The sequence below is a fragment of the Lethenteron reissneri genome, chromosome 65 (genome assembly GCF_015708825.2).
Source record: "Lethenteron reissneri isolate LAM-NWPU_2019-01 chromosome 65, ASM1570882v1, whole genome shotgun sequence".
NCBI lineage: Eukaryota > Metazoa > Chordata > Hyperoartia > Petromyzontiformes > Petromyzontidae > Lethenteron > Lethenteron reissneri.
The window spans coordinates 11,930,016-11,986,377 of NC_083843.1; the positions used below are offsets into that span (position 1 = coordinate 11,930,016).

At 47.1% G+C, this 56,362-nt stretch overlaps 4 protein-coding genes across 4 annotated transcripts; 3 read left to right on the forward strand and 1 right to left on the reverse strand.

Moving 5' to 3' along the window:
• The first annotated feature begins 2,790 nt into the window (after positions 1-2,790).
• On the forward strand, positions 2,791-12,513 carry LOC133359528 (tripartite motif-containing protein 14-like). Its single transcript, XM_061577953.1, has 6 exons — positions 2,791-4,086; positions 7,082-7,177; positions 8,509-8,742; positions 9,227-9,249; positions 10,852-10,955; positions 11,593-12,513. The coding sequence occupies exons 1-6, from the start codon at positions 3,499-3,501 to the stop codon at positions 12,138-12,140; spliced, it is 1,593 nt and encodes a 530-aa protein (XP_061433937.1). The 5' UTR covers positions 2,791-3,498; the 3' UTR covers positions 12,141-12,513.
• A 4,287-nt stretch (positions 12,514-16,800) lies between these two features.
• LOC133359529 (aerolysin-like protein) lies at positions 16,801-19,460 on the reverse strand. The gene is made up of 3 exons (XM_061577954.1): positions 19,353-19,460; positions 18,313-18,380; positions 16,801-17,743 (listed from the first exon to the last, which is right to left on the reverse strand). The coding sequence occupies exons 1-3, from the start codon at positions 19,458-19,460 to the stop codon at positions 16,801-16,803; spliced, it is 1,119 nt and encodes a 372-aa protein (XP_061433938.1).
• Positions 19,461-25,297: 5,837 nt separating this feature from the next.
• On the forward strand, positions 25,298-41,093 carry LOC133359470 (tumor necrosis factor receptor superfamily member 6-like). Its single transcript, XM_061577888.1, has 7 exons — positions 25,298-25,312; positions 25,441-25,663; positions 32,863-32,907; positions 33,974-34,049; positions 38,052-38,186; positions 38,411-38,524; positions 40,951-41,093. Exons 2-7 carry the CDS (start codon positions 25,616-25,618, stop codon positions 41,091-41,093), a joined length of 561 nt encoding a protein of 186 aa, XP_061433872.1. The 5' UTR covers positions 25,298-25,312; positions 25,441-25,615.
• A 523-nt stretch (positions 41,094-41,616) lies between these two features.
• On the forward strand, positions 41,617-49,613 carry LOC133359527 (uncharacterized). The gene is made up of 6 exons (XM_061577952.1): positions 41,617-41,670; positions 43,660-43,713; positions 44,237-44,555; positions 45,900-46,421; positions 47,241-47,636; positions 48,469-49,613. Exons 2-6 carry the CDS (start codon positions 43,708-43,710, stop codon positions 49,035-49,037), a joined length of 1,812 nt encoding a protein of 603 aa, XP_061433936.1. The 5' UTR covers positions 41,617-41,670; positions 43,660-43,707; the 3' UTR covers positions 49,038-49,613.
• Positions 49,614-56,362: the final 6,749 nt, after the last annotated feature.

Below are 56,362 nucleotides of genomic sequence, written 5' to 3' on the forward strand. Positions count from 1 at the left end.
TTCGCTTGCTTGCTTGCTTAGGACCGTGCAAATATTTCGGTCGTTTTTTAACCCACTTCCCGTGATCCAATCGAGCTGACATTTTGCACACAGACTCGTTGTGCCAAACAATTAATGTTCGTGAAATTTTTGTTCCAAAATTTTACACTTTTTAGGGAAAACAAATTAAATATTTAATTACCAATTGCTTAATACTGCAGACAATCATCTGACCCATAGGTGGCAGCCATCTCAAGCCAGAGGACGAGAGGACTCTAGCCGCCACGCATATAAAGGATTTATAGTGAAAAACTTTGTTTTTACGGGTTATACTTGTTCTGGGTTGGGACCCCCAGACACACTGGAAGATTTTGTCCCCCCCCCCCCCCCAATGTTGACTGCATGGCTACGGCCTTGAACGACATCACAAATCGACTGCAACTTAAACAGAAACAACTCACGCGAACCGGAGCTGGGGGTGAATTCAAATTGGTGACGAGGCCCTTCCTGGAAGGGGGGTGGCGTCAACGTCTAATCCAGGTCGCGTCGGGGGCTGTGCGAGTTTCACTTTCGTCGTGAGTGCGGATCGTGAGGCACTCTGTGCTCCGCCACACACTCACCGAGACACTCACTGACTCGTTAAAACACTCACTGACTCACTGAGACACTCACCGAGACACTCACTGACTCGCTCAGACACTCACTGAGACACTCACTGAGACACTCACTGACTCGCTGACTCGCTCACTGAGACACTCACTGACTCACTGAGACACTCACTGACTCGCTCAGACACTCACTGAGACACTGAGACACTCACTGACTCGCTCAGACACTCACTGAGACACTCACTGACTCGCTCACTGAGACACTCACTGAGACACTGAGACACTCACTGACTCGCTCACTGAGACACTCATTGAGACACTGAGACACTCACTGACTCGCTCACTGAGACACTCATTGAGACACTCACCGAGACACTCGCTGAAATACTGAGCCACTCACTGGGACACTGAAACACTCACTGAGACACTCACTGAGACACTCACTGAGACCACTCACTGACTCACTGAGACACTGAGACACTCAGAGACACTCACTGACTCACTGAGACACTCACTGCGACACTCACTGATACATTCAATGACTCGCTGAGACACTCACTGAGACACTCACTGAAACACTCACTGACTCGTTCACTTAGACACTCACTGACTCACTGAGACACTCACTGAAACACTCACTGAGACACTCACTGAGTCACTGAGACACTCACTGACTCACTGAGACACTCACTGACTCACTGATACACTCACTGAAACACTCACTGAAACACTCACTAAGACACTCACTTAGACACTGAAACACTCACTTACTCACTGAGACACTCACTGACTCACTGAGACACTCACTGAGACACTGAAACACTCACTGAAACACTCACTGAGACACTCACTAAGACACTCACTGAAACACTCACTGAGACACTCACCGAGACACTCACTGACTCACTCACTGCGACACTCACTGAAACACTCACTGACTCACTGAGACAATCACTGAGACACTGAGACACTCACTGAGACACTCACTGACTCACTGAGACACTCACTGAAACACTCACTGAAACACTCACTAAGACACTCACTTAGACACTGAAACACTCACTTACTCACTGAGACACTCACTGACTCACTGAGACACTCACTGAGACACTGAAACACTCACTGAAACACTCACTGAGACACTCACTAAGACACTCACTGAAACACTCACTGAGACACTCACCGAGACACTCACTGACTCACTCACTGCGGCACTCACTGAAACACTCACTGACTCACTGAGACAGTCACTGAGACACTGAGACACTCACTGAGACACTCACTGACTCACTGAGACACTCACTGAGACATTCACTGAGTCACTGAGACACTGAGACACTCAGAGACACTCACTGACTCACTGAGACACTCACTGCGACACTCACTGATACATTCACTGACTCGCTGAGACACTCACTGAGACACTCACTGAAACACTCACTGACTCGTTCACTTAGACACTCACTGACTCACTGACTCACTGAAACACTCATTGAGACACTCACTGAGTCACTGAGACACTCACTGACTCACTGAGACACTCACTGACTCACTGAGACACTCACTGAAACACTCACTGAAACACTCACTAAGACACTCACTTAGACACTGAGACACTCACTTACTCACTGAGACACTCACTGACTCACTGAGACACTCACTGAGACACTGAAACACTCACTGAAACACTCACTGAGACACTCACTAAGACACTCACTGAAACACTCACTGAGACACTCACCGAGACACTCACTGACTCACTCACTGCGGCACTCACTGAAACACTCACTGACTCACTGAGACAGTCACTGAGACACTGAGACACTCACTGAGACACTCACTGACTCACTGAGACACTCACTGAAACACTCACTGAAACACTCACTAAGACACTCACTTAGACACTGAAACACTCACTTACTCACTGAGACACTCACTGACTCACTGAGACACTCACTGAGACACTGAAACACTCACTGAAACACTCACTGAGACACTCACTAAGACACTCACTGAAACACTCACTGAGACACTCACCGAGACACTCACTGACTCACTCACTGCGGCACTCACTGAAACACTCACTGACTCACTGAGACACTCACTGAAACACTCACTGAAACACTCACTAAGACACTCACTTAGACACTGAAACACTCACTTACTCACTGAGACACTCACTGACTCACTGAGACACTCACTGAAACACTCACTGAAACACTCACTAAGACACTCACTTAGACACTGAAACACTCACTTACTCACTGAGACACTCACTGACTCACTGAGACACTCACTGAGACACTGAAACACTCACTGAAACACTCACTGAGACACTCACTAAGACACTCACTGAAACACTCACTGAGACACTCACCGAGACACTCACTGACTCACTCACTGCGGCACTCACTGAAACACTCACTGACTCACTGAGACAGTCACTGAGACACTGAGACACTCACTGAGACACTCACTGACTCACTGAGACACTCACTGAGACACTCACTGAGTCACTGAGACACTGAGACACTCAGAGACACTCACTGACTCACTGAGACACTCACTGCGACACTCACTGATACATTCACTGACTCGCTGAGACACTCACTGAGACACTCACTGAAACACTCACTGACTCGTTCACTTAGACACTCACTGACTCACTGACTCACTGAAACACTCACTGAGACACTCACTGAGACACTCACTGACTCACTGTGACGCTCACTGACTCACTAAGACACTCACTGACTCACTAAGACACTCACTGAAACACTCACTGAAACACTCACTGACTCACTGAGACAGTCACTGAGACACTGAGACACTCACTGAGACACTCACTGACTCACTGAAACACTCACTGAAACACTCACTGACTCACTCACTGAAACACTCATTCACAGCCATGGCCACCGCAGCCGCTCCTGCTGCTGTGTCCGAGGAGCTCAGCTGCTCCATCTGCCTGGAGGCGTTCGACTGCCCCTCCACGCTGAGCTGCGGCCACTCGTTCTGCCTGCGCTGCCTGGAGGCCGCGTGGCAGGCGGCCGGGTGCTACTTCTGCCCCCAGTGCCGAGACGAGTTCCAGCAGAAGCCGCGGCTGAGGAAGAACGTGACGCTCGCCAATCTCGTGGAGGAGCTCAGCATTGGGGGCGGTGGCGGGGGTGAAGCCGGGGACGAGAAAACGACGTCTCCGCGGTTGTCCTGCGACAGCTGCCTGGACGGCGACGTCCCTGCCGTGAGGATCTGCGTGACGTGCGAGACGTCCCTCTGTGAGTCCCATTGCAGGCGTCACCTGCAGAACGCGAAGTTCAAGGGCCACTCGCTGGTCGAGCCGGGAGTCGGCGCGCAGGTGCGCAAGTGCCCGAGGCACGGGAAGCTGCTCGAGTTCTACTGCGCGCGGGACAAGAGGCTGGTCTGCACCAGCTGCGCCATCGTCGGGGAGCACGTGGGTCACGAGTTGAGCAGCGTGGAGGACGCGCACGAGGAGCGGAAGGTGAGCGTGTAGTGTATAGTGTAGTGTATAGTGTAGTGTAGTGGTGTATAGTGTAGTGTATAAGTGTAGTGTATAGTGTAGTGTATAGTGTAGTGTATAATGTAGTAGTGTAGTGGTGTAGTGTATAATGTAGTGTATAATGTAGTGGTGTATAATGTAGTGTATAATGTAGTGTATAATGTAGTGGTGTATAGTGTAGTGTATAGTGTAGTGTATAAGTGTAGTGTATAGTGTAGTGTATAGTGTAGTGTATAGTAGTGGAGTGTATAGTGTAGTGTATAATGTAGTGTATAATGTAGTGTATAGTGTAGTGTATAGTGTAGTGTATAAGTGTAGTGTATAGTGTAGTGTATAGTGTAGTGTATAGTGTAGTGTATAGTAGTGGAGTGTATAGTGTAGTGTATAAATGTAGTGTATAATGTAGTGTATAGTGTAGTAGTGATATAGTGTATAGTAGTGTAGTGCAGGGGCGGTTTCTTCATTAGGGCGATTGGGCGACGCACCACCAATGTCATTCAACCACAGAGTGACGCGAGCCGTCACTGTGCCTCTGGATATAGTCCAATCAGCGTCATGTCACGTTCTGTGGAGTACCGCCTCTTTTTGGGCGATTTCCCTCCAGCTGAGAATCGCCCCGAGTTTTCCCATAGACTTACATTCAAAGATGTTTTTTTTCGAACGGGGGGCGCTGCAATGCATTATCTACGGCTTCCGGGAGGGCTCGCCTTAACGTGCTTACGTCATCATACGTGCTTACATCATCATACGTAAGCACGTTTCAGTCAACAATATTATTTGTCGCCACCTAGTGGAATCTTTAATAAAAGAAATTGAGTGGATTGTAATAATAGTGAGTATAGAAACAAACAAGGAGATGTATTGTGAGAGTCACTTTATTTTTCATTAATATTAAAGAAGTGAAGTTGCCTTTACATGCTTAAGCTGTTAATTTATCTATTGCATGGGTGGACCTTATCCTTATCAATCATCCAGACATTTGCCCCCCCTGAGAGATTTTGCAGGAGCCGCCACTGCAAAGGAACCTTACGGGATTGGACCCCCACCCCCTGCCCGGGGTATCGAATAATACAAAATGGCCGAGGCAATTGAATATTTTATTTCTGGGGTCACTGGTTTTTTTTCCGGGGGGTGTATCGATCAATCCGAAATCGGTGGCACTCTGTGATGTCGAAACGCCAAACGTCGGCATGAAAAGAAATCCGTTATCGAAAAATGCAACTTCGAATGGTTGTATTTTTGGTTCTTTCGGTAAAGTCACGTAGAAGGGAAATAATAAAATAATAATATTTCGCTTCTACGTGACTTTACCGAAAGAACCAAGAAGATAAAGGGGGGGGGGGGGCCTTGAGGGATATATGAGATGGGGGGGGGGGGTATGCGAGAGAGGGTTCGGCACGCTTGGAGTGAAGGGAATCCTTGAAGACCCCGCGTGTCTCTCGCGCTTGCCAGAAATCAAGACTCCTCTCGTTGAGGACCTCTGTGCCCGCTCGTCACTCCGGTAGTAAGGCTCCCGCCACCGATGCTACCCATAGGTTTCATATTCTTGGGTTTTTTCGGTAAAGTCACGTAGGTAAAAAATAAAAATAGAATAAAAATCACGACGTTTTGGAGGCAACACAAGCCTCCGTCTTCAGGTGGAACCGTCACAGCACGATCGCTGTATCAAGTAAATGAGAAATTCCAAGAAAACAGTCCTTGTAGATGTGAGTGTGAAAGCGATGGGTATGACCTTGTTATCTCGGCATCTCTTGAGGAAGGCCAGCGTCTCGAGAAGCTGTGTGACTTCTTGTCTCGTTGTCTGTTAAAAACTCTAACAGATAGGTGGAATTCCTCCCCGTAGAGGGTATTGATTCTAGATTTGAAGTTTTCGTGACTGCAACGATTCATATTCTTGGGTTTTTTCGTTAAAGTCACGTCGTGATTTTTATTTTATTTCAATTTTAATTTTTTACCTACACGGTGACTTTACCGAAAAAACCCAAGAATATGAATCCTTGCAGTCACGAAAGCTTCAAATCTAGAACCCGTAGGTTTGTTTCATTCTGGTTAGATCGCGCAAATATGAAGGTGCGTCGTTGAACACCGCCACCACCGTACACGGCCAATCTGTAAGGGGTTTGTAACGTCGACGAAAAGGTGGTGCCGGCCTTGGCTTGTCGCCTGATGATGTTGGTTGCTGCTGCTGTTGTTGTAATTACCGACGCGACGAAACGGTACTCGAATTGTTCATAATCAACGTTTTTGGGTTTAGATCGCGTTATTTATAAATTTGTCGTAACCCTCCACCACACGACACGGCCAATCAGTAAAAAAGTTTCACGTTGACAAAAGACAAATAGTTCACTGCTTTAGCCCACCGGTGTGTTGAAGCGTGAAACCACAACATTAACAATTTGAGTAGTACGACGTTTCGCTGGTTATTGCATCCAGCATCATCGGGCAATTCGCCAGAATTGTGACTGTGTCAGTGGGGTTTACTCTCCAACACAGACGGATTTATTTTGCTGCTGTGAATTTTCAATTGATAAGCTATACACTACACTACTACACTGTACTAGTCATGAATTGGCATGTTCTGTTCACGTGACAACCCTTACTAGTTGGCTGTGCCAGGTGGTGGCGGCTCTAATGACACACACACACAGGTTAAGAACCATCTTCTTGGTTCTTTCGGTAAAGTCACGTAGAAGGGAAGTAATAAAATAATAAAAATAAAACATAATAAAATAATATAATAATATATTTTATTTTATTATGTTTTATTTTTATTATTTTATTACTTCCCTTCTACGTGACTTTACCGAAAGAACCAAGAAGATGAATCCCTGCAGTCACGAAAGCTTTAAATCGAAGGTTAAGAACCACTCGTGTGGAGGTGACGGACCGGGCGTGAGGGGTGGCACCACCCATGAAGGACCGGAGTCTCACCCCCCCCCCCCCCCCCGCTGGCAATGTCTCGTTTCTAAATCTATAGACGCGCGTAGCACGGGAGACGCGAGCAGTGGACGAGAGGAGGAAGGAGGTGGAGGGGTCCGTCAAGCAGATGGAGGCCGCTCGCAGGAAGGCTCAGGTAGCGTTGTCCGTGCCCGGCTCCGTTGGTCCCCTTCCCCGTGACCTCCACCCAGCGCCGAAGTCGCGGTGGTCGAAACACATTTTCGAGAATTCTTCGTGCGGCCTCACGGCTTTGATGCCTCTTGACTACGCCATTCACCGTCTTTGGGTTGTAATGTGAGGATAAATCCGGCTCACTGACGTATCACAACACGTCACGATGATTGGCTCTGCCGGTCCTGGTTTATAGCCAATGTGGGGGAAGCCTAGGGGCGTGGCCCTGACGTAATGGAAAGGTGACAGCTGAAAGGATATGATTGGTTCTGCTGGCTTTGGCCACAGCCAATGGGGAGACGAGTCAGGGGCGTGGTCCCGGGAGCTTACGAGGGAGCCTGGAATATTCCACGGAGGCTAACCAGGATTGGTGGAAACGTACCACGTGACCCGGGTATTAAATAGGGGTGGAGACGAACGACACGTGGTCAGAACGGGAACGAACAGAGGAACGGGGCCACGCGGGAGCGGGGCTCCGGGTTGCCACGTGGCAGTGCGTCTCTCTCTCTCTCTATCCCTCTCACGCTGCCTGCCAGCAGTGTGAAGGAAACTGTAATACAAGTTCAATAAGAGACGAATTCCAGAAGTCGCCTCAACGACCTTTATTACAGGGTCTTTCGTGACTTTACCGAAAGACCCAAAGAGTATGAATTCCCGCAGCCACGAAAGCTTTAACTGAAGATTTACATCATTCACCGTCAAACTCAACATTTACCCGCGAGGAGGTTGCACGTCTACCGCATTCGATGGCCGTGGGGGGGGGGCAGGGGTCAGCTGACTCGGCATCGCGTCTGCAACCTCCTGTGGCAAAAAAAAAAAAAATGTGGAGTGCCAAGGATTGTCGAGGTGGAGCTGTGGCGTAGCTGCCTGTGGGCGCCGGTACGGACACAGAGAGAGGCACGAACCCCGCACAGATGTCATCTCGCGTCGTCCCTGATCGCGTCGCTGGAGTCGGACCCACGAGTGGCCCCGAGTTTCAACATCCGCTCGTTACGCTATCAAATGTAAACTTTACTCACGTAGCACAATGTGCGCTTAACATGCGAGACGAGTTGCCTCACGGGACAAAATATAGTCACTTTAAGATGTTTTCTTGTTCATGTTTTAGGTTTTTTTGTTTGTTGCGGTTGCAATCGATTCAAGAGCCGAATAGCTCAGAGGGCAAAACCTAATGAATGAAACTTGAAATGAAACTTGAAACGACCTGCTGTATACCAGCCGATGGAGGTAACATCTCGCCACGGACGCAGTGGCTCACGTCTCAGGGAGCCAATCGTGGTGCCCGCGTCTCCACAGGAATCGGTGGCCGGGATCAGGGGTCGCATCACGGGCAAGTTCGCCCGCTTAAGGAAGGCTCTGGACGAGGACGAGACGGAGGCACTGCGCCGCGTGGCCGTGAAGGAGCGCGAGCTGCTGTCCCGGATCGACGAGGACATCGCTCGTCACGAGCGGGAGATCGGCGAGCTCCGGGCGACGGCCGCTCGCCTGCGAAATCTGCAGAACGAGAGGGACTCGCTCACCTTCCTGCAGGTGGGGAGCGCCTCCGTGTTAGACGCCGTTTGGATGACCAGAATAACAGATCGGGCAGTGGCAGGGATTCTAGATTTGAAGTTTTCGTGACTTCAAGGATTCATATTCTTAGTTTTTTCGGTAAAGTCACGTAGGTAAAAATAAATAAATGAAAAAACAACTAAATTAAATCACGACGTTTCGGAGGCAACACAAGCTTCCGTCTTCAGTGAATTTGGCTGCAACGGTTCCACCTGAAGACGGAAGCTTGTGTTGCCTCCGAAACATCGTGATTTAATTTAGTTGTTTTTTCATTAATTTATTTTTACCTACGTGACTTTACCGAAAAAACCAAAGAGTATCAGTGGCAGAGACTCGCTCACCTTGCTGCAGGCCTCTGTGTGTCAGACGCCGCTTGGGTGTCCAGAATAACAGAGCGGGCGGTAGCAGAGGGGCTCGTGGTCCCAGGGTAGAAACATCACTCATCTCTCTCTCTCTTCCACAGGGACACCTGGAGGAGATGCGCAGGTACGGATCCTTGACGTCTAACAGTTAAACACTCAAAACACAGGATGTGTGTGTTAGACACACGGGCTGTGTGTGAGACACGGGCTGTGTGTGAGACACAGGCTGTGTGTGAGACACCGGCGGTGTGTGAGACACGGGCTGTGTGTTAGACACACGGGCTGTGTGTGAGACACGGGCTGTGTGTGAGACACTCGCTGTGTGTGAGACACTGACTGTGTGTGAGACACGGACTGTGTGTGAGACACGGGCTGTGTGTGAGACATGGGCTGTGTTAGACACACGGGCTGTGTGTGAGACACCAGCGGTGTGTGAGACACGGGCTGTGTGTGAGACACGGGCTGTGTGTGAGACATGGGCTGTGTTAGACACACGGGTTGTGTGTGAGACACCGGCGGTGTGTGAGACACGGGCTGTGTGTGAGACACGGGCTGTGTGTGAGACACTCGCTGTGTGTGAGACACTGACTGTGTGTGAGACACTCGCTGTGTGTGAGACACGGGCTGTGTGTGAGACACTGACTGTGTGTGAGACACTCGCTGTGTGTGAGACACTGACTGTGTGTGAGACACGGACTGTGTGTGAGACACGGGCTGTGTGTGAGACATGGGCTGTGTTAGACACACGGGCTGTGTGTGAGACACCGGCGGTGTGTGAGACACGGGCTGTGTGTGAGACACGGGCTGTGTGTGAGACATGGGCTGTGTTAGACACACGGGCTGTGTGTGAGACACCGGCGGTGTGTGAGACACGGGCTGTGTGTGAGACACGGGCTGTGTGTGAGACACTCGCTGTGTGTGAGACACGGGCTGTGTGTGAGACACCGGCTGTGTGTGAGACACGTGCTGTGTGTGAGACACGGGCTGTGTGTGTGACAAGGGCTGTGAGACACTGGCTGTGTGTGAGACACGGGCTGTGTGTGAGACACGGGCTATGTGTGAGACACTCGCTGTATGTGAGACACTGACTGTGTGTGAGACACTCGCTGTGTGTGAGACACGGGCTGTGTGTGAGACACTGACTGTGTGTGAGACACTCGCTGTGTGTGAGACACTGACTGTGTGTGAGACACGGACTGTGTGTGAGACACGGGCTGTGTGTGAGACATGGGCTGTGTTAGACACACGGGCTGTGTGTGAGACACCGGCGGTGTGTGAGACACGGGCTGTGTGTGAGACACGGGCTGTGTGTGAGACATGGGCTGTGTTAGACACACGGGCTGTGTGTGAGACACCGGCGGTGTGTGAGACACGGGCTGTGTGTGAGACACGGGCTGTGTGTGAGACACTCGCTGTGTGTGAGACACGGGCTGTGTGTGAGACACCGGCTGTGTGTGAGACACGTGCTGTGTGTGAGACACGGGCTGTGTGTGTGACAAGGGCTGTGAGACACTGGCTGTGTGTGAGACACGGGCTGTGTGTGAGACACGGGCTATGTGTGAGACACTCGCTGTATGTGAGACACGGGCTGTGTGTGAGACACTCGCTGTGTGTGAGACACGGGCGGTGTGTGAGACACTGACTGTGTGTGAGATGGATCCTGAGTCTTCCGATGCTGTGGTTACACGAGGCTGTGTGTGATGCTGTTTGTTGGTGGCTATCCCAGAAGGAAGATACTAAAGAAATCTGCACCTCCACCTCCCACTTCCCTGGACGCCACCACGATCAGCTCCCTGGAAAGATCCATGCGCAGACTCCTGCCTCTCGTCTGTGAGTTGCACTGCACTTCTGTGCTCCCCTCTTTGATCAACTTGCATTCTATTTCTAACGGGCAAGCCCACCGAGCTAGCTACGTAGCTCTCTGAGCTGCGTGAGATTGATCCTAGATGTGGAGGAGGGATGAGAGAGAGAGAGACAACAGCGAACCGCCCCAACTCAGTCTTCGTCAATCCTCGTGGCTAGCTCAGACGCGCTTCTTGACTTTCGCAATTCCCGTTGCCTTCGCGTTTTCAGTGGCTGACTCGGAGACGCTGAGGGTAAGGAGACACTCTGGTTTATTGACACGGGCTGACGGTTAACACTTTTATAACTCGTCTTTAAATGAACTACTGCCTCCCAGCGAGGACGGCCGGTAGACCGCCTGACTGGCGACGCCGAGCCGGTGAAGACTCCGGCAGCACGACGGGGATCCCACTCCACACGACAAACCCCGAGGTCCCCTTTCCTGGGGGCCCCTCTCTAGCACTGGGGAGACAAAGGCGACCGGGCGTGGTGCTGGTAGCCAACCCCTCGTGTGCCGTACCGGCCTTCATAGGTGCTGCTCGCGAACAACAGCGCTTGACCCAAAAGCGATTACGCATTCGCCATTGCGACTGCTATGCGAGCACTGTCTCTGTCATCGCCACAGATGGACGCTCACCGACTCTGGACCCGAGCTCGGCCCACGACAAACTCCGGATTTCCTCGGATCTCAGGACGGTGACGCTGACCGCTGCCTCCCAGGGTCGCCCAAATCACCCGCGCCGCTCCGACGTCTACCACCAAGTCCTGTGCTCGGAGAGCTTCTCGTCGGGTCAGCACTACTGGGAGGTGGACGTGGGGAGCCGCTCGGGGTCGTGCCGGATTGGAGTCGCCTACGCGGCGATCAAACAAACAAAAAATGGCGGCGGCGACTGCTTCCTGGGATGGAGCGACGGCTCCTGGTGTCTACAGAAAGTCGACGGCAGCTTCTCGGCGTGGCACGGCGGGGTAGTGACAGCACTGTCGGTGCCGGAGCCTCCGCGGAGAGTAGGGGTTCACCTGGACTGGGACGCGGGGCTGCTGTCGTTTTACAACGCCCAATCCATGGCGCCATTGCACTCGTTTCGCCAAATCTTCGTCGAGCCCGTGCATCCGTGGCTGTACTTGGGGGTTTGTACATCCGTGACGATCGTGGATCTGAGCGGCGCGTCCTGAGAGAGGCGGGCGCCGTTTGCTTGCCCGTGACGATTTTTCGGTGGTTTAGGAGTGCACGGCTCTCGGCTCAAATGCGGGGCAGGCTTCGGCGAAGCCAAGTCGAGAAGTAGCGACGCAAATGATGATTGTTATTCTTTTCCCCAAAAAAATTTGCAAACAACCAATTTTTTTATCAGGAGTCGCAGCGTTCCGCGGTGAGAATTTCGAGACGGTGGCAACCTTTTTGATAAATGACCCGTCAAGAGGCGGTCGGATCGCATTAAAAAGAGCCGGATGCAGCTCCCGGAAGCCACGGGTTTGTTATGTTTTTTGGGTCTTTCGGTAAAGTCGCGTGGAATGATGCAAAGAAAAGAACAAAAAACTATGACGTTTTGATCGCAACGCAAGCGATCGTCATCAGGAGAAATGAGATGTGTTATGTTTCTAACCACCCCCTAGATCCCTTGCTCTGGGGGGGGGGGGTGGGTTATAAATATAACCACCGGTATAATTTTTTTTTAAATACGACATTTCGATGGCAGCACATCAGGTAGATGTTGACCGATTGTGTGGCGATCGAAACGTCGTAGTTTTTGTTGCCATTTTTGTTTGAACATATCTACGTGACTCTACCGAAAGACCCAAAGAATATAACCACCGGTGTGAAAGCTAAGGATTTTTTTTTATCCTTAGCTGGCAATACAACGGGAGGTGTTAAGATGTCATAAACACAGAATCGGTGCATTTAACCACAGGCAGTACCTTGTGGAAAAACACGCACACGAAAAACGCTCTGATGACGATAATGATTATAAAAATGCATTGTCTTTGAAACTGATTGGCTTACACCAGAGACAGCCTTCTTGTATGGCTTTGTGTCTGCACCGGTGTTGGACTACTTTGTGTGTGGAGCCAACATTGACGCCCTCCCAGAGGAGTGTGATTGTAGGGGTGCAATGATTATGAATGGTGAAATGGGATGTGTTTATACACTGGTGGTGTTATTGATAGGGGTGCAGTGATTAGCAATGGTGAACTGTGATGTGTTTATACACTGGGGGTATAATTGATCGGGGTGCAGTGATTAACAATGGTGAACTGGGATGCATTTGTAGGGGTGTCAGGGGAAGGATTCCCACCAATAGAAGGGGGAGTGCGACGGTGACAGGAGAAGGGGGAAGAGCAGGTGAGGAGATATAAGGGAGAGAACGGGCGGGAAGAGGGGTGGGTTGGCGGGAAGGAGATTGGGATGGCTGGAGACAGGTGTGGATGGGAGGAAAGGAATAAAAGACGAACCCCCCTGCAACCTTGTGTCGGCTCTCCTTTACACTTGTATACACTGGTGGTGTCATGGGTTGTGGGAGATATACAACAATAATGTTAATTTTAAAAAGTCTAAATGTCCGCGTACGACAGTGGCATCGTAACGCTCAGCTTATTGGAGAGTATATTTAGTATACTGATGATACTATGTAGTTTATACTTTAGTTTTTTACGTGGTGGTTTAGTTACTGCAGCTACATACTATTAACATTCCTTCCCTTTATTAATGCTACCCCTATCCCCTCCCTTTGATGCTGCGTATACTGCATAATGCACGGGCATAATATGACTTTGAAATCCCCCGCCCACCTAAGCATTTCACAAGTAGTACTAATCCCACATCTGCATTTACCATAAATATGCTAAATTCCTCTTGATATGCAAATTAGTTTGTCAAGGCGCTCTTCCCCCTCCAACCCAGCAGCTTAAATATACGCTCCAAGCCTGGGGGTGTTTCATTCAGACGCTGTCTTCCTGACAGACCTGTTCTTCACCTGAGGACGGCTGCTTGCGTTGTGGCCGAAACGTCGTGAGAATTATTTTATTATGTTTTATTTTTATTATTTTATTATTTCCCTTCTACGTGACTTTACCGAAAGAACCAAGAAGATGAATCCCTGCAGTCACGAAAGCTTTAAATCGAAATATAAATGTGTTGTTAAACCTGCCACCACCCGACACGGCCAATCAGTAAGGTCTGTCGCGTAAACAAAACGTGCCAATTTGTTACTCGTAAAGCACTAGTGTATAGTGTAGTGTATAGTATAGTGTATAGTAGTGTGTAGTGTAGTGTATAGCAGTGTAGTAAATAGTGTAGTGTATAGCAGTGTAGGTGTTCAGTGCAGTGTATAGTGTAGTGTACTAGTACAGCACACCAGTATATTGGAGAGTAAAACAACAACATTTACAATCTGAGCACCACTTTTCGCCACTAATTGCAACCGGCGTCATCAGCTGTCAGGCGACGCGGTAAATCTGCAAGTTTCAGATTTGCCGCATCTGGCGCGTGACGCGGCAGAGCGAAGCCCCGCCCCCCACGGGTCATCACGTGGGGCGGGGTGGGGGCGGGGGCGTGGTCTGGCGCGCGACGCGTCAGAGGGACTCGGCGCCATTGGACGGCAGAGCGGCGCGTGGCAACATTAAGTGTGGCCGCCATAAGACATCCCCTGCCTGTGCGATTCATGTTCAGGGGCCAGCACTGAAGAGAGAGCCCCCCACCAGCCCCTGAACATGAATTGCACGTATTCTTAGGTTTTTTCGGTAAAGTCACGTAGGTAAAACATCAAAATTAATAAAAATAAAATAAAGATCACGACGTTTCGGAGGCAACACAAGTCTCCGTCATCAGGTGGGACCGTCACAGCCAGATTAGCTGCATCAAGTGAGGCAATGATTCATAATGTAATCCCTTAAAAGCGAGTTGGGGGGGGGAGGAGAGGGGGGGGGGGGAGTTCATCAGAATGTGGTAGCCAATGAATGGAACGTATCGGGAGGGAGGGAGGCGGGGTCAAAAGGGTGGGCGACAGCGTGGAAGCGATTGTGCGCAAGAGACAAACTGCTGCACACGCCAACGCATTGGGCAGAGAGGGGGGAGGGGGAGGCCTGAAACAATGACACAAAAGAACGGAAATGCCATTGTTTATACCAATGCTGCCTGAACAATGAAGAGATTACTGTTAAACACTCGGTAAAGTAAAGTAAGATAGTGCCTGTCAGATAAGATGGTCCAAAAAAGTGTAATTAAGTCTGTTTTGCGTGGTTAATAACATCTTTCCAATGATTACTAAGTTTGTACCCATGATCACGGTTGAAATTATGTCTGTGTTTGTATATTTGTATGGCTTCGTGTACAAACCTTTGATGTTAGCCAGGAGGTTTGCAGAGAACCTTGGTCTCGGAAAAGACAATTTCATGAGAACCCACCGAGTTGTAGCAATGATCGGCAACGGCCGAAGAATCAGTTCTGCCGTGTTTCAGATCTGACTTGTGCTCGCGGACACGATCAGCAACATGACGTTTCGTTTCTCCAATGTAGCAATCACCACAAATGCAACTCCATTTGTAGACTCCAGGATACTGTAAGTCAGGAACGACATCCTTCACAGATGGAATCAGATCACGGATTTTATGCACTGTACTGAATCGGACTTGGATCTAATGTTTGTTTAGAATTTGAGATCTTTTTGGTCACGCCTGCTATGTATGGTAACGTGATAGTTTTGGTCAGAGTTTCATTTATAAACATTTCAACGGAGCGTTCATAAATTTATGAAAATTCTGAGGTAAATGTGTGCGCATATAGCGACGGGAAGGCAGTAACGTTTTGAAAGGTAAATGACGAAATATAAAGATCGTTATTCGTGTAGCTTGTTGAATATGTTAATAATGGTTTAAGTGTTAATGGTTAAAACTTACAAAATGGCTGCCTTTGGTTTGTGCGTTTGGCGCGAGTTGGTTCCGCGATTTGGTCGAGATGACAGCAGTGGACTTAAAACTATCGTGACTGCAGGAATTTAACGTCTTAGTTTGTCATTTTCTTAGAACCAATGAATGAAAATGACAAATTATTACACCTAAATATTTTTTAATTGCCACATTATTATAGCGGTTTTGAATTGAAAACGTTGGCTAACAGGAGGTCTGTGTAAGTTTTGTATTCAGTGCTGGTTCAATAGGACATGGGGGGGGGGGATGAGCAGAGTAGTGGATTGTGGCATGCGAACTAAAAACAGAAGTATATTTTCACGAGACCTCCTTTGCCAGTGTCAACATAAGAATGTTTCCCCCTTTTGGCATCCTCTGATCTAACACTGAGACTAGGCTAAAAAAAAAGTCTCTGGTGTGGACCAATCAATTCAAAAAACACGTTTCTTCGGAGTGGGCAGGTAGGAACTTGGTTGGATAGCCCATTCGTGCACGACAGACAAATAATCCCTGGTGGGAAGTGTGGAACCTGTTGTTTCTAGTTGTAAAACATACCATGCCACTAACCCACCGTTTCAATAATGGCCATGCAAAATGGAGGATATGAAGCTCGATATTCTTTGCTTCATTCGGTAAAAATCAGTGAAAAACAAAAACCATAAAAAAAACCAAGGAGTATGGATCCTTGCAGCCACGAAACCTTCAAATCTAGAATGATATGAAGTTCAAACTACAAAAAAAAAATCCCTGCCAACAGCAAATGGTGAAATATCCATGTCCATAAACATTGGAACCTCGTAAAAAAATAGAAATTCCTTATATGCAACCAAACATGCGAAGAGAAAATTGCAGTGCAATGCAGAAGGCTTTTATTTGTAGTTAGCCACAATAATTCTTTCAGAACATTTGATCAAAAAGGGTACAACACACAGCTCTATTTCTCAGTAGCACGGGCGGTCATTTTGGTGTAGGTGAGCCCCTTGTAGACGCCACGCAGGGGAACGTCAAAGAGAGCGCCGTTCATGCAGGTGATGCGCAGCAGGGCCGTGTACGGGAGGTCGATGTTTGCACGCCCGATTTTGGCGACAACAGTGACGGTCTTGTGCGGAGGAACCGAGACAGGGAACGTGAGAGTTTCCATCCGCTCCTCAGACTCCTCCAATGCGTGCGTGGTCTCCGAGCTCAAGGTGAAGCTGAACCCGGTCTCCACCTCCACGACCTCAGGGATGCCTGCCGAGACGGTCAGGCTGAAGGTGAACTCGATCTTGTTGGTCGTAGACCACGATGACGTTTTGGTTATCTTCTTGGAACTCTCGAACGTGTAAGACTGCATGACGCTGGTGTTGTTCGTGTACTCCATTTCTTTAATCTCCTCCATCTGCACGTTAGGCAGAACCTGGTGCATTGTTGGGTACTTCATGTTCTGGATCACCGACGACTTGACAGCATTGATGAAAAGGAAGCCCATGCAGTCAATGTCGGCCCCCGCGCGGCCCTGAACACCCAAGCAGATGCCAGAGCCCACGTCGATCTTGTACTCGGTCTGGAGCTTCCAGTCCGTCATCTTGGCAAAGAACTCGCGGTTGCGGCTCGTTCTGAACTTGATGGCACCCAGACGCGTGCCGGCCCCATTGCCCCACAGGGAGAGCTGCGACATGAACTCGCCCGACTGGAATTCAAACTGCTGAGCGGAGAAGTCCACGGTGCCGAATTTCTGCCTTCGCCCGTCAGTCAGCCACACCTCCACGCCCCTCACTTGCCAGCCTCCAACGCTCACGGAGATTTTCTGCAGCGTGGCCGCATTGCTCCTCCCATCAAACGAGAATGCATTTCCACCTTGGCCTCCAATGATGTGCAGCGTAAGCGGGTACGACATTGTCAACCTGGATGGAGAGGAGGAAGGGAAAGCATGGCAAGCAAGTTTCAAGCCAAGTATTCTTGCCTCATCATTTACAAGAAACAGAATCATGATTACAGTTCACTAGCAACTGTAGTTCAGTGTACCGTTCGTGTCTTAAAATATTTCGGAAGGGCTGAAAAATAGTGGGCACCAAATAGTGCGCAATAGCCATTTTACATGTTGTTAAATCATGGTTTAAATCTTTAGCACGTATGCAACATAAGCAAACCTAATCCTTGTCAAAATTATTACCGTTTTAAGATTTAAATTTGTGGAATCAATAGGAAAGGAAAAAGTGCACAACACAATGAACTCTCCGCTGATCTATTAACAATTAGTCCTTCAAGCACAAGCGTGCGTGCTCATGGAACTGCGGGCATTGTTGGTGGCAGAGTATCAAAACTAAATTCCCATACATTTTTCTCCCATCAAACAGCAGGATAGAGTATGGTCCATTCCACAACCCTCGATCCACTCAGCCACAGTAGACCATCATGCAGTGGGGCAATGCAAGTGTGATGCACATGTCAGGTTGCAGTAGCACAAATACCTTTTTCTTTCCACGAACAATGAAAAGCTCGGATAGACGATCCAGGGACTTGGCTGAAGGCGACCTAGACGGGTCATATGAACAGAAGTAGTTGGGTTAAGGTAATGTCGGGAAACCAGATTAACCCTATAATCCAAGGCAACCATGTTTGCATATCGCCCAGGCAAGATCCATCCTGGCCAACAAATAAACAGCGGAGGTTTTTTAGAGCGCAGGCATAATGCAGTGGTCATTAGGTGTTGCATCACATCAGGGTGGAGAAATTTATGACAAGACTGTTTGAAAATGGGTTAAATTAGACCCTTTAGATTACAGAAAAATTAGGTTGCAGGACCAATAAACTTAATTGAGAATTCCTATTAACAGTTTCAAACTTAAGGGTATTCAGCTTCTGCCATACAACCCTCAGAATTCAGATCAATAAGACAGAAGTAGCGCAGCCTTAGGCTACGAATCTATTTTAAAAACATTAGAGATTCGGCAAGAATTTTGGCAGGTTAGACTTTGAAAAAGGTACAGAACAGACATGGTTTAAGAAAATTACGGGTAAATCAACCCAGCTAATACTGGAAAAAAGATTGTTCAAAACAAGCCCATTGTTGATGCTGGGAAGGGAATATTTAGGTAAACAAGCTAATGCACTCTTTTATTTTGCCGTATAAAACTTCGTGACCTCAATTATTCAAATTTGGGGTCTTTAGCGAGTGGTTGGCTTGCATAAAATGGCGAAATGGAAGGTTACATCGATTATGTTAAAACGCAATAAGGAGCACAATGTACAGGACCTGGACAACTTTCCTTTGGAAAATATTGAATTGTCATGCACGGCGAGTGCGTGTAGAAATTGTCAGCTCGTTCGGCTTAGTACCTCCGAAGACATTAATCCTCAAAGCTATAAAAAGAAAACTGACACTGCATGAAGTTAAATAAAAGTATGGAAAAAAAAGACATCCAACATGCACCTAACATGGTCTAGAAAGGGGGTACAACCGCAAATCCTACAGCAAGCCAAGCAAGGTCGCCACTCACCACTTACAAAAGCAGTCCCCTCCGTGAAGAGCAGATGCGGTGTGCCGTCTGTTCCCTCCTTTATATAGAGGGAGCGCACGTCACGTGGTACAATCACGCGTGTTTGCCTTCCCATCCCTGGCCAATCATCGCGAGACAATCAGCATGATGATTCACTAATTGGATGGGTGGCGCTTCCTGCACGCGTTCCGATTCTGCGTGAGACTCCGTTAACGAGCCCAGCCACGCGCGCTATGGCCTCGTAGACGCAATCACGGCCCCCAAGTGAGTATATGTTGAGAGTCCATTGAGGGAGCTCACATCACGTGACGTAATTACGCGCACGTGCCTCCGCCCATCTTCCCCTCTAGGCCAATCATCGGGAGCCAATCACCGCGAGGATTCGCTCATTGCACGCGCGCCCATTGTGTGAGGCGTCGTTCATGAGCCGAGCTATTGGCACGCGCCTCGTTAATGCAATCACGGTCCCGATACCAGGCCGTGAGAGTCAATTGAGTTGTGTATTCAAGTGATTTAAACGTTTATTTTCTCTTTAACATGGTCCACACGAAATTGTTCAAATTATATTCTTAGGTTTTTTCGGTAAAGTCACGTAGGTGAAACATCAAAATTAATAAAAATAAATAAAATAAAACAAAAATCACGACGTTTCGGAGGCAACACAAGTCTCCGTCATCAGGTGGGACCGTCACAGATGACGGAGACTTGTGTTGCCTCCGAAACGTCGTGATTTTTGTTTTATTTTATTTTTATTAATTTTAATGTTTTACCTACGTGACTTTACCGAAAAAAACCTAAGAATATGAATCCTTGCAGTCACGAAAGCTTCAAATCTAGAATTGTTCAAATTACCCTTGCTACCATCACCATCTGTAATTCAGGTTGGTAATAAGTGCCTTATCGACTGAACTGAACGTGCCTCTGGAATTTTTAATTTTACTCATTTGTTTAATTGTGGAATGCTTTGATTTGTTTGCTGGCCTGGTCTCCCTTGAACACGTTTCTTCAGAGTGGGCAAGTAGGAACTTGGTGAGACAGCGCATTCGTGCGATCCGTGAGCTGCGTGACACATATTCAGGGCGTGGCTATGCACGACAGACAGACAGACAAATAATCCCTGGTGGGCAGTGTGGAACTGTTGTTCCTTCCTGTATAAACGCGTTGTCAAACCCGCCACTACCCGACACAGCGAATCAGTAAGATCTGTCACGTAAACAGAACGTGCCAATGTGTTACTCGTAAAGCATTAGTGTATGGTTTAGTGTATAGTTTAGTGTATAGTGAACTGTATAGTGTCGTGTATAGTAGTGTAGTGTATAGTGTAGTGTATAGTGAAGTATAGTGTCGTGTATAGTGTAGTGTATAGTGTAGTGTATAGTGAAGTATATAGTGTGTTGTATAGTGTAGTGTATAGTAGTGTATAGTGTAGTTTTTTGTGTAGTGTATAGTAATGTAGTGTTTAGTTCAGTGTATAGTGGAGTGTACAGTGTAGTATACTCGTACACCACACCAGCAAAGTTTGTGTTTAATAATATCAATTTTCTATCCTTTTGAGGCATAAGCAATTACAAAATAACACTTACTACCCAGGAACAAAAGTCGTGTTACAGAGTGAGTAGTCGTCACTTGGAGGGGAGATGAAGGTTGAGGAGAGGCTTGCGGAGCCCCAATTCGGTTTCAGGAAAGGGCGGTCCTGCACAGATGCCATATTTTCTGTCCGTCTGCTACAGCAGAGGTGTAGGGAATTCCAACAAGACCTACATCTCTGCTTTATTGACCTGGTCAAGGCCTATTACACCATCAGTAGGCATGGGCTCTGGGGTGTTCTTCGTGCTTTCGGAGTCCCTGACCCTCTGCTTACAATCATTAAGGACCTTCGTGATGGTGAGCTACGTAGCCGGGAGTCACAGCCATTTCCTGTACACCTTGGGGTGCAACAGGGATGTCATCTTGTTCCCACATTATTTAATATCTATTTCGACCACGTAATTTGTGAAGCCTTTGATGGCTGTATCGGAGGAATTTCCATCTGGTGCAGATACAATGGGAGGCTGATCGATGCCCGGGTGCAGTCAAGGGATGGCTCCCTATTGGTCAACCACGTTATGTATGCCGATGATCTGGTAATTGCCGCTCACTCAGAGGAGGAGTTGGAGGCGCTTCTGCTGAACCGTGCCATTAAGAGGTGGGGCCTTACCATCAGCCCCACCAAAACTAAGCACTTGCCTGAGCATTTTGTACCATCGGACACTCCACCCCCACAACTCCCAATTGGTGATGGGGCAGTTGTGGAGAGAGTGTGGAGTTTCCCATACCTGAGCAGTGCGCTCGTGACTGGCTCCGGTTTGACAGCAGAGGTCTCACTCCGAATCAGTCGAGCGGCATTATCTTTTCATCGGTTGCGTAATGCTCTGTGGAAGCTACCTGGTCTGTCGCTCCGCACGAAGCTTCGGGTCTTCTCGGCCAAAGTCATTCCCTCCCTTCTCTACGCTTGCGAAACGTGGACCCCCCTAATGTAACATCTTCGCCAGTTAGAAACATTTAGGCTGGCTTGCCTACGATCTATCCTGGGTTTAACCAGGCTGGATTGTGTGAGGAGCTCACAAATCCTTGAAAGATCTGGAAAAAGTCCCATTGGTGAGCTCCTATGGCAGGCAAGGCTGCGTTGGCTGGGTCATGTAGCCCGAATGCCCAGCCACCGCATGCCTAAACAGCTTTTGTTCGGCCGGATAGTGGGGGCTAAATTGGCGTGGTACGGACTAGAGAAGAGATGGAGTGATAGGGTACAGGAGGACGTGGAGCTGAGTGGACTTGCCGATGACTGGTACAAGTGGTGTCAAGATCGGCCTCTGTGGAGGAGGCTCGTGAAGGACGCTACTGGGCAGTTGGAGGCAGTCGCCCTCTAACAACAACAGAGGGCGGAGGAGCGACGCTCACAACAACGAGTGGTACGCCGTGAGTCTAAAGGACAGCAAGTTAGCACAGTAGGGGGCACAGGTGGTGCAACAGCCAGTCTGCCCCGTGACCTCCTGCCAGCGGGCGTTCGACACTTCATGTGGCCTCAAGATGAACATAGCCTGGCCCAAGCGTCGTGGTGACGTCACCGACAACTTAGTGGAAAATGGCGGTTATAGTTGTTGTTGTGTATGAGACACGGGCTCTGTGTGAGACACGGGGAGAGACATAGGGAGATACATAGGGATACGGCTGACTCCACATCGACAACGGGCTTTGTCAGGGTCGGGGATCGAACCAACGACCTTCTGTAGACCAGGCGAGGTAGTTAACATCTCACCAGGGACGTGTGGACAGGGGAGGCAGGGGAGTCAGAGCCTCACCTGTCATACTTTAATGGAAATAGTTGTTACGAAAAGTAAAAAAAAAAGAATAATCAAATAACATAAATATTAAGATGTTTCGACTGATCTGTGTTATAAATGTAATTTCTGTACGATTCCAATCATCTTCTTCTACGTGACTTTACCGAAAGAACCAAGAAGATGAATCCCTGCAGTCACGAAAGCTTTACATCGAGATTCCAATCATTTTAATTGTAAAAATCGGCAAATTTGCGGAGCTCCGCTGCAAATACAGGAAGAGACGAGAGCTGAGGCAGCGACGAGCTCAGCCTCCCCTCTGATTGCGCAACCCCTCAGCAACTGGATGTAGCTCGGGCAATAAGCGCGTGCCTGTTACTATCTCAGTATGTCACCAATGTAATGTTTGTAGACCCCTTCGTTTCATGTCCTCGCCTTCCATACTCCAGGTAACTTATTTCACGTATATGTATAAAGACATTTAGGCTGGCTGGTCTCGTCATGAAACTGCAATGAAAAAGCACCAGGGGAGGCAGCTATCACATCTGCCTCACTGAGGGGGGCGTGTCTAACACGCGCCCAAAGTGTGTGAATCTGGCTCTGACACGAGCCAGTGACTCCCCAGCCATTGACCTCACCGCACGTCACTGCATCTCACCACATTGATGATGATGAGAGAGAGAGAGAGAGATGCTGACATCGTCAGGGTAGAGATGGAACCCACGCCCTCCTGCGTACCAGGCGAGATAATCAACATCTCGTCACTACAGCCCTCGAGAGATGGAAGCACCGAGAGAGGCCCTTCCGTGGGTATTTTTGGGGCTCCTATTCCACGCTTCGCCAACGAGGTTGTAAGAGGTGGGGGTAGTCACACCTCACACAACACCTTAATCTCATCACATCGTGCTGGTATGCAGCCGTGAAACGCAAATAGAATGATGTGGCAACACACTGCGGTACCTAATAAACACCACGAGCTCGGTCTTTAAATCCTGTGTGTGTGTTGTGTGACCACGCATCACATCAATCACTCCCTTTCATTGTAAAGGTCACCGATGACGCCGATCACTTAGCCACTTCCGACGTTCTTTCAGCTCTCTCTCTTCAGTCGCCGCCGCTGAAGCGAGCGCACGGGGAGATGTTCCTGAGCGGTTTGGTGAAAACCGACATCGAATAAACCGCAGCGCAGAGGAAGGAAAAATCACCGACGTGGGGCGAGCGAACAAAATGTGTGTGAGACACGGGCTGTGTGTGAGACACTGACTGTGTGTGAGACACTGACTGTGTGTGAGACACTGACTGTGTGTGAGGCACTGACTGTGTGAGAGACACTGACTGTGTGAGAGACACTGACTGTGTGTGAGACACTGACTGTGTGTGAGACACTGACTGTGTGAGAGACACTGACTGTGTGTGAGACACTGACTGTGTGTGAGACACGGGCTGTGTGTGAGACACTGACTGTGTGTGAGACACTGACTGTGTGTGAGACACGGGCTGTGTGTGAGACACGGGCTGTGTGTGAGACACTGACTGTGTGTGAGACACTGACTGTGTGTGAGACACGGGCTGTGTGTGAGACACTGACTGTGTGAGACACTGACTGTGTGTGAGACACTGACTGTGTGTGAGACACGGGCTGTGTGTGAGACACGGGCTGTGTGTGAGACACGGGCTGTGTGTGAGGCACTGACTGTGTGAGACACGGGCTGTGTGTGAGACACGGGCTGTGTGAGAGACACGGGCTGTGTGTGAGACACGGGCTGTGTGTGAGACAGGGGCTGTGTGTGAGACACTGTGTGTGAGACACGGGCTGTGTGAGAGACACTGACTGTGTGTGAGACACGGGCTGTGTGTGAGACACGGGCTGTGTGTGAGACAGGGGCTGTGTGTGAGACACGGGCTGTGTGTGAGACACGTGTTGTGTGTGAGACACGGGCTGTGTGAGAGACACGGGCTGTGTGTGAGACACTGGCTGTGTGTGAGACACGGGCTGTGTGTGAGACACTGTGTGTGAGACACGGGCTGTGTGTGAGACACTGACTGTGTGTGAGACACTGACTGTGTGTGAGACACGGGCTGTGTGTGAGGCACTGACTGTGTGAGACACGGGCTGTGTGTGAGACACGGGCTGTGTGAGAGACACGGGCTGTGTGAGAGACACTGACTGTGTGTGAGACACGGGCTGTGTGTGAGACACGGGCTGTGAGTGAGACACGGGCTGTGTGTGAGACACGGGCTGTGTGTGAGACACGGGCTGTGTGTGAGACACGGGCTGTGAGTGAGACACTGACTGTGTGTGAGACACTGACTGTGTGTGAGACACTGGCTGTGTGTGAGACACTGACTGTGTGTGAGACACGGGCTGTGTGTGAGACACGGGCTGTGTGTGAGACACGGGCTGTGTGTGAGACACTGACTGTGTGTGAGACACGGGCTGTGTGTGAGACACGGGCTGTGTGTGAGACACGGGGAGAGATATATGATGATGTGAAACAGGGAGACACGGCAGACCTCACATCGACAACGGGTTTCGTCAGCTTCCGGGATCGAACCCACGACTTCCTGCGTGCCAGGCGAGGTAGTCAACATCTCGCCATCGACGTTGTAAGAGGAAGTGGGTGGCCGCACCTCACACCAAACCGTTCAGGTATGTAGACCTGGAATGCCTATTGAATGGTTTGTCAACAAACTGCGGTGCCTAGCAAATTCAGTGGGGTAAGTCTCTCTCTCGTGTCTTTGTGTGACCACGCATCGCCTCGACACACTCCCTTCCAGTATAAAGGTCTCCGACGACGCCGATGACTTGGCCACATCCGTCGTTCATTCAGCTCTCTATCTCTCTTCGGTCGGCGACGCTTAAGCGAGCGCACGGGGAGATGTTCCAGAGCGGTTTGGAGCGACCGACAGCGAAGAAGGAAAATCACCGACGTGGGGCTGGCGGGCGTCAAAAATGAATCTTCCGTCGTGTTTCATCTCCCTGCAATTGTTCGCGACGCTGGTGAGTGAACTTACGCACGGCGCCTTCGCAAAGCGGAGGACGCTTGGTGTGGTCTGGGACTGTTGTTGTTGTTGTGTTGGTGTGGTCTGGGACTGTTGTTGTTGTTGTTGTTGTGTTGGTGTGGTCTGGGACTGTTGTTGTTGTTGTGTTGGTGTGGTCTGGGACTGTTGTTGTTGTTGTTGTCTTGGTGTGGTCTGGGACTGTTGTTGTTGTTGTCTGGGACTGTTGTTGTTGTTGTCTGGGACTGTTGTTGTTGTTGTCTTGTTGTGGTGTGGGACTGTTGTTGTTGTCATCATCAGGTGTGAAAACCACAGCAAGAACACTTTCTTGCTGTGTGATGATGATTGCTTGTGTTGCAATCGAAACGTGGTGAGAATTTTATTGTGTTATCTTTATCATTTTATTATTTCCCTTCTACGCGACTTTACCGAAAGCTTTAAAAAGAAATATCATTTCGGGTGATACATTGTTCTTAAGTTTCTCTGCCACGGCAGAGTGTTCAAAAATGAAAACTCACCAATTGAATTATCGGATAAGTCACTCACAATGATGCACAACTGCTGACGATTTCAATTGTTATTCTTTCAATTGAGAATGTTCGACCGACGGATGATGCACATGCTCAGTGATAAGATCACATTCCTGGCACCCACCCAGCAGAAGAATCAATCAACCAATCAACATCAATCAAACTCAGCCCCACTAAGTGGATGATTGCAGGCCACGGCCAATCAACATCACTCAAAGTCAGCCCCACTAAGTGGATGATAGAGCCACAGCCAATCAGCATCAATCAAACTCAGGCCCACTAAGTGGATGATAGCAGAGCCACAGCCAATCAGCATCAATCAAACTCAGGCCCACTAAGTGGATGATAGCAGAGCCACAGCCAATCAACATCAACCAAACGCAGCCCCACTAAGTGGATGATAGCAGAGCCATAGCCAATCAACATCAACCAAACGCAGCCCCACTAAGTGGATGATAGCAGAGCCACAGCCAATCAAGATCAATCAAAGGCAGCCCCACTAAGTGGATGATATCAGAGCCACAGCCAATCAACATCAACCAAACGCAGCCCCACTAAGTGGATGATAGCAGAGCCACAACCAATCAACATCAACCAAAGTCAGCCCCACTAAGTGGATGATAGCAGAGCCATAGCCAATCAACATCACTCAAACTCAGGCCCACTAAGTGGATGATAGAGCCATAGCTAATCGACATAAATCAAACTCAGACCCACTAAGTGGATGATAGAGCCACAGCCAATCAACATCAATCAAAGTCAGCCTACTAAGTGGATGATATCAGAGGCATAGCCAATCAGCATCAATCAAACTCAGCCCCACTAAGTGGATGATAACAGAGCCACAGCCAATCAACATCAATCAAACTCAGCCCCTCTGTGTGTAAAGATATTGCAACTTCTGTACTGCAGATGCGAGCACGCGGATTTCACATTAACCGGAGCAACACATTTGTTCGGGATGAAGCAGCGTGTGACCTGTCAATAAACATTTCCAACCTCAAAATAAAGCTTTCTCTGGTGTGGACCAATCAGTTTCAAAGACAATGCATCATATTATCAGAGCGTGGTTTTTGTTTGCATTTTGACCACAAGTATTGTGGTTAATGCGGACATTATTCCTTGTAAAAGGTTTCAGTTTGGTGTTTTAACATATTAACACCTGTTTTGTTGCCAGATAAAAGGGGAAAAACCTATTCTCATTTCCAAGATATAAGTGCATAACTGTTTTTAGATAATATATTTTGGCTGAAGGGAAAAATCCACGAGTTATTAATTTGTTAAACACGTAGGCTTTCGCGACCAGTATTATCTATATATATAAAATCGCAAATCTGTCTGTCTGTCTGTGTGTCGCCGGACCATACGCAGTTTCATTGGACGGCGGTTGCCCCTGGCAACGGGTAGCGACGCATTCGCTGCGGGGTGGACGCCATTTTTAATTCCTGTTAAAAATATGCGCACGCATTAACACGCGACTCTGAGGTAAATTCATCAAAGTTTCACGTCCTCTTCACTCCCCCCCCACCACAATGTGTGCAATTACTATTATAGGGTCGGTAGATAATAAAATTATAGCGATTAGACAGTATTATTGTAGCGCGGGGGGGGGGGGGACGGCACCCGTACCCAGCCTCAGCCGGGTGGGCAATTTAGGCGAGGCCGGAGGCTCTGCACGGTACTAGGCCTCGACACCCCACCACACTATAGGCTGTACATATTACTGCACAGCGGCCGAGGAGATCGTGGCTGGGGGGGGGGGGGGGGGCAGGGGTAGCAGCCCATCTGTGTATATATGTAAGGTTATTAAGAAATATATTTTTCACCCGGGCAACGCCGGGTACTTATGCTAGTTCATAATAAAGGTGTTTGGGTTAGATCGCGTTATTAAAAAATGTGTCGCAACCCTCCACCACCCGACAAAATAGTTCACTACTTTAGTTAAGTGGCTGATTACTGACCTATTACATAATTGCATTCACCCCCGCCTCTGATCTCGAATCCTGATGGGGTTCTACAATGATGACGTCATCCTGCACTATTTAAGACCGGAAGCAAATGGATGACTTCACTATTCCGGCAAATCGCCCGAAGATGCTGGATGTGATTACCAGCGAAACGTCGTACCGCTCAAATTGTAAACGTTGTCGATTCACTCCTCAAACACACCGGCGGGATGAAGAAGTAACTAATTGGCGTTTTGTCAACGTGACACATTTCTTACCGATTGGCCGTGTCGGGTGGTGGAGGGTTGCGACACATTTATAAATAACGCGATCTAACCCAAAAACCTTTATTATGAGTTATTAATTTACGTCGAAATCTCGCGTAAACCTGCACGCGAATAGCCGAGTCTAATTCACTCATGCAATTTGTGCTTAAATACTTTACTTGTATTTATTCATTAATGTCTAGTGGCATGCTTACGTTTTCAATATTTTGCACTCCCATCGGTGTGTGTATTGTGTGTGTGTGTGTATTGTGTGTGTGTATTGTGAGTATATTGTGTGTGTGTGTATTCATCTTCTTGGTTCTTTCGGTAAAGTCACGTAGAAGGGAAGTAATAAAATAATAAAAATAAAACATAATAAAACAATTCTCACGACGTTTCGGCCACAACGCAAGCAGCCGTCCTCAGGTGAAGAATGAGACAATGCCAAGCTAGGAGCTTATATATAAGCTGCGTTGGAGGTGGAAGAAAGAGCGCCTTAACAAAAGAATGTGCATATGAAGAGGAATTTAGCATATACATGGAATATGCTAAATTCCTCTTCATATGCACATTCTTTTGTTAAGGCGCTCTTTCTTCCACCTCCAACGCAGCTTATATATAAGCTCCTAGCTTGGCATTGTCTCATTCTTCACCTGAGGACGGCTGCTTGCGTTGTGGCCGAAACGTCGTGAGAATTGTTTTATTATGTTTTATTTTTATTATTTTATTACTTCCCTTCTACGTGACTTTACCGAAAGAACCAAGAAGATGAATCCCTGCAGTCACGAAAGCTTTAAATAGAAATGTGTGTGTATTGTGAGTATATTGTGTGTGTGTGTGTATTGTGTGTGTGTGTATTGTGAGTATATTGTGTGTGTGTCTATTGTGTGTGTATGGTGTGTGTTGTTGTAACTTGTTGAGCCCCGCATTCCTCCCTCCCTCAACAGAGCAATCGCTTATCGCTGCACTTATGTATAAGCTCCCCCCCCCCCCTCGTTCACCAAACTGCACAGGAACAAAGTGATTGATGTACGTGGTTGATCAAAAGGCCACTGCCGTACCTGTGCCACTCGCTTAAGATGGGCCCTAGCTGGTAAATGGAAGCAAGTTTTAGTTTAGCCTATGGGCCTCCATGTATCTCTATGGGTCTCTATGAATCTATATGGGTCTTTATGGATCTGTGTGTGTCTCTTATGAGTCTCTAGGCGTTTCTGTGGGTCTGTATGTATGTCAATGGGCCTCCATGTATTTATATCTGTCTCTATGTATGTCTGTGGGTCTTTATGGGTCTCTGTATCTTTATGGGTCTCTATGCATCTGTGTGTCTCTTATGGATTATGTATGTGTCTCTGTCGGTTTATGTATGTCTCTGTGGGTACCTATGTATTTCTGTGGGTCTCAATGTTTCTCTATGGGTCTCTGTATCTCTGTGGGTATCTATGTACTTCTATGGGTGTCTATGTGCCTCTGTGGATCTCCATGTATCTCTGTTGGTCTCTATGTATCTCTATGGGTCTCTACATATATATATATGTGGGTCTCTATGTGCCTCTATGGGTGTTTACGTATCACGGTGGGTTTCTATGTAAATCTGTAGGTTTATCTGCATCTCTATGGGTGTTTATGTTTCTCTATGAATCTCTATGCGTCTCTATGGGGTCTCTGTGTATCTCTACCCGTCTAGATTATTTGGCTGCCGCTATAAATGTCAACGTCGTGACGATATCAGCCCAGTTGGTTGAGCTGCTATCATTACGTGTGGTGACCAGGGGTCTCTTCTGAACTAAATAGGTGCAGTTTATTGTATCTATCTATTTGGGGCTCTGTGTTTCTTTATGGTTTAGAGCAGGGGTGGGGAACGTCCGGCCCGCGGGCCGTATGAGGCACCGCGAAATCATTTGAGTCTGGCCCTGCCAAGGCAACCGCAGGCGGGACTCGAAATTCAATAAATCTATAGGAGCAAATCTGGAAAAGCAGTTGCGAGTAGCAGCAACATCATCAATAGCCAGCTAACATCACACGCCTCGCCAAAAAGAAGCAGTTCCAGCCCATCGCATTAGGGGTGAGTTCATTAAATGTTTGACCAAATATAACGGAGCCCGTTCATAAATGACGTCACGCGATTTTGGACGATTTTTGCCCCCCCCCCCCATCGTCACACGGCGTCACAAAAAGTCAGACCCCCCAACCCTGAAATATGACGTCAAAAAGCTCTGCCTCCCCCCCCCAAAAAATAAAACATGCTTCAAATCGCTTTAAACTATTGTCATTGTAGTGCGCATTTAATGCGCCGCTGCAATCTGATGTTGTAGGAGTAAATATTTATGAAAACGTCTATTTAATTAAGTAGAACGTGTTGTCTATATTTATTTAAAGTTGCGCATTTTGATGTGACGTTACATTTCTTAACAACCCCCCCCCCCTGTCACACATCGTCACAAATGTCTGACCCCCCCTAGGTGCGTGACGTCATTTATGGACGGCCCCAAAGGCAAATTTTTAAGTTGATAATTTCGTATGGCCCGCGAATAATGTTATAAATATCCAAATGGCCTTTGGCCGAAAAAAGGTTCCCCACCCCTAGTTTCGAGCTATAAGGAGGTGTTTGTGACAAACGTATTGTGAGTGAGTGCAACGGTCTGGTATGCAGGCGGTCGTGGGTTTTCCCCGACTCTGTCGCCTGCTGTTTATTTGGAGTCTGCTTCTCTCTCTCCCTGTGGTCTCGTAGATTTTATCTCCAGGTCCTCCAGTGTTTCCCTCCACATTTAGAATCAACGGCACCACGCGTTTAAATTATTTGGCTGTTGCTGTAAACGTCATCGTCGTGATGATATCAGCCACTTTGTTGAGCTTCTATCATTGCGTGTGTTGCCCAGGGGTCTCTTCTGAGCAAAATAGGTGCAGTTTATTGTATCTCCCTATATGGGGTTCTATTTTCTTTATGGTTTAGAGCTACAAGGAGGTGTTTGTGACAAACGTATTGTGAGTGTCACAGTCTGGTATGCAGGCGGTCGTGGGTTTTCCCCGACCCTGTCACCTGCTGTATATTTGGAGTCTGCGTCTCTATCCCTGTGGTCTCGTAGATTTTGTCTCCAGGTCATCCAGTGTTTCCCTCCACATTTAGAATCAACGTCACCACGCTTAGATTATTTGGCTGTTGCTGTAAATGTCCACGTAGTGCTGATGATCATGACGATATCAGCCCAGTTGGTTGAGCTGCTATCGTTACGTGTGATGGCCGGAGTCGCTTCTCAACAAAAGAGCTACCACATAGCAGCTCAGTCTTGGGGCCTTACATCTGGTGAAAATCAACGTCGTTTAGTTTTAATATTGGTCCCCATGTATCTCTGTGGATCTCTATGTATCTCTACGGTTCTCTGTGTATCTCTGTGGGTCTCTATGTATTTCTGTGGGTCTCTATGTATCTCTGTGGGTCTCTATGTATTTCTGTGGGTCTCTATGTGCCTCTGTGGGTCTCTATGTATCTCTGCGGTTCTCTGTGTATCTCTGTGGGTCTCTATCTCTGTGGGTCTCTATGTATCTCTGTGGGTCTCTATGTATCTCTGCGGGTCTCTATGTGTCTCTGTCGGTCTCTATGTATCTCTGCGGGTCTCTGTGGGTCTATGTATCTCTGTGGGTCTCTATGTATCTCTGTGGGTCTCTATGTATCTCTGTGGGTCTCTGTGGGTCTCTGTCGGTCTCTATGTATCTCTGCGGGTCTCTATGTATCTCTGTGGGTCTCTATGTATCTCTGCGGGTCTCTATGTGTCTCTGTCGGTCTCTATATATCTCTGCGGGTCTCTGTGGGTCTCTATGTATTTCTGTGGGTCTCTATGTATCTCTGTGGGTCTCTATGTATCTCTGTGGGTCTCTGTGGGTCTCTGTCGGTCTCTATGTATCTCTGCGGGTCTCTATGTGTCTCTGTCGGTCTCTATGTATCTCTGCGGGTCTCTGTGGGTCTCTATGTATTTCTGTGGGTCTCTATGTATCTCTGTGGGTCTCTATGTATCTCTGCGGGTCTCTGTGGGTCTCTGTGGGTCTCTATGCATCTCTGTGGGTCTCTATGTATCTCTGTGTGTCTCTATGTATCTCCATTAATCTCTATAGGCCTCTGCATCTACATTATTTGGCTGCCGCTGTGAATTTCCACGCGGTGATGATATCAGCCACTTGGTTGCGCCGATATCATTGGGTGCGGTGGCCAGGGGTCGCTTCTGAACAAGCATAGCAGCTCAGTGGTGGGGGCCTTACACCTTGTTAAATAAATACATATTTTGTTTAGTTTATGAGTCTCTAAGTATCTCTATGGATCTCTTTATGGATTCACCATTTTATCATTTACCATGGTAAATGTTTTTTGGTCCTCATTGCTTATCTTTGGAATTTGAACTGGACGCAGTTTTAGCTTAAATGGCATATTATGAGAACGTCTTTTTTCACGTTTCCTGTTGTCTGCAGATACTTCCCTCTAAAAGTGCGACGATCAGCAACAGGCCACAAGAGGTAAGACGCAAACAAAAATGTGTGACCAGCAAGAATATTGCCGGGCTCGTCAATTGCACAACAGCATCTCGAAGCGCCCTGGATCACTTTTCAAGCGGGACGATTCACGTGAACATTACGTCCAGCTCATCACTGACACCCATTCACATCCGCCCCACTGTGTGCGGCGACTTTTGAAGTGGGGTGGGTAGGGTTATAGCCAATACCAGTACCCGCCATTAGTGACGAAGTGACGTCACCACAGTATTAGTACTCCCCTCATTAAAATGCAAATCAATTTGTAACATTTTTGACATGCGTTTTTCTGGATTTTGTTGTTGTTATTCTGTCTCTCACTGTTCAAATAAACCTACCGTTAAAATTATAGACTGATCATTTCTTTGCCAGTGGGCAAACGTACAAAATTAGCAGGGGATCAAATACTTTTTTCCCTCACTGTATGTGCTTCTACGGGTATCTATGTGTCTCTGTGGGTCTCTATTAATGTATATGGGTCTCTGTGTATCTCTGTGGGTCTCTTTGTATCTCGGTTGGTCTCTGTGTTTCTCTATAGGTCTCTATGGATTTCTATTTGTCTCTATAAGTCTCATTGTGTCTCTGTGGGTCTTTATGTATCGTTGTGGGTCTATATGTGTCTCTGTGTGTCTCTGTCGGTCTTTATGTATAGTTGTGGGTCTATATGTGTCTCTGTGGGTCTCTTTGTATCTCTATGGGTCTCTGTTGGTCTCTGTGTATATCTATAGATCTCTATAGATTTCTATTTGTCTTGATAAATCTCTATGTGTCTCTGTGGGTCTTTATGTATCGTTGTGGGTCTATATGTGTCTCTGTGGGTCTCTATGGATCTATATGCGTTTAGAGTATTGGGCTGCTGCTCTAAATGTCAACACATTGATGATGACATCAGCCACTTGGTTGAGCTGCTATCATCATTTGTGATGGTCAGGGTCGCTTCTGAACAAAACAGCCACTTACACAGAAGCTCACTGGGGCCTCGTTACACCTGGTAACATAAATTGTTTTGGTTGTTACATTTTCCTTGTCTTGAATGTTTTTTTCCACGCAGGTTTTGAAAGGCGGATGTAACGAAACAACGCACTACTCGTCAAAACATGGCATCTGCTGCGAGCTCTGCCCAGCAGGTAACGCGCACAGACTGAAAGGCCTGAGTCAAATACCACCATAGAAAGGTTTTAATGTAGATTCATTGGACTTCTTTCGCACTGCACGTAGCCAACGGTGGCTAATCGGCAGTGCGGTGTTGAGACTGTGGACAGTGTTGAATCTATGGGTAGTTCAATCTAGATTTGAAGTTTGTTGTGACTGCAGGGATCCATACTCTTTGGTTCTTTCGGTAATGTCACGTAGGTAGAAAATATAAAATAAATTAAATCACGATGTTTCGGGCACAACGCAAGTGCCCGTCATCAGGTGGAACAACCACAGCAATAAATAATTGCTGAAGCGGGCAAGAGGAGGCTGCCTTATGGTTTATATTCACATCCGCATCTCCAGTCTTTTACTCCCAGGCAGTGGCGGCTCCTGCAAAATCTCTCAGGGGGGGCGATTGTCTGGATGATTGATAAGGATAAGGTCCACCCATGCAATAGATAAATTAACAGCTTAAGCATGTAAAGGCAACTTCACTTCTTTAATATTAATGAAAAATAAAGTGACTCTTACAATACATCTCCTTGTTTGTTTCTATACTCACTATTAATACAATCCACTCAAGTTTCTTTTATTAAAGATTCCACTAGGTGGCGACAAATTATATTGTTGGATGAAACGTTCTTAATTATGATGACGTTAGCACGTATGATGACGTAAGCACGTTAGTGCGAGCCCTCCCGGAGCCATAGAGAATGCATTGCAGCGCCCCCCGTTCGAAAAAAAACATCTTTGAATGTAAGTCTATGGGGCCACTCGGGGCGATTCTCAGCCGTAGTGAAATCGCCCAAAAAGAGGCGGTACTCCACAGAACGTGACATGACGCTGATTGGACTATATCCAGAGGCTGACAGTGACGGCTAGCGTGACTCTGTGGTTCAATGACATTGGTGGTGCGTCGCCCAATCGCCCTAATGAAGAAACCGCCCCGGCTCCCAGGCCTGCTCACTCCCATCACTTGGAAATTTGCTGCGCAGTGTTTCGAGCTTGCAGAGCTCACTCCCCCAACCCCCCCCCCAACGGTTCACAGCTTTAGTTTGAACTCTAGCATCATCCTTGCCGCTCTCCCCCAGCTCACGGCCCGCTCCCACACTCACCTTGGCCCCCCCCTCAGCTATATAATCCTTTGTCACAGCCATCTCTTAGGCATACTTCAGCGATTGTTTTTTCACTGTGGTTGTCCCCACCTGAGGACGGACGCTTGTGTTGTGCCCGAAACGTCGTGATTTCATTTAATTATTTTCAATTTTATTTTACTTTATTTTACCTACGTGACTTTACCGAAAGAACCAAAGAATATCACGAGAGCCCACAGCGTTATAGCAATGGTCGGCCACAGCGGAGGTATTAGTCCTGCCGTGTTTCAGATCTGCCTTGTGCTCGCGATCACGGTCCGACACATGCCGTTTCGTTTCCCCAATGTAATAATCGCCACAGGAGCAACTTAGTTTGTAGACTCGCGGATATTGCATGTCAGGAATGACATCCTTCACAGATGGGATTAGATCACGGATTTTGTGTACTGTACTGAATTGGATCTGGATCTTGTGTTTGTTTAAGATTTTGGCAATCTTTCTAGTAACGCCCGTTATATATGGTAACGTGATGGTTTTAATCGGCGTCTCAGGGGGTTGTTTCTCCATGGTTGGAGAAACTGATTTGCGGATAATGCGGTCTGAATATCCATTGATCTTAAGGGCCTGGTGTACCTGTTCCAGTTCACTGGCTAGGTGGTGTTGGTCAGAAATGCATTGGGCCATATGGTGTAGTGTTTTGATGAGGGAATTCTTCTGTGCCGGATGGTGGTGAGAATCAGGTTTCAGATAGGAATCTGTGTGGGTGGCTTTCCTGTAGACAGAGTGTTCCAAAGAGCCATCAGGTTTCTTCTTAAACTAAACATCCAGGAATGGTAGCTTACCATTCTTCTCTACTTCCATGGTGAATTTGATGGATGGGTATATGGAATTAATGTGGTTGAGAAATTGGTTCAGTGCTGGCAGGCCATGTAGTCAAATGATGAAAGTGTCATCCACATATCTCTTCCAAAAGGATGGATGTAGTGTGGATGTCTGGATGGCATCTGTTTCAAATTTCTCCATGAAAATATTCGCTATCACTGGTGATAAGGGGGAACCCATAGGGGTACCTTCATTTTGTTTGTAGAAAGTACCATTCTAGGTGAAGTACATGTTGGTAAGGCAGTGCCTAGCCAGAATAGGAACATCAGGGCTCAGTCCATGTTGGACTAAATCCTCAATTATTGCTAAGGTGTCAGGCACAGGAACCTTGAACAGAGAGACAACATCAAAGCTGATGAGAAGATTATCTGTGGGACAGTGAAATGCCCTTGATTAGAGAGACCAAGTGAGCTGAGTTATGTACTGCTGAGGTAGTCTTGCCTGTGAATGGAAGCAAGGTATCAGACAGAAAATGGGCCAGTTTGTAGGTAGGTGAGTTGATAGTGGAAACGATGGGCCGAAGTGGAGTGCCTTCTTTATGAATCTTAGGACGACCATAGAATCTGGGTGGTCTAGCCCCAGAAGGTTTTCAGGGAGAGCCGTTTGGCTGGTTCGATTAGAGAAGTCGTGTTTGTTGGTAGCTGCTCATGAAGGACGCTGCTGGGCAGTTGGAGGCAGTTGCCTTCTAGCAACAACTACTATACCCTACACTACTATACACTATACTACTATACACTACACTACTTTACACTACACTACTATACATACCACTAGTATACACTAATATACACTACAATACACAAATATACACTTTTTTACACTATACTACTGTACACTACAATGCACTATACTACTATACATTATGCTACGATAGACTACAATATACACTATATTCTACTATACACTACACTCTATACTACACTACTATACACTATGCTACTATATGCTACAATATACACTATGCACTACTATACACTACACTGTACACTACTATACACTACACTACTTTACACTATCATACATTCCACTACTATGCACTACACTATACACTACACTATACACTACAATACACTACACATGACACTTTTATGTCCTCCGATCCCCCTTTGTGGAAGCTTCGATCACCCCACTCCCTTCAGCCAATCCGCGTCCTCCTCCTCAAATGGCTGTCAACCCTCGCTATACACTACACTATACACTACACTATACACTACTACTATACACTACTACTATACACTACACTATACACTACTACTATACACTACTACTATACACTACACTATACACTACACGATACACTACACTATACACTACTACTATACACTACACTATACACTACACTATACTATACACTACACTATCCACTACACTATCCACTACACTATCCACTACACACAACACTAAACGCTACGCTTGTATATCCTCAGAACCCCCTTTGTGGAAGCTTCACTCATCTCACTCCCTTCAGCCAATCCGCGTCCTCCTCCTCCTCCTCCAACGGCTGTCAACCATCGCCCCCCTACAGTCGACCCTCGTTACTCCCCTTTTTTACCTTTGAGTCTCTCCTCCAATCCTCTTCGAGTCTCTCCTCCTGACCAATCGTCTTTGAGGCCTCCCTGCACCAATCAGAGGCCTTGGTGGACTTCCTGACTGTCCGTTCGCACGTGCACGTTTGTGTCAGGTAAGTGGTCTGTTGCTTCGGTCAATGCACCTAAATGTATCTATTCTTTTTGGCACAACAAATAAAAAAACCCCAAAGAATATAAACTACAAACTAATACTGCAGTGTACAGTGTAGTGTACAGGGTATAGTAGTGGATGGGCAGTCCTCGGGTTGCGAACCTAATTCGTTCCTGAGACCCGTTCCGAAGTGGAACGGTTCGCGAGTCTGGAACACAGCAAGGTGGTGAAGGGCAACAAACACCAAAACCTTTTGATTTGTATTCTCGTTCAGTCGGTGCGTCTGTTTCCCTCCTCCCACCCACCCACCCACCACCCCATGCTGCCACCGTGCAGGTAGCAAGAAGTTGATGGATTGCGATTCCAACAAGACCGGCTCGTTCTGCACGGGTTGCCGTGCAGGAGAAGGCTACACGGACGAACCGAACAGCTCCAACGAGTGCAAGAAGTGCACCGTTTGCAACGTGACTTGTAAGAGGGGAGGGTGTTTTTTGTGAATTCGGGGAATCGAGGGGTTTGCGTGATTCACGCTACCTCGCCTGGTACACGGGCAATCGTGGGTTCGATTCCAACCCTGGCACCTTCGTTCCGCATGGCCGCGTACGCGAGCGGTTGCGCTGCGTGCGATCACACTCACCAATGTACTACCCATGTATGGCGGTGGTGGTGGTGATGGGGGTGGTGTTGTTCTGCAGCCGAAGACACTGAGAGGAGATGCACCACCAAGGAGGACACTCGCTGTCGCTGTAGAGACGGCTTCCAGAGGGCTGCCCCATTGGACCCCTGCACGGAAGCGAAGGGAGATGCAGGTTCGGATGACCAGGTCACCGCACCCATGCGGCTCTAACGCGCTCACAATCGACGCTGGCGGGTCAGTGGAGTGTATAGAGGTGTAGTGTATAGTGGTGTATTGTATAGTGTAGTGTATAGTGTATAGTAGTGTAGTATATAGTGTAGTGTATAGTTGTGTAGTGTATAGTAGTGTATAGAGGCGTAGTGTATAGTAATGTAGCATATAGTGTAGTGGATAGTAGTTTAGTATATAGTGTAGTGTATAGTAGTGTAGTGTATAGTGTAGTATTGTTCGGGTCTTTTGGAAAAGTCACGTAGATAGGTTCAAAATAATAAAAAATAAACAAAAACTACGACGTTTCAATCGCAAAACAAGCGAATCGTCATCAGGTGGAAAAAGGGAGGGGAAGCCACTAAAGGGAAGCTGTTTTAAAGGTTTAAAATGGGCGTAGCCCAAGCGTCCTGGTATCAGGACGAAGCGGGCAAGGCACAAGTGCCCTGGGGCCAGCACGAGCGGAGATGGTTATGTTCATGTGAAATCAGAGAAACAAGAGAAGGGGAGACGCATGGAGAAAATAACAACTTGTGGTACGCCCAACCCAGGCGGGACACCACAGGAACTCTAATTGCTTGTCCCATCTTTAGTAAAATAAAACGAACATCGGAAGGTGACAAGATGGAAACATCACAGCCAGTTATGACTTCAACTGGTTGATGATGCCCTTCCAATGATTGCTGAGTGTGTACCCATCCTCTCGGTTGAAATTGTGTCTCTATCTGTATATATAGATGGCTTCATGAACGAATCTTTGTTGATAGCTAGTGGGCTTGCAAAGTACCTCCATCTTAGAGAAATTAATTTTGTGTTAGCCAACCGCATTAAAACAATGATCCACCACGGCTGAAGTGTAGGTCCTCACGTGTTTCAAATCTGCCTTATGCTCACGAACACGGTCCGAGACATGTCGCTTAGCTTCCCACCTTATGACGGTCGCTTGTGTTGCGATCGAGATGTCGTAGTTTTTTGTTATTTTTTGTTATTTTCTTTGAACCTATCTACGTGGGATGTTGGCTATTAACAACAAGGCAACTCCTACGACCAATTGGGAATGGGACGCAAGCGTAGGATTGATCGCCCTGTCGCTGACCGCCTCTGGGGAGGGTGTATCGTGTGAAAGGCCGAAACACCCTAGGAACTAAAGGTTCACTACTGACGATGCGCTCCATACATTTCACCAGGCTCACTGTTCATGAACTCTTGGAAGTGCTTGCACAAAGGATAGTAACATCTCATCCTGTGTTCTTGGAATTGTGACTTTACCGAAAGACCCAAAGAATAAGAATTCCTGCAGTCACGAAAGCTTCAAGTCAAGGGTCAAACCTATTCTGCAATTTGTAGCGTTAATCTTCGGTTGCGTATGTCATCTTTAGAGCAGGACACAACAAATAATCTTCGTGTTGCAAGTGCTAAGTGTGAAGGCCAACCACCCATACCCCTACCCCAAATCCATTGCTATCCCTCGCGACGTACCAACAACAACAGCAGCCGCTCACCGCTAAGTGGCGGTGACGTCCCCACGGCATCTGTGCCAGGCTAGGTGCACTCTTGGGGCCACGTGAGGTTTCAAAGGCTCCCGTGACCTCGTTGCTACGCAAGAGAGAAACTGATGGCAATCGCACCGCGACAATTCACTCCACCAGTAGTGGTTCTTAGCCTGGGCTTGGCCAGAATATTTTAGGTGAAGTTAAAACTTACTTTGTTTCGTCAAATCCTATGTATTTATTAGACTACACTTTACACTATATAACTAAACTACACTAAAACTACACTACACTACTAGACAATTCACTATGAGCCACTACACAGCACACTACTAGACACAACACATCACACTACTATAGACTACATACAGTACTACAATACACTACACTACTATACACTACACATTACTACACTACACTATACACTACAATATACACTACACTATACACTATTATACACTACTATACACTACACACACGACTATACAATATACACTACACAATACTACACTACACTGTACACTACATACGCACTACACACACACTACACAAAACACTACTATACACTACACTATACACTACACACACTACACTATACACTACTATACACTACATTATACACGACACACACTACATTATACACTACACTATACACTACACTATACATTACTCTACTACACTACACTATACACTACACTATACACTACATTATACACTACACTATACACTACACTACACACTACACTATATACTACTATACACTACACTACACACTACTATACACTACACTATACACTACTATACACTACATTACACACGACACACACTACATTATACACTACACTATACACTACTATACACTACACTATATACTACTCTACTATACGTGTACGATCCTCAGACGTTGCTGGAGCTGTCATCGGTGTTCTCATCGGTGTTGCCATCGGTGCTGTCGTGCTCCTCATTCTACTTGTGGTGACCGTGGGCCTCCTTCTCTACAGAATCTTCCGTAAACGCTTCCCTGGGGTAAGTCGCGGTGGCTAGGAGGATGTTGACTCCCTCGCCCGGTATGCAGGAGGTCGTTGGTTCGATGCTGGACCCTGACGATGCCTGCTGCTGTATATTTAGAGTTTGCTGGTCTCTCTCTCTCTCTCATCATCATCACGGTGTGGTGTAGTGTATATTAGTGTAGTGTATAGTAATGTATAGTATAGTTGTACTGTATAGTGTAGTGTATAGTGTAGTATACTACTTCAGCCCACCACTGTGTTGGAGAGTAAATCCACAACATTTACAGTTTAAGTACCGTCACGTTTTGCTGGTAATTATTTCAACCAGCATCATCGGGCGATGTTCCAGAATAGTGAACATCCTTGAGTGGGTGTGATTTTACATTTCAAATTAATATTTTAAGCCATATGAAGAAGAGAATAATATGATAATCATCGTCATCATCAACATAAGCCCATCAGGACAGGTCTATATGATGTAATGTATAATTTTCAAGAATATATTTGTATATAACAATGGTCTATAATAATGTATCTTTTTCTCTTACATAGAAAGCAGTCACTCTACAAGTGAGACCACACTTTTGAATACGGATGAAGAGGATGTGAATGTAAGTCATTCCACCTCGCTATGTTGATGTGACCTAACCGAAAAACACTCCTGTTATTGATGCCACTGCTGAATGAGAACCTCAGCAGATAGCGTAATTATAATCTGCAGCAACCGGACCGTGTTGACTCTCTAACGAGGTCCCTCAGATCTTTGGATCGCCTTCTTTCTAAGGATTCTGAGGTCAAGACCCTGACCCTGGGGTGATCGGCCTTGTGAGTGGGTGTGTGTGTGGTTGAGTGTGTTAGTGGATGGGTGGGTGAGTGAGTGGGTGGGTGAGTGGGTGAGTGAGTGGGTGAGTGGGTGGGTGAGTGGGTGGGTGGGTGAGTGGGTGGGTGAGTGGGTGAGTGAGTGGGTGGGTGAATGGGTGAGTGAGTGGGTGAGTGAGTGGCTGAATAAGTGGATGAGTGAGTGGGTGTGTGGTTGAGGTGAGTGAGTGGGTGCGTGAGTGGGTGAGTGGGAGGTTGAGTGAGTGGGTGAGAGGTTGAGTGAGTGATTGCCTAAGTGAGTGGGTGCGTAAGTGGATGACTGAGTGGCTGATTGGGTAAATCAACAATTACCCACCTAGTTCTGGCCACCTGCCCTGCACGTTCTGTATGTTTCTTGTCTTCCATACATGCCGTAGTGTTAATAGTCACGTGATCCGGGGGGTCAAAACACACACGAGATCCCAGGTTACTGTTAAAGATGACGTCACGGAGAGAGAGGGAACGCCCACGAGGGGAGCCGTGACGTCACCGGATGAGGCGGGGCGATGGGGGGGGCGGCTTCCTGGCAGGATTTGGAGTGGAGTGGGCCGCACATGGCGTGAGCTCGTGCGGAGAACAGAGGACCTGTGTCGTCTCAACCTTCGTCTGGTGGACTCGTTACACATGGAATGTATTATCATTGCCTTCTTTTAAAAGGCAATTAGCCTTCGTTGTTCCTACCGTGAATATCCTAAAAAAAAAACAAAGGTTGAGCCAAAACGCACGGTTGTATTTTCATCTATAATCAAAGCACTCGGCATATATTTACGCGCGCATCTTTCCCGTCACGGTGTGTTCAGTGATGGAGCTATACCACGATTTCTGACGCAAGATGCGCCATTGGCAGCTGATCGCTTTGTGTGTTTGACCGGTGGTTCTCAAATCTGATCATTAAAAAACAGCCTGCCGTGTGATAGCTACAACGCACAGCAGCAATCTGAGATCAACGTTTACCTAAACGTTTGGAACAAAAACCGAATCCTTCATAACAATGTGCATATCAGAGGTTGCAACCGGGTACCCGATACCCGTACTCTACCCGATACCCGGCTACCCGTACCCGGCCGGGTACGGGTACCCGTTTGCGACCCTGGTGCGGCCGGGTACAGGTACGGGTAGGCCGTGAGTAACTGGTGAGTAACCGTTTGTCACTCATTTCGGGTAGGGTACGGGTACGGGCAGGGAATGGGAACCCGTACCCGGCCGGGTACGGGTACCCATTTGCGACCCTGGTGCGGCCGGGTACGGGTAAGGAATCAAAACCCGTTTGCGACCTCTGGTGCATATGTCACGCGCAATGACAGAGAATGGTGGAGGGGCTGGGTGGGTGGGGGAAAGAGACGAGGCTGGGTAGCCATGGAGACAATTCCAGTAGAGGGGTCGGTGTGGACGAGAGAGGCGAGCGAGGAGGACAAGGAGGGCTACAAGTCTCGAGAATGGAGGAGTAGGACAGCGAGAGAGAGAGAGAGAGAGACGTGGCTGTATCTTTTGTTACGTTATTGATTAAAGTTGATGTGTTGATACGGGCGGCCGGGGCAGCAATGGAGTATTTGAATCGAGTGAAAAGTCGTGCGAACGTCTGTGATCGGAATAAATGCTCACGTGATATTGCCGACGAGCAAGACTGGGTTACTACTACATGTAGAATGCATGCCCATTATGAAGCGCCTTGATTGCAATCGAAAAGTTTATATTTTGTCTTTGTTAACTTATACTTTTTCCCCCTCTTCATTTGCTTCCAGCTGTTGGTAGATGATTCACCGCGCAGTAATGTCTCCAGTCATGATTCAATGAAGGTAAGTCATTCCACGTTTACTAAGTCTATCCTCCTCTCTTGTATTTGTCGTTGCTGTGTTTTCATTATGGTGGTAAGCGCCGACACAACGGGTCCATGGTTTTCTGGAGGAAGGTGGTGAGGGGGAGGGTTCAGAAAGACGGTGGGGGACTTTAGGTGCTTGAAGTGTTGTCTAGGTGTGGGAAAGGAATTCTCGGTGTCAACCCTTGAAGGTGTTTTCTGACGGTGGTGTAGAGTGGTAGCTTTTATATAAATATATATATGGGGGGAGGGGGGGGGGCACGGGGAGGAAGTAACCGGCATTCTACGGGGAGATCAGTTGTGGAGAGAGTGGAGAGGTTTTTTATACCTGGGCATTCCATCGCTGTACCGGAGAAATTCCCATCTGTTAAAGGTAAAATGGGAGGCTGATCGATGTTCGGGTGCGGTCAAGCGATGGCTCCCTATTGGTCAGCCGTGTTGTGCGTGATGATGATGATCTTGCGATTGCTGCTCACTCACTTTCCGTGCCTTTACTCTGACAGAGCACAGAAAATTTCATTGGTAAAATTATCACGGAAGATCAAACGGGCAACTGGAAGGACGTCGAGAGGGAGTTGCCAGAGTTGCGAGAGTGGATCGGCAAAACTCCCTCCCTTTTCCTGCATGAGCTGAAGAAGAAAAATTTGGTTACGGAAGAGGCGTACTGGAGGGCATTTACAATTCCCGACGCCGCTAAGCGCGTGGACTCAATCCTGTTGCCCATCATGAGACGAGGGGAAGGCGAATGTCAACAGCTGCTGAAGATACTCGGACAACAGCGGAGCACGGAACGGCATTTCCTGGACATGCTGAAGACGAGCCGTGCGTAGACTTTACACACTCGTCATCGTTGCAGTCCGTTAAACGTATCCTTTTTTCATTTTTTCAAGCCAGAGCACTTAATAAAATAAGAAGATTTAATATAGCGCCATTCATGCTAATTATATCCCACAGCGCTTTTCATATCCTATTATATATGTAGCAATTACCGAGCATATGAACACCCTCACAAAGTAAAACAATAATAATCAAATGCATAAATGTGACCAAAACTAAAGAGACACAAACAACAACGACATAAAAAAGTTATCTCAACAGAGAAATTAGTCCACTCAGTCTCAGCATCGCAAGCCCACAATCCCAGTGTCTCACTAAAGAGAGAAATCCTTCACAGGCCGGGCAATGGTAGAGTGGCCAATAAAAGTTGCGACTAATTTAGGCCGATCTCAGTGGACACTGGATACATATCATACTCATCCCCTTTACATCATCATCATTAGCCAAGGTTAACTAACTGTTGGATGAAGACCTCCCCAAGCCTCCCTTACCTCCCACGACCCTGCTATGCAACGATCCACTTAGCACTCGCACGCGAGCTGATTTAATCGCCGGCAGTAGTTCCATGAGTATATTAACATACGTCCGCAGTTCGATGTAGCTTCGGGCAAAGCAATAGTTTAAATGCATTTTGGAAAATGTAAGCGTATTATTCCTTACCGAAAGAACCAAAGAGTATTCCTAAGTTGTCCACTTGCATTCCATGGAGCCTCGATAATTATCAATGTTTGAGCAACACGGCACGGTACCACGTGCTCCGATGCTGCCGCGTTGTAAAGGTTTGGTACGCGAGGAGGCAATACTGCTGGCTACCGCACAATGAGTGATCACTGGTAGTTGAGTAAACCAAACTAAATATTTTTTTTTTAACGAAACTAATGAATATTACTGGGTAAGGCCCCTCTGCCCTGCTATGTAATAGCTCTTTTTCAGAAGTGACCTGGCCATTACAAGTGATAGATCAACCAAGTAGCTGATATCATCATGTGCAAATTTATAGCAGCCTAATGCTCTTAACGCGTAATATTGATTGTGGAGAAAAATCCACGGGGAGATAGAGAGACACACACACATACTACAAATATAAAAAAGGAGTCAGGGTCGGGATTGAATGCACGACCTCATGCATATCAGGCGAGTTAGTTAACATCTCCTACCCATTGTGGCACATGCTTCGAGTCGAGATCCTTCCACCAGCAGTGGCATCGGCAAGAAATTGGCAGGTGCACCTTTGCCTCTCTTGGCGATGACTAATCATGGCTGACGATAATGAGCAAAAAACCGAGTCGTGATTGTTAAGATTTACACGATGATTTTCTTATCTTGCAGATGTGTGCTCGCCCACTCTGAACCCCAACTCGGCACATCGACAGCTTAAAATGTCTGCCGATCTCAGCACAGCGACGTGGAACCAGGCGGATCAGCCTTACTCTGATCACGCAGAAAGGTTTGAGTCGTGGCCAATAGTCCTCTGCTTCGAGACCTTCTCGTCGGGTGACCACTACTGGGAAGTTGACGTGAGAGCCTCGGAAAACTGTTCTATAGGTGTCGCACGTGGGTCGATTCCTCGGAAATGTCAAGAAAAGTCTGGCAGGTTGGGCTGGAATGAGTCTTCTTGGGCGTTCATTAAATGGGATTCGAATTACTCTGCAAGACATGACGGCCGATGCATTCCTTTTCCGGAGATTCAGCATTTGCAGAGAGTCGGCGTTCGCTTGGACTTCAACGCAGGAAAGCTTTCGTTTTACAACGCCAGCACCACGGAGCTGTTGCACTCATTTGACGACATTCCGAGTGAGCCGCTCTGTCCGGCTATGCAGGTGAACTCGGGCTCAATCATGATTTATGAAGGTGAGTACAAGGGCGCGTCACGCACAGGGAATCCTTGACACTGACTTGGAGTGTATTCATACCCAGTAGGGAAAAACGATTCAGAATCGTCGCCACCGAGTGTGCATGCAGGCGATGTAGCCACAGCGGTAGAGCACGTGAACATCCGCTTGGTCAATCCACTGCTGGCTGAGTGCCCACCCACTTCCTATGGGTCGATCGTGGAGGGTGTTTGGCCCTACTTCACCCTGCTGGTCTGTGTGTGGTGGGGGTAGTGAAGGCGAGGGAGTATAGACGCGAGGTCATAGCAGAACACACCCACGGCGGGGGTTCCTGAAACACTGCGGCAGTTTTTGTTTTACCGCCCAGCAAGCGAACAAGGCAGATTGTCTCAATCTGAAACAAACACATAAACAACATCCAATTATCTTAAATTTCGTATGGAGGTTTGATTTTTTTTCAACTGAATGCTAAAATCGGGAGCACAGATGCCGAATGATGAAAACGGAAATTAAATAAAAATCTAAAACTAATGGGATAGAGGAGGTGACTGTTCTAAATTATATTGGGAGATATAAAGATAATGTATTAAGCAAAGAGTTGCTGTGGGATATTGATGGCTGTTGGTGACAGACGGAGATGGAGTGCAGAAATATATTGTGAGAGTGAAATTGATTGTAAGTACAGGACCATAATAAATGTAGTGGCATGGGGAGACCTCACAGCAATGACTTAAAATTAACGTATGATGATGATAATAATAATCGTGACGAAGGCATTAAACAATTGCAAAGTTAGAACTCAAATTTGTTTTGATAATTCTTACAAATTTTTTAACAGCTCAATCATTCAAGAACCTGGCTGTGGATGAGAGCAGAGAAGACATTCAGATTTGTGATCACTTTGTAAACAGTGGAGTTCATCGCACAAAAAACACCGCTGCAGAGAAGGGTGACAGCGAAGATACATTGCTGACAACGAGGACAGAGGAACCTTCGGTGGTACGAGATTTGATCGGTAGGATCCCTGCAATGCAACATCACGAGTTGCTCGTCCAGGGTCTCATCACGCAATCCGAGCTCTCAAAAGTCTATTCGATGCCCCGCGCGTCAGCACGAGCTGACTTCATCATAAGCCGCCTCGATCGCAAGCAGGAAGAGCGCCCGCAACTCCAAAAGATTCTGCGTGAACACCGTGAGAAGCAAGATGCATTCCTGAAAATGCGGAGAGAATCGAGTACGTGATATGCTGTACACACCACACAACGTGCACTACTGAGTGTATTAATGCATCATCTTTGTCACTCAACTCTAATGATGATGTACAATGAAGAAAGATATCCGTATGAGATTTGAACCCTTAATACGGTGCAATAAGTCATCGTTTAGCACGGTAGATGCGTTTCTCTAAAAAACGCCGCGTTAAGCGAAAATGCGTTCATGCATTGTGGCAGTAAACATGGAAAAAGTATCAGAATCCTTATCCTGAATGAGGAATCCGATGAGCTATGAAGCTCTTTTTGACAGATGTCCAGTAGTGACACGGGGTCAGCGAGTTGCATCAATACCAAATAATAAGTATGAAGCAGGTAACGTAATCCCCATATAGATGGATTCCAGATGAAGATGAATCCACTTGCTGTATTGCCATACCCTGGCATGGCAGCAGGTGGCGACTTCATCGCCCTTGCGTAGGGAGATTCACGATTCTGTGTGATCCTACAACCCTCGCCTACTAAGTGCTGGATTACAGGCGACGCGATTGGTAACGACCAGACGTGTCCTGAATCCATCAGACAGTTTTGTGGACAGTTTACTGAGAGATTGGGTCAGTCGGATGATACATTGGGCTCTATTTGATTCTTCTTTCATAGACAGGGCAGAAACTTTGGGCTGAAACGTAGGAACCCCTGATAAAGACCACAGCTGTGTGAAGTGCAGCCCTGCATGCTAACATTTTCAGCCAATTTTTATAATTCTTACTGACATATGTTGCCAATTGCAAAGTGCATTTCTCAAAAGTAATTAATGTTCACTTAACACAACATGTGTATTATTATCGTTTACAGGCACTTGCTCGCCGACTCTGAACCCAAACACGGCACATTGGAACCTCCAGATTTCTGCCGACTTTAAAACCGTCAGGACTTCCTCACGCACCCAACATTACCCGGACAATCCAGACAGGTTCGACCACTACCGAGTGGTCATTTGCTCTGAGAAATTCTCATCGGGTCGCTACTACTGGGAAGTGGACGTGAGAGGTTCTGATAAATTCATCATCGGTGTCACGTATGACGCGATACCACGGAAAGGTGATGACGAAGCCTATAAAATTGGGTGCAATGAAGTTTCGTGGAGCCTTAAGAAATGGTGCAACGACTACACAGCGCTACATAAAGAGACGGAAACAAAACTGTCGATGCGAGATGCTCCCAAAAGAGTCGGGGTTCACCTGGACTGGGAGGCGGGCGTCTTGTCATTCTACAGCGCCGACTCCATGTCGCTGCTGCATCAATTTCACCAAAAATTTGATCGAGAGCTGTACCCTGCAATGGCCGTGCTGCGTAAAAGTCTCTCAATATGCCCGTTGCCGTGGCACAGACACTCGTCGTTAGAGATGAGAGGCTCCTATTAGAGCGGTCGCTCATGCGACTCCTGTATGTATGTAGAGTAATCCCTGGCCAACCGCGAGGGTTCAGGTTCCTGAAAACCCTCGCGGTTTGGTAAAGTTACAGGAGGCCCATGGGTTGTAGGCGGGTAGGGGAACCACAGCCGAGGTCAGACTCGCCACAGCTGAACTAGGCTGCCTGTTTATTAACTAATCTATGTTCCTGTGTATGGTACATTATACAGTAACATGATACAACATAAATAAACATGACATTAACTTTACATACCTTTACTATTAACGATGATTATAATTAAAAGGAAGGCCGTAGCCATGGAGTCAACATTGGGGGGGACCAAATCCTCCAGGCTGTCTGGGGTTTTAACCCAGAAAAATATCTAAATTTGAAAACTCATTTCCTGTCTAAAATATTAAGAAATTCACTAACACATGGGATGGACTTTTTATTTTTTACAATAATGTCGAATAGTGTATTGTATTACATTGTTCTGTTTTTCTATTTTATCATTTCTTGTTTCATTGTATGTAATGGCAGAGATTAGGGATTAATAAAGTACAACCATAACCAATATCGTATAAACAGTTTAACACGTAGGCTTTCGCGACCAATGTTATTCATAATCATAAACCAAAAACGTTGATTATGAATCGTATAAACAGACATCTATGCATTGATTTATATGTAGACAAGTCCAGATATTGTGGCTAAGGTATAGCAAATTGTTTAATTTATTTCAATAGCATAGCATTTTTAAAATAGTGTTGAGGAGCTGGCGACGACTCACTCAGAGACGGAGGTGAGGTTAAGGGCTTCCGCCGTTTATTAAAGGGCTACACAAGACACACGGGGGGGGGGGGGGTGTGAACCACTTCCCAGGGGTTCGGGGTCCCGGGCTCGTTCCCACTGGGTCCCATCACAGCCGGCTGCCCCGTGCCGTCTCCTCTGCGCCGGCCATGGGATCATCCAACATGGCCGACCGAGGAGCACAGCTACGTCCAGCCCTGGCGCTGTGCTATATCCACTATCCCTACCCTCTTGACCCTGGCTCCCCGTTTCACCCTCTCTCGACCCTTGACTCAAGCTACGACCCCGCTTACATCACGGGGTACCCCTTGTAACCTTCAGGAGCTGTGACGTCACGTGCACTGTCCAGGACACGTGACCCCACGTCCCGTGACGTCATCGCACTGGACAGCACACACGACGCCATTACTCTCCTCTACTCCTCTACAATAGTAATATATTGGGGTGGGGGGGCATTTTGAGCATATTTGAATATTGGGGGGGGGGGGGGTACCCCCCAATATATATATATAATTACGGCCTTGATTAAAAGGATTAACGACGATGATGATGACGATGAGATGATGGGGGAAGAGGAGGGGCTCAGGCCAGCCACGTCCTCTTCCTCCAGACCACAGACGCAACACTCTCTCAACACTCGCTGCACGCTTGGGTCCATGACTAACGGCAAAAGTAATGTGCACCATGAAGTACTGTACAACAATACAGAGCTGAGCAGCGCAACGGCCCCGCGGAATTTGTATTAAATTTCGCGGTTCGCAGAGCATACAAAACACCGCTATTGATGTTAAGATTTTTACGTATTTTGTTATATTAATCTGTTCAAGTAGCCGATCATACTGCGATGTTAAGTCGCCGTGTAAATTGTAGTTTTTATGGCCACTGTGCCTCGGTTCTTCCTGGCCGTGATCGTCCTCTTGGGCACAGTGGGGGTGGTCAACAACAATTAACAAAGTAACAACCGATAATTCTAGATTTGAAGCTTTCGTGACTGCAAGGATTCATACTCTTAGTTTTTTCGGTAAAGTCACGTAGGTAAAAAATGAAATTAATAAAAAATAACGACGTTTCGGAGGCAACACAAGTCTCCGTCATCAGGTGGGACCGTCACAGCCAAATTTGCTGTATCACTTGATACAGCAGATCACTTGATACAGCAAATCACTTGATACAGTAAATCTGGCTGTGACGGTCCCACCTGATGACAGAGACTTGTGTTGCCTCCGAAACGTCGTGATTTTTTATTATTTATTTTTATTAATTTTAATTTCATTTTTTACCTACGTGACTTTACCGAAAAAACTAAGAGTAACAACCGATAATTCTCCGGCGTGATCTTCTTGCTCTCCACGCTTGGACACAAGGAATCCAGGAGGAGACTCCGTTCACACGCGGCGGGTTTATTGAGCCGGCCTCTCCAGCACACGGCGATGTTGACCATCTGAAACGACCAAATCTGCTGTCAACTTCACGCCCCCACACCTCACTGATCACGACGAGCCGATTCTAAAATTGGTGACTTTACATGCACACCGAATCGATAACACCGAATGGAACATCGATCACACTGGATCGAATCGATCAGTGATCGTGTTCACGTGAAGTCTCCATCATACTGGTCATCACCTAAGCATTTTGTCAAAAATATGTTGAAAAGGAAATAAAGAGGTTCTCCTTATAATACTAAGTGCGAACATATGAACCATTTAACAAATACATAACCACACAGGTTACACTTATACATCAACGTTATACTAATGTACGATTTTTTCATATCTGCGATTCAGTGTATATACGGTATTCCAATGTCCTACTTGAACTTTAACTTGATTCTGTGTCAGATTTTGTATTAAACTTCATACAGTGAGTGCATACAAAACCATTGCATTCCGATGGAGTACATCATTTTAAACTTGACTGGGAGTCAGCCGCTACAACATGGGACCTTTTTTGCCAGTATTAAAGTATTAAAAAATAAGAAAAGGTTTTAACCCTTTCTGGAAATAATACAGTCGTGTTAAGATGCTCAAACATTAAATAGAAACCTTCTGCAAGGAACCGTGTCACTGCGTTAACCACACACAAGGTACTTGGAGTGAACATGCAAATATGCTGCTTGCCTTTTGGCGTTCTCTGGCCTGGCACTAGTGAGATTGGGCTCTAAAGAAGGCTGCTGTCTCTGGTGTAGACCAATCAGTCTCAAAGACAATACCATATATTATTATCGGAGCATGATTTTGTTGGCATGTTCACCACACGTTCTGCGTGTGGTTAATGCAGACACTATTCCTTGCAAGAGGTTTATTTTTGTTGTTTTAACATTTTAACACGACTGTTTTATTGCCAGTGTCCAATCTGATATTGAACTTCATTCAGTGATTCCCCACCCCACATTTGGTTGGCAGGAAGCACCCAGGGACATCTGCAGACTGTCAGAAGCCTCTCGGCTCCAGGGAGAAGGGGGGGAGGGGATTCGTACCAGACCAGTAACCAGAAAACTCTGGAATGGGTTTCGTGCGGCATGACATCGCTCGGCAGAGCTGGGCACAAATCTGGCGAGCCCCAAATTATGGTCCAGGAGCTCCCTCACTTGAGCTCGCCCAGTTGCAAACGACTGAACTTGAGAGACACTCACCCCAGGCCAATGTGCAGCAGAGTGGACTTTCAAAAAGTAGGCCAGGGACCTCTGGTTGGCGAAGATATGCCTCGTCGATGATGGATCCGGGAGGCAGAGGGGGGTTGAACCGACCGCAAGGAAAATATTTGAACCAAAAATAAAAATCTGTAAAAGGAGTTGATGCCTGGAGGCGATGGAAAGTTATTTTAAGGGGGCTCCGATGAGCATGAAAGGAGGTAGAGCACGAGGAGTGTGGAGGGTGGACGCTCGAGGGAAGGGGCGACTATACGGAGTGAAGAACCAAGTGCTGGGCCGAGTGCAGGTCGCTATGTGTCTTCAATAAAGAGGCTCCGAGTTCCCAGTCGTCGGTGTCACTTCACACGGACCAATGAAATCGTGGGCGAAATGTATGAAGGTGTCACCGGAGTGCGGGCACAACGCAAATCTATCACCCGCGCTGCCCAGACATTGAGAAACTTTACCGTGATGTCACGATGTTTTTTTGGGGTTTTCAATAAAATGTGAGGCACCTACCTTGGGCCCGTCAACAGATAGAGGAGACACCGCAATTCCCCTTCTAGTCGTGGATTCATTTCGTTCCAGCGCAGCCACGGCCAACTCATCCATATATGGGCATTCAATTAACTGAGATGGCCAACGACTATCTCATAGCGCAACATCTAGCAGAGACGGCAGCGACGACGAGACGAGTCCACTCACAGAACCGGCAGTTTTGAGCCCCGTGCTCTTGGCTTTTTAAATCCTTTATATTAAGTTTGCTTGCTTGCTTGCGTGCTTGCTTGCTTGCTTACGACCGTGCAAATCTTTCGGTCGTTTTTTAACCCACTTCCCGTGATCCAATCGAGCTGACATTTTGCACACAGACTCGTTGTGCGTGACAATAAATGTTCGTGAAAAAAAATCCAAAATGTTAAATTTTTTAGGACAAAAATATTATATTTAATGACCAATTGCTTAATGGTGGCAGGCAATCATCTGATCCATAGGTGGCAGCCATCTCAAGCCAGAGGACGAGAGGACTCTAGCCGCCACGCATATAAAGGATTTAGAGTGAAAAACTTTGTTTTTACGGGTTAATTTTTTTTATGCTACCAACGCGACCTGGCTCCGCCCTGACCGCACCTCCCTTCTCTCGAACCTGCCAGCAGGTTCCAGGGGCCTCCAGATGGGGTCCTCCATAACCCTTGCCCTAGTTCCTCCGCTCTGCCAACACGCACCGTGCTCTTAGTTTTTTTCGGTAAAGTCACGTCAGTAAAAAAATGAAATTAAAATTTATAAAAATAAAATAATAAAAATCACTAGTATCACTACTACTACTAGTATTACTACTATTACTAGTATCACTACTCTGACTTCTAGATTTGAAGCTTTCGTGACTGCAAGGATTCATACTCTTAGTTTTTTTCGGTAAAGTCACGTAGGTAAAAAAATGAATTTTAAAATAATAAAAGTAAACACGTAGGCTTTCGCGACCAATGTTATTCATAATCAACGATTTTTGGGTTTAGATCGCGTTTATTTATAAATGTGTCGTAACCCTCCACCACCCGACACGGCCAATCAGTAAAAATGTGTGGGCTAAAGCAGTGAACTATTTGTCTTTGTCAACGTGACACATTTTTACTGATTGGCCGTGTCGGGTGGTGGAGGGTTACGACACATTTATAAATAAACGCGATCTAAACCCAAAAATCGTTGATTATGAATAAAAGTAAAATAAAAATAAAATAATAATAAATGACGACGTTTCGGAGGCAACACAAGTCTCCGTCATCAGATGGGACCGTCACAGCCAGATTTGCTGTATCAAGTGAGGCAGGGATTCAAGATGCAAGCTCTTAAATACCAGTTAAGGGGGAGGGGGGGAGGGCTTATCAGAATGTGGTAGCCAATGAATGGAACGTATTGGGAGGGGTGGGGGGGGGGGCTAAAAGAGAGCACGAGGTGCACGTGTACATGTTTGTGCACAGGCACCTGTTGGTGCACATGATAGAAGAGAACGAAAATGCCCATGTTGTTTTTACCAGTGTTGGCCAGAGGTGTGGACTCGAGTCATGTGACTTGGACTCGAGTCAGACTCGAGTCATGAATTTGATGACTTCAGACTCGACTTGGACTTGCATAACAATGACTTTGTCCCACCTCTGAGGTGTGGACTCGAGTCATGTGACTTGGACTCGAGTCAGACTCGAGTCATGAATTTGATGACTTCAGACTCGACTTGGACTTGCATAACAATGACTTTGTCCCACCTCTGAGGTGTGGACTCGAGTCATGTGACTTGGACTCGAGTCAGACTCGAGTCATGAATTTGATGACCTCAGACTCGACTTGGACTTGCATAACAATGACTTTGTCCCACCTCTGAGGTGTGGATTCGAGTCATGTGACTTGGACTCGAGTCAGACTCGAGTCATGAATTTGATGACTTCAGACTCGACTTGGACTTGCATAACAATGACTTTGTCCCACCTCTGAGATGTGGACTCGAGTCATGTGACTTGGACTCGAGTCAGACTCGAGTCATGAATTTGATGACTTCAGACTCGACTTGGACTTGCATAACAATGACTTTGTCCCACCTCTGAGGTGTGGACTCGAGTCATGTGACTTGGACTCGAGTCAGACTCGAGTCATGAATTTGATGACTTCAGACTCGACTTGGACTTGCATAACAATGACTTTGTCCCACCTCTGGTGTTGGCTGACAATCAAATACACGCACCGTGCACGCCCTCAATTGGCGTGTGTGCAGTCTGTCCACCACATTTGCCGCTGCTGTTCACCAGCCGGCACTATTACGCTACGTACTAATTTTGGCACCGTACTTAGCCAACCGTGGCTAATCGGTGGGTGCGGAAGGACAACAACACTGAACACAAACACGCTAAATAGGTTTATCATTGATCTTGTTTAAATAATGACAAAAAATAAACTAATAGACTTTTCTGAATTTTTTTTTTAAAGAGAACAGAGACACCCCAACTGGAGTTGCCCAAATCCCTGACCGGTGTCACTGTTGTGGTAGAGTATGACAACAACAAACACAACTCTACAAAGTACGAGTTGATATTTCAGAATGTTTTCCACGGACAGACAAACAGGCAGACAAACAGGCAGACGGACGAATACATAGGCGTGGAGTTGATTCACAACAACAATAAGCAGACGTGATGGGTAACTTCACATCACATGTTATGGCTGCGACAAAGATCTCACGTGTCACCTTATACAGACTCGTACGGTGCAAGTGATGTTCGTGCGCAGACACACATACGCAACGACACACACAGATACACAGAGACACAAAGACACAGATACACAGAGACACAAAGACACAGATACACAGAGACACAAAGACACGCACAGTTACACCCAGAGACAAAGACACACACAGACACAAAGTTACACACATACACAAATACAAGGATACACACAGACACAAAAACACACATACACAAAAGACAATTATGTCCCGTCTAGTCGTTAACAGACTTGTAGGGAGCAAGTGCTGATAGTAACGAGTCGCAGCACCGATGAAGGTTCTGATTGAGAGGGGGTCAAATACTTATTTCCCTCATTAAAATGCAAATCAACTTATAACATTTTTGACATGCGTTTTTCTGGATTGTGTTGTTGTTATTCTGTCTCTCACTGTTCAAATAAAACTACCATTAAAATTATAGACTGATCATTTCTTTGTCAGTGGGCAAACGTATAAAATCAGCAGAGGATCAAATACTTTTTTCCCTCGCTGTATATAGATTCAACACTGCACATAGACTAACACTCCCAATATTGATTCAACACTGCCCATAGACTAACAGTCCCAATATTGATTCAACACTGCCCATAGACTAACAGTCCCAATATTGATTCAACACTGCC

Bases quoted from the DNA above. Each gene is read 5' to 3' on its own strand.
- LOC133359527 (XM_061577952.1), top strand. The intron at 46,422-47,240 runs GTGAGTACAAGG...ATTTTTTAACAG, and splicing joins CTCAATCATGATTTATGAAG to CTCAATCATTCAAGAACCTG. The intron at 47,637-48,468 runs GTACGTGATATG...TATCGTTTACAG, and splicing joins GAAAATGCGGAGAGAATCGA to GCACTTGCTCGCCGACTCTG.
- LOC133359528 (XM_061577953.1), top strand. From the start codon at position 3,499: ATGGCCACCGCAGCCGCTCCTGCTGCTGTGTCCGAGGAGCTCAGCTGC. The intron at 7,178-8,508 runs GTAGCGTTGTCC...GCGTCTCCACAG, and splicing joins CCGCTCGCAGGAAGGCTCAG to GAATCGGTGGCCGGGATCAG. The intron at 8,743-9,226 runs GTGGGGAGCGCC...TCTCTTCCACAG, and splicing joins ACTCGCTCACCTTCCTGCAG to GGACACCTGGAGGAGATGCG.
- LOC133359529 (XM_061577954.1), bottom strand. From the start codon at position 19,460: ATGGGAAGGCAAACACGCGTGATTGTACCACGTGACGTGCGCTCCCTC. The intron at 18,381-19,352 runs GTAAGTGGTGAG...TGACCCGTCTAG, and splicing joins TCACGGAGGGGACTGCTTTT to GTCGCCTTCAGCCAAGTCCC. The intron at 17,744-18,312 runs TTGTGCTACTGC...ATCCAGGTTGAC, and splicing joins TCGTGGAAAGAAAAAGGTAT to AATGTCGTACCCGCTTACGC.
- LOC133359470 (XM_061577888.1), top strand. From the start codon at position 25,616: ATGAATCTTCCGTCGTGTTTCATCTCCCTGCAATTGTTCGCGACGCTG. The intron at 25,664-32,862 runs GTGAGTGAACTT...TGTTGTCTGCAG, and splicing joins TGCAATTGTTCGCGACGCTG to ATACTTCCCTCTAAAAGTGC. The intron at 34,050-38,051 runs GTAACGCGCACA...GCCACCGTGCAG, and splicing joins CTGCGAGCTCTGCCCAGCAG to GTAGCAAGAAGTTGATGGAT.